Here is a 72,089-nt window from a genome sequence, read left to right as displayed (position 1 = left end):
CTTTTAGAGCCTTTAGGGGTGGTCATACCCCTGTACCTAACCCCTCTAAGCCGCCGTAAAAGGCCCTAAACCGAAGTCTATAACAGGGCCTAGGCCTATAGGATCTAGCTACTAAAATCGGCACCTTTAACCCTATTAGGGTAGTAGGGAAGCCTCGGTAGCTAGGGGCTCTAAACGCGTTTTACGGCATAGTGGTTATCTCTATACCCTCTATTAAAGAATAGAAGTACTGCCTAAAACAGGGGCTCTATATAGCCGGCCAGCGGCTAAAGGTCTATAAATATAGGTCTATAACCCCTAGAACTCAGTATTCTAACTGCTGGAAATTCGGGTATACCCGGGGGACCTATAAGAGCCTAGCTTCCTGCCCTATCTGCGCCGTTAAAGGTTATAGGGAGAAATACCATTACTATAACGAGTATAAAGAATACGGAGACTATAAGTATAAGACCTATAAGTGCTGTAACTACGAGGGAGACTACCCCCCGTTTAGCAGGGACTACGAGGTCTTTCGAGCTATAAAACCCTAAATTTCTATAAATAAAGGGCTTTATAGTTCTAAAGATATCCGGTTTATTTAATATAACGTCGATAAATAGGCCCCGGCGTCAAAGACTATCCTAGAATAGGCTTTGGAGGCTTCGGCTAATATAGTCCTTATTCAGAAACTAGCCTGCGTCCCGATACTAGAGGGGTGGTTTATCCGAAACTACCTTGCTTTTTACACGGTTACGCCTATATCCTAACAACCTAGTTTTTCCCTATTAAGCCTATACTCCTTACTTATATAAGAAAGGGCCCTAGAATAGACTTTTCACACCGCGACGACCTTCTAGACGATATAGATACGCAGATTATAGAGGTTTATTATCTATAGACCTTTTATACTCTACACGTCTATAATTAGATAGAATAGGACCCCGAAACGATAGGCCGAGGGCGGCCCCCTAGCCTTAACCTTTCTACCTCTTCCACTTCTTCTTCTTCTTTCCCGTTTTCTACTTCTTCTTCTTCCTTCCCCTCCTTTTTAGGCCCTAGAAGCCGGCCCTGGACCGAGGATCGAGTGCTATAGGGCCTATAGGTCCCTAAGCCTACACTTATTATAGGGGACTTTAACAGGAACCACTAGTAGTGGAACGGAGCTGCTATTAAGCAGGCTTCTATTAGGGCCTAGACTTTAGTAGACTGGGTAGATAGCCTCGGAGCTACCTGTTTAGTGGTTTCTGATAAAGTTAACCTAAACAGGGGGACCTTTTTTAGGTCTGATTTTCCTTAAGAGTTGGTTATAGACCTAGCCTTTTACACGCCCGGCTTTAATTATCTCCGCTTCGATAAGTAGGAATATATCGAAAACACCACCTTTTTACACCGCGCTATCCTCCTTTCGGCTACTATTTTAGGCTCTAAAGGTCCTATAAATAGGTCCCTCCCGCCGGCCTATCACTATAAGCTAGTAGACTAGGACCTGTTTTCTAGTACCCTAAAGGGCCTAGAACCTAGCCTTAACCAGGATATTTAATGGGCTATTAACGCCTCGGACGAGGATTCTTTAGGCCGCTGCTTTTCGGATACTATTACCCGAGCGCTTAAGGCTTTAGTGCCTAAGCTACGAGTAGTAGGGCGTTCGAAGCCTTAGTGGACTAAAGAGCTAAAAACCCTGCGACAATCAGCTAATAGGGCCTTTAGGGCTTGTCGAAAGGCAAAAGAGGGGGCCTGGGCCACCTAGGCGCCTTTAGAAGCCTCCTGGAAAGAAGCTCGAAACGCCTACTATCGGGCGGTTAAAATAGCGTAAAACGACTACTAGGAGGCCTTCCTAGCCAACGCCGAAGGCCCTGAAATCGTTAAGGCCTATAACTATACGAAAAGCGGCCTTAACGCGAAAATCCCGCCGATTTAAACGCCTACGAAGCAGAAGGCCTACGCCTACGAAGCAGAAGGCCTACGCCTTCGAAGATAAATGCAACGACCTACTTCACACCCTTTTTCCAGCACCGTCTTCTTCTTCTTCTTTTTCTTCTTCTTCTTCCGCCATCAACGCAACGCCCCTGACGCCCCTATATTTACAGGCCCCTCCTACCCTTCGAACGGCCCCCAGACCCTAACTATATCACGCAGTAAGGGCCTTTGAAGACCGTGGGAGTAGCCTAGCCTCCAGGCTACCAAACTATAGCGCGCTATACTCGGAGCCGCTAAGGGGAAAGCCCTAGGGTCTAATAGGATTAGTCTAAAACCGATCCATCAGGCTTATAAGGTTATCCCCGCGTCCTTTTTATAAGCCTATTTAGCCCTGCTTTTAGCAGGCCACCACTCTACCTGCTAGACGAAAGTCCTAGGTGTCGTTTTACCGAAGCCAGGGAAGAAGGACTATTCTAACCCTCAGTCTTATAGGATTATAGCCCTTCTAAACTGCTTATGTAAAGTTCTTAAGAGGGTTATAGCTGCTAGGCTTAGCTTTATAGCTAATACCCGCGATAACCTTCTACACCCTAGTTAAATAGGGGGTAGACAATAACGCTCTGCTATCGATACGGCCCTTCTCCTCCTCCACCATATTGAAAAACAGCGTAAATCACGCTAGAATCCGGTGATTTCTACGCCGTTTTTAGATATTAAGGGAGCCTTCGATCACGTCGCCCGTCCTTAGCTACTTAGAACCCTTTAAGAACTATAACTACCCCCGAATCTAGTTAAATAGGTAGCCTCTTGTACAGAAGATAGGCGTATCCAACTAGCCTTTAAGGGGCAGGTTCAGCAGCCCACCCCCCTAAATATAAGGGTTCTATAAGGCTCCCCGGTCTCCCCTATTCTTTTCCTAATTTATATTAGGAAGGTTATTGCGGGGCCGGGTTTTCAGGGCCTTTAGCGATGCTATACCGACGATTTCCAGCTATCTATAGTATCTACGTCGACTAGGAAAAACTATAAAGCCGTAGAAAAAGCCGTAACCTCCCTCTTCGATGTAATAAAAGTTAACTCAATCCTTTTTAACCCTGAAAAAAACAGAGCTAATTCACTTCTATCGAAGACGCTCTAAAGAAAACACTCTAGTTACTATAGGGGGATACCTAGTTAAACCCGCGCTAGGTCCTATTAGGTGGCTAGGTGTCTAGTTTAATCCTAAGCTATCCTTTAAACCCTACGTCGAAAAACGCCTAAATTCAACTTTAGGGGCCCTAAATAGGTTATATAGGCTAGCTAGCTTATAAAGGGGCCTTTCTTTTAAGGCTTTACGGTAGCTATATATAGCCTATATAGCTTCCCTAGCTGATTTTGGCTTGTAGCTCTAGTAGGACCCTAAATCACCAAAAAAGCACGTCGTGCACCGCCTAGAACGCCTATAATACGGCGCTCTAATTAGGGCCCTAGGCGCTTTTAAGGGGACCCCTTTACGGCCTCTTGAACTCGAAGCAGTAGTACCACTAGCGGCGGTTCGGTTAACTAGGTCTAATAGGCTTTATGCCTTTAGGACCTTATAATTCCTACCGAACCACTCTATTAAGCGCTAGCTCCTAGGAGACAGAAACCAACTAACCCTTCTTTAGAACGTATAGTCTACTATATAGTTATACAGGCTAGGCCTAGAAACAGTGGCTTTAATAGGTTAGTCTTAGGATATCGAGGGCCCCTCGGCTAGATAGGAGGCCCCTTAGGCTTTAGAACCCTTAGCGGATCTAAGGCTCTTTTTCCCTAAAGACCGGCGTATTATAGCCACTAACCCTAGCCCTGGCCCTGGCTCTAATACCCTTAATTAGAAAATAGCGCACCTCGAAGCCCTCGCTAAAATACAATAAGGCCTAGGGGAATAGGCTACTATTTTCTATACCGACGGCTCCCTAGGCCACGCTACTAAGCCCCCTAGAGGACCCTCGCAGGCTATAGCCGATATAAGATAGTGGACTAATACCGGAAGGCCCTATAAAGCTATAGGCTTTAACCTAGGGGCCGCTGCCGAAGTCGCGGACGCTGAATTATACGCTATTCTCTAGGCCCTTTACGCTGCCCTAAAGCAGACGCCGAGGCCCTTAGAGTGCTATATTTTTAGTGATTCATAGGCGGCTATTTAAAGGCTTTAGCGCACCTTATAGTGGGCTATAAAACCTAAAGACCTTATTTCCCTCCTTAAACTACTAGGCACATCGATTTCTGTGTGGTGGTACCCCTTATATATAGGGATAAAAAGGAACGAACTAGCGGATAAGATCGCTAAAGGGGCGTTAAACCCCGAAAAAGGTACTAAATCCGTTAGCTTAGTTACCCTTAGCCACCTAAAACGCCGGGTAAATAAAGCCCTTATTTAAGACTAGAAAACCCTATACAATCACGAAGAGGAGGAGGAGAAAAGAGGTAAATCGGTTCGATTAGGCCGCCTATATCGGCGACTAGTCTGCGATAACCTCTGTTTCTCCCGAAAACCACTACTAATATAAGGCCTTAGGTGGATATAATCGGCTTTCACGCAGTTAAAACCCGGCTTCGGATACCTAAAACCCCACCGAAAAAGGGCCTAAAACTACACTAATGACCGCTATTCCTGTCCCGGCTCCCCTATACAGGATACAGCACACCTTATTCTTTCCTGTCCTTTTTATAAAGTAGAACGAAGAGCCCTGCGGGAAGCCCTAGCAGGCCTACCGCTATCTCTGTCGCTAGTATTTAGTACTAAAAAAGGAATACAGGCCTTATAGGCCTACCTTTTAGCTACTAAGATAGCCTCGGCAGAGTGGTATAGGGCGTAAACCACGATTCCTGCGGTCTAGTTATTTTACTTCGGTTGTTTACCTATTAGGTTTTATTAGGCAGATTATTACGGAGGATTTCCTTTATTTAATACGCTCTATTTTACTGCACCTGGCTTCCAATAACCTCTAGCCCTTAGGGCGATACGCGCCGCGCTATAGCTTCAGGGCTACATACGCGTAATCAATAAATAAAAAAAAAACGGTCCGGGCGCTTTATATTCCCTATCCGCGCAAATAGTGCGCGCGCTATCCCTTATATAATAGGGCGGATAGTGCTGGCGCTAATCCTGCGGAGGCTGGGCAATACGGCGTATTAAAATACGTTACCTTATCTACGGGGTTTAGCCGCCGCCCTCGTTAATATCGATAAGCCCCGTTATGGTCCACTTATATCCGCCGCCTTTACACGGCGCCAAACTACCGCCCGTAAGCCCTAAATTTATATCTACTCGGACGATAAGGATAACGCTATTAAGTAATTACTATCGCCCCCCGCTAATATCCCCTCCCCTGCCTAGCATACTGCTAACGATACTAACGCTATTCACGTTGTTAATTAGTCGCCGTAAGTTGTACAAACCGAGGGGATAAGCCCTAACGCCATTAAGGGAGAGACTAAGAAGTTAGATAACTCCGATAATATTAAGGTAGTTAACTCTATGTATTTAGCGGAGGATATCGATCTCTTAGAGGAAAGTATTATTATTAGTAGCGATAATAACTCCTTTAAGGGTTTTAATAAGTAAGAGGTAGACTTTTAGACGCCGTAAGGCGCTATAGTATAGGGCTAGGATTTAGTTTACTTATAGCCGCCTTTCGGCGATTTTCCCATATATATAGCCCGTATCCCCCCTAATTTACTACTCCGTTATATAAGATAGTATTAATTCCCTAATTATAGTTTAATTTTATATACCGGCGATTCGGCGCTAATAATTATCCTACTTCTTATATATATATATTTGTTTTACTCTTAGTAACGTTTTACGATAGCCAGAGTGTTCCTTCTATAATCCTTAGGCTTCTAGGTACTATACTCTACTACCTAGCCCGCCTACTTTACGAGGTAGAACTTCTATCCTTATTCCTCTTTATAGGCTATAATATCCTTAATTTCCTACTCGTCCTGCTTTTTTATAAACGGTAGTAAGTTATTCGTCAAGCCCTCGGCTCTAGGCTTATCTCTCTACGGTTGTAATAACGATATCGAAAATACGTTATATATCCTGAAGTACTACGGTAATAGGCAAACCCTATACGCTAGCTTAACGATCCACTCTAAAATCTGTACCCGGATATACCGCCGCGTGAGTTTTAAGCCGGCCTTAAATAAGAAACCAATAGTAGCGAGCCCTACAAAGTCTCCTTTTTCGAAACTCCTAGGCTTATGCCTCTTATTATAGTACTTAGCCTCGGTCTTAACCGCTACCTCGTAATAACCGCGAATCTATTAGCGGATATCCGCTAACCGTTTAACGCGTTTCCTAACGCCTGATACTATAGTATTATCTCTAGGTTTAACGTACTCTATTATCCTTAGGTAATACCTATAAAGTGCCTAATATAAGGATACTCTAATAGAACTATATAGGCTATTATTATACACGAATTTAGCCTCTTATAACTAGATCGACTAGTAGTTAGCGGTCCCGTACTTATTACGCATAAGAACTTAATTAGCGTTTAGTGCCTCCGTTTAGTCTGTCTATCCGTCTAAGGGTAGTATATAGTAGATAGTCGGCGAGTAATCGCCCTTTTATAGTAGAACTTCTCCTAAAACCGACTTATAATAAGCGTCTCCCTACTATTTATAATTCTCTTTAGGCTTCCGAAATCATACTTATCCTTATTATAAAGGATAATAGCTAACTAGGGTAATATAAGTATTTTATAGGTCGGTATAAAAAGTATATACTTTATTAACCGGGGTTTTCTTTTGTCACGGATATACTAAGTAAGGGACGATAAGATATACTTAGCTTATCGGGTTAACCATAGCAGACATATCACGGACTAACCGGTTATTAATACGGCACTATCTTAATAGTATAGCTAAGGGATAGTATCCACGAGACTTATATCCACGACCTTAAAGGGCCTGCCTACTAGCAGCAGATATACCAGGAATTAATAGGTCGTCGCCTTAGTATCGCCATTACATAGCTAAGGGATAGTATCTACGCGACTTATATCCACGATCTAGAAGGACCTATCTAGTAGCAGGTATACCTAGAATTAATAGGTCGTCGCTATAGTCTCGCTATTATATAGTTAAGGGATAGTATCCACGAGGGATATTACCACGATCTGGAAGGGCCGAGACTATATGTAGATTCCTAGATATCAGGCCATAGGAAGTTAGAGGTAGGACTACTAGGAGTTAATAGGAGGATAAAGGTTAAGATATCAGGTATAATAGTCTTATATTAAGGGAGTTAGCCGGGGATAAATAGGAGATTTCTAGTTAGACCCCGGATAGCTATAAAAGGAGGGCCTTAGGGACCTCTTTCTTAAGGCGGGCAACGAATAATCTAAGTATTCTAAGACCTCTTACCTATAAACGAACCACTATTCACTTAGGACGTGTCGGTTAATCACTATTATACTACTCTATACGAAGACACCTTTAATATCTTTTTAATTCAATACGCGTATATAGCCCTAGAGCTATAGCACGAGTCTATTAAGGAGTCTAACGATATAACCAGCTAACTAGTCTATTTATATAAACCTGTTAACAGTAAAGTAAAATCCTTATAAATAGCTTCCTTAGGCTTTAGCGGTCCAGGTCTGTTAATATTCCGGGAAGTGTTTTGTGAGGTTGCGCGCTCTACTAAGTGCCCTAGCTTACGTGGCCCGATTATAGTAGTGTGTGTATGGGTGCGATTAATTACGCGTGGTAGGTACGTACCCTCTCCCCCTAAGGAGGGTATATACTAAGAGAGGTAGTATAGTTCTACTTATCAGCGCGTAAGCTAACAAATATCTCCCCGACGTGCGGGGACCCTTTAACGTGCAGGAGCTCCGGGTAGGTCGCGCGCGAATTAAAATTCGAGTATAATAGAGGGGAGTAGGATTTAAACCCACGGCCTTACACGGCCTCTAGGCGTGTCTACCACCTACTCTACCCCCTCTATTAAGCGGTTAACGATTACTAGTATAGTATTTTAAATTTAACCGTCCCTATGTTTTACGGGTAGGAAACGTATAATAAAATCCATAACGATCTCTTAAAACAGGTATAATAGTAGTAGTAGCAATTATAGTTATCTATGCTATTTATACCTTCATACCTAAGCGCCTTAATAAGCTAAGTATACGGCGATATATTCGCGAACGTTATACGCTAGGGTAACCTAATAAAGTGTCCTTAATACTAGCTCTAGTATCTTATTTACACTTATATTCCCTGTATAGGGGTTATTAGAGTGCTAGTATAGGATCTTTATCCGGATTATCGCTGATATGCCCTGACTAGGTATATCCCTGGCTAGCTAGTACTCTAGGACCTATAAGCCAGGCTTTTCTCGAGGGTGACTTTTACTGCAAAATATAAGGTGTAATAAAGATATCTTCTCTAAGCGAAGGGGGTACGCCCCTAGGACTCAAGTATTCCACGGGTAAACCCCGTGGAATCCTCGGCTCCTACGTATAGGAACCCGGGGGATTCCCCGGTGTTCAATAAGTATACCCCAGGGAAGCTATAGCATACCCTATAGGCGCTATGGCTTATACTATGGAACCGCTAGGGTACCCCATAGTACGCCCTGGTATTCCCGGTAGAATCTAGGCGGTATTAAATACCCCGGGCGATGAAGCCCTACGTCCTGCGGGCTTTCCCCGGTAACTATAATAGCCTTACTTAAGGCGTATCACGGTTATACTAGTAAACCGCGGTGTAGTTAGAGATAATAGAAGTGAAAAGAAAGAAAAGTTATTCCTAGGAGGCGGCGCCCTAATAGCGACCGCCGTTACTACCTTTTACCTAGCCGAGCGAAGAGAGGAGAGAGAAAAAGAAATAAAAGGGTACTACCACCGTGGCGTTCCTTCCTACCGTGTTCCTTAGTAAAGCCTAAGGCGAGTAAATACATAGATAGAAAAGAGAAAACCTTATAGCGTCCCGCTAATCTATATTCTAAAAGTAAATAGTATATACTAGGCGTAACCCGAGTAAAGCTAAAATAAAAGTAAGTAAATAACCTATCTCCTTTACCACGTGCTATAGTAAACGCTTAGTTTCTCCAATACCTATTATACCTCGCCGTGTAGTTAATATAGGATAGTTATCTTATCGTTATCGCTTCCAGTAACGGCCGGCGGTGCTTCCTTTAGGAAGCCCTATACTACGATCTTAACTTCGAGGATAATAAAGGCTTCCTCGGGTAATATCTTATTAATTATATTATCTAGATCCGCCTACTCGAAACTGCTAAACGCTAGTAACCCTGCCTAGGTATATCCCGCGTGCTATCGCTTAAGAACGGCGTAGGCTAGGATAATACGCGTGGCTAGGGTACGGTCGGAGGTAATACGCTACGCTAGCTATTTCTTATAGTCGGGGGATATCTCGCCGTTATCCGAGAATAGTACTATATATACTAGTTTACTTAGGCGGAGGAATTTAGTAAGTATCGTTAGGACTAAGGCGTTCTATATAATACTAGGGGCGATATTATCCTTAATTAGGTTATATAACTATATCCCGGCAGAATAGGGAATAACTATGTTATAGCCGTGCTATTATAGTAACGCGAGGTCCTAATTATATACGAAGAACGTCTTAAACTAGGGTTAGATAGCTCTATCCGAAAGCCTTATTCCGTAGTTCTTTACCGTCTCCGTTAGGAGGCGTTCCTTAGTACCGCTAATCGTGACGCGCTTAGCTAGTATTAAGCTACCTTTAGCCGAGGTCGGCGCGGGGCGTTTAGTTAGCGTGGTAAAGCTCGGTATTCCTCCTTAGCGAATCAACCCGAGGAACTCCTTTATAGAGGGGATAACCGTCTTATTACTATTATTCTTACCGCCGCTTCCGGCGGCTATATCCTCGAGGAACTTATAAGCTAATTCGTTACTTTTTATAGCTTCCGCGGCGTATTCCGCGAGTTTACGGGTAAAGCGTTCCTCGCTAATAGTCTTTTCCTTACGTATACTAATAAGGTCGTATATAGCCTAGGATAGGAAGGTCTACTTATACTATCTATCGGCTATATAGCGGGGAATAGTAATTAAGCTACCGGCTATGCCGGGCGCTATAAACCCGTTAGTGTTAGACTCCGCTTCGGCTTCTAGGTTAATATACGTGGCTAAGTGTAAGCCTATATAAACGATTAAGGAGTCCGCGTAGGAGGTACGGATAGTTTAAGGAGTCTTAGTAAACTTACCCGTATAGTTACGGGGTATATCTAGTTCCTATCCTATAATAAACTCCTTAAATAGCTTATCCGGGCAAATCCACAAAGTAAGTTCCTTATTAGCCTTAAGTAAAAACTCTGGCTATAGGATATATTATACTATATCTCGGGCTTCGGTTTCGCTAATAGCGAAGTTTAGCGTAGGATTATCTTAGGGAACGAAGACGGTACGGTTAAGGTCTTTTATCTTTAGGCTATCATACCCTTGGGCCTTAGCGTCTAGTCTAAATTCCCTGATCTTAGTCTAGTATAATACCTTTTAGACGGCGAACCTTATACTAAGCGTGGATAACTCGTTCTCTAACCTTTACTTACCCCCGTAAAGGGTAATAGCACGAAAGTAACCTTCTTTAGTAAGGCCTAAGCTAAGCCTTTTAGAGTTCCGGAATACTTTATCGAATATATCACGGTACACCGCGTCCTTAAAAGGCTAGTACGATATAGGAGCGAGAACTATAAAGTATATAATAGATACCGATACGCCTATAGGGCGCCTTAGTAGTATAAGGAGAAAGTTAATAGGAACTTAGGTACGCGTTATAAAACGATAAGATTATAAGGGGAGTACGCGAAAACTATAATAAATCACGATAATACTAAAGGGAAAAGGGACAGGAGAGGAAAACTCGAGGATATAGGCGATATAATTTCGCTATACTTAGCGGAGCGCCGTGGTAACCGTGGTTATTATAGCCGATAGAAGGCATGTATATACTATAGTCCTTTTATTCCTGCTAGTCCCTAGCGTTCCCTAGCATTTGAGGTTATTACCTAGGGCGGCGATAGCATTCGTTATATATCGAGTCGCTACTATAATCTTCCGGTTCCGCTATATCTCCTATAGTTCCTTAGCGTTTCCTCGCTATAACACCCTTACCGTTTTCTTTAAGGCTATCCTTAGGTTAACTAAGGTCTTTTATCTAAACCTTAAAGACGTTAAAAAGCTCCTACGCCTTTATAGTTTTATTCGGTATCTACACTTAATTAACTCCTACGCCTTTATAGCCTCTTCCGGTATCCGTTTAGTTCTATATATAGTTTATAACCTAATATACCTAAGTATCTACCCCGGGCGATATAAGCCTTATATCCCGCGGGCGTCCTTTAGCAGCGATAGTATTTATAATAGATAGGAAAGAAGGGAAAGGAAAGGAGGGAACGGGAAGAAGGGGAAGGGAATAGTAAGAAGGGAAAGGAAAGGAGTATATATTATAAAACGACGGAGATACGTTAGGGGGAGATAGTAAACCACGATATTCTATTACTTCGCCGGTTCTTCCGCTCGATAGGCCGTCTAGCTATCTAAGAATATTACGCTATAGAGAATCCGAGCGTGGTGCTATAGCCTTCCACGGTATTATCCGGAAGTCCGAGAGACGCTTAGGGTCCTAGTCGGGAATTTCGGACACGGCGGTATACATGCTATAGCCCGTAGACGGAGGGTGGCTATAGTGTCGGTTATATTTAAAGGCGAGTCTACTATAGAGAGGATAAGCCGAGGGAATATCGGATAAGTCTAATAAAGGCTAGTAGAATAAGGGGAAGCCCTCCCTCTATTAGGGAGAATTAGCTAAGGCGGCCTCGGGTAATTCGACGGTAAAATGTATAGCTCGCGATTAAGTTATTTGTTTTACGGCGGAGGCCAGGGTATACCCCTAAGCCCTAGGATATATAGCCTCTTACACGGATACTAGTTCTATGCTTTACCTTTTAGGGTTACTACGCCGCTAGCCTCGGGTATACTTAGTACGCTTAGCCGTTTTGGTTAGCGAGCCCGCGCTAAGAGGAAAACGTTCTCCGCGAAATACGGGTAAAAGGAAGAAGGTTACGGTAAGGGGAGGCTAGCTCCCCTTATACTCCGCGGAAAAAGGGGAAAAAAAGGGGGGGGCGGGGGGAGAAGGGAAAATTATCGAGTAGCTTAGTGCCACGGTAAAAAAAAGGGGGGGATTATCGAGTAGCTTAGTGCTATAGTACAATAAGGGGGGAAGGTTTATACGCCCCGTGGTTCTTTTACCGGAGCTCGGGTTCTACGGAGGACGCTACTATATAGAATAGTATAGTCGTTATCCTACGCCCTTAGCGATTATTAAGGACAGTTAGCGTCGGTGTAGGTTAGTATAGTCGCCTACGCCGATTAGCGATTATTAGGAAGATAAGTATTAAATTAGAGCTAGGGATCTATAGTTAGTGCTAGTATAGGTTAGTATAGGCGCTATTCCTACGCTTAACTAGCGACTATAGAATCCTTAGTATACTCTACGCCTAGACCTAGTAAAGGGGAGGCGATTAGGTTAATACTCCATGTTTCTATCGGAACTCTGGTTCCACGGAGGATACTAATATATAGGATAGTATAGGCGCTATCCTACGCCCTTTAGCAATTATTAAGAATAGTTAGTGTCGGTATAGGTTAGTATAGTCGCCTATGCTAATTAGTAATTATTAGGAAGGTTATCGTGGTGTCGAAGCTCGGGTTCCACGGCTAGTATAGGTTAGTATAGTCCCTATTCCTGCGCTTAACGGTGGTTCCCTTTATTACTCTACGCCTAAACCTATTAAAGGGGAGGCGTCTTTGCCTAGCGCGCCTTAGATCTATTTAGTCTTAGTATATATAGTCCGCGCCGTTAAGGGCGGCTACGCCTAGCACGCTAGCGTTCGCTAGTAAATAACGTGCCTATTTAGTCTCCGTATATATAGTCCGCGCCGGGCGGTAGTACGCGAACCTTACCTATAAGCTTAGTTACTACTATTTAATATACGCTTACTAGGTATATCCCTGGCTAGCTAGTACTCTAGGACCTAGAAGCCAGGCTTTTCTCGAGGGGTAACCTTTACTATAAAATATAAGGTGTAATAAAGATATCTTCTCTAAGCCAAGGGGGTACGCCCCTAGGACTTAAGTATTCCACGGGTAAACCCCGTAGAATCCTGGGCTCCTATATACAGGAACCCGGGGGATTCCCCGGTATTCACTAATTATACCCCAGGGAAGCCATAGTATACCCTATAGGTGCTATGGCTTATACTATAGAACCGCTAGGGTACCCCGTAGTACGCCCTGGTATTCCCGGTAGAATCTCGGGCGTATTAATCGCCTCGTCGAGGATTACTACTCTCCTCCTATAATATAGTATACTATTGTTGTTAAAAGAATACCCCGCTCTCTTTCCTATCTTTTATCAAATATTCGCCGCTAAAGATTTATAGTTAGCGGTAATAGTCTATAGCCCTCTAACTAACTACTTAAACTCTTTACTAAATATAAAATAATTTACCGTTTCGTCCTTAGTAAGCTCCTATACTATAAAGCATAGGATATACTAATCCGGAATTATAGTAACCCTAACCTCGGTTTCCTCCTTTAGCGTATAATTAGCGGAGGCCTACTAAGCCGTTATAGTATTACCGCGGGTTTCTTATACCAGTATAATCGTTATAACAATACTACGTAAGGTACCGTCTATAAGGCTTAAAGGTAGCTAATACCTTTATTACCCTGCTTTAGAACCTAGCTATATAACGTCTTCGCTTAGCGGAGCGACCCGTTATCTCTTAGGTCTAAGATCCTCCTCCTAAAATAACCTCCGGACAGCCTATATATATATATAAATAACCGTTTTTTCTAGAGTAGCGTGGACTTATACGATTTATCGGCGAATACTTACCTATATATTATTATTATTCATTACTCTGCTCTCGCTTAGCTAAGCTAGGCTAGCCACCTAGGTAATAGTCCTTCTCTAATTCTCAAGGGGAAACCGTTAATAGATAAAGACCCCTGCGCTCTTATTATATAGGTAGGTCTATCGTGCGTGGCCGCTACGGTATTACTCCGCGGCCCCGTTTTTATCGCTATTCGAAAACCGGATCTTACCTCCGGGCTAGTGGCTAACGGGGTCGGCTAGTTAGTTTAGTAGGTGCCGTGTCGGTTATACGCGCCCTCGGTGCGCTATCGCCACGGTCCTTTACCGCCGTCCTGTCCTTTATTCCGGATCCGGCGAGGTTATTCTTCCCTCGCCGCGGCACCTTTTATGCCCTCCCTCCCTTCTATAGGGGGGGGGGGTATACCTACCCCCCCCTTTACTCCTTCCTTTATTTATTACTTATTCTAAAACCTTCTTTATATACCTGCTATTTATAGTAGCCCTTATTTAGTTATATACCTCCCTTACTTACGCTCTATAGGCTCTCCGGGGTAAGCGCTATAGTATAGGCCGGGCGTAGCTACTATTCCCTAGAAGGCGTGGTGACTTATAGGGCTAATCTACCGCTCCCTTTTCTTATAACCCTCCCTCTCTTCCTCTCTTCTCCTCCTTTCCTCTTTTCCTCCTTTAAGCTATTATTCTTAAGGTAAGTTTTACGTTGTTAGTGCGATATAGGTACGGCCCTAGAATTCCCGTGCGGGATCCCCGGTGCTATTCGGCTATATAATAGGGGATCTAACGGGGTTCCGGGTCGCGCCGTCCTCGCGCCGCCCCCGCTCCGCTCCCGTAGCGCCCGCCTTAGTCTAACTCTCCTACCCCTTTAGATACCTAGTAATAAGACCTCTATTACTAAAGGGAGAGCCGGTGCCGGCGCCTATAAGCGTAAAGGGCCGGCTACCCCTTAGCCTTGTACTATAAGTTCCCCGCTCTATTATCGTCGCGCCCGCTTTACGCCCCTGCTTTATATTCTAACCCGGTATAGTCCGCCGCTACCCCTACCGTTTACTCGTCGCCCTATACCTTATACGTTATATCCCTAGTATAAGACTACTAGGCCGTACCCTACTAAAACCCTCCTAGTATATAGTCCTATTATATTCCCGCTATACCTTCGCGGCGCCCCCGCTCCGTGCTATATTTACTAACCCGATTTAGGAGCCGGCGCCCGTTACGTTAAATATATTAATAGTAATCGTAGTAATAGCTATTATGCCCCGGTTTATCCCCGCTACGCCCTCGCTACGCCCTTACTCCTTTAATCCTTTTATTAGGTCCCCCCCCCTATAACCACGCCGCTACCGCCCTTATCGCCGCCGCCGCCGCCGCCCGCGCCGCCCTAACTCCTTTTATAGGTTTTTCCCTTTCTCCGTCACACCATATACGCTACGTCCTTATTACTAATCCTATTATAGAATATCCGGAAGTATCAATAAGCGGCTACCCGCTAGACTCGCGCTTTTCGGGCGTACCGCGCCGCCCTCTACCGGGCTAGTAGTATTAGTATAATCGCCGCCCCCGCCACCGCGCCCCCGTAGAGTTATAGTAGTAGCTACGCTTATAATAGCGAGATATTAGAGCTTATCCTCGCCTACCTTATAAGTTACCCCGCGCCGACCCCGCGCTAACCCCGCGCTAACCCCGCTACTAACGCGTATTATAGGGTATCACTATCCCTTTATCGGGAGATCCCACGGCCTTAGCCACTAAGGATAAGGGTAAAGGTAAGGATAAGGTTATCCTAGTAGATAATAACGCGATTAGCTCCGACGATAATAATAATAAGTCCGATATGTATAGAGATAAGGAGTAAACGTAGCGCGCCCGTAGCGCGGTCGTATAGCGGCTATTAATAAATATCTTACTCTCCTTTTACTTATTCCCTTTATAGTCGTCTTTACCTCCCTTTATAATCGTCTTCGCCTCCCCGTATCTATATCCGAGGTTCTAGCGCTACGGGGGCTTTACTACGCCTCCGCTTTTAGTTATCGTGCTAGTCGGAAGTCTAGGAGGCGCCCGATTTATAGGAACCACTTTACGACCTTCCCCGCGGTCTCCTTATTCCGGAGCGCTAAGAGCTAGTCCTATTTTATTAGTAAGCGCGCGCCCGTATCGGCCACGAGGCGCTGTTATATCTCCCCTAATATATCTTAATACTATAACACGATATATTCCGCTATCTCCGGCCTTCTATTAGTATACCGGTAACGCGGCGTTACCGCTTCCGGCAGGCCTCTTATAAAACGGAAATAGCGAAAGCCTATTTTCTCCGTTTAAATTTAGGTAAGGATAGAACTCTATAGTTTTATAAGGCCTTTATACTTCCTAAGCACTATATAGTTGAGTTAGGGTATCCACGCTATAGCCACGCTACTATATTAGCGTAGTAAGGTATACCTTTACCGGTATACTTATTCCTCTTTAAGGCGTTAGACTAGTTCCCTCCTAAGGAGCTAAGACTCGACCTCCTACTTCTATACCCCCTAAGATCTTAGGTAAGGCCTAACCCCTCCCCCGTGTCTTTTACGCTACGTGGCCGCTTTAGCTATTTATCGTACCTAAAGTATCGCTTACTCTATCTAGGTATCCTTTACCCGTAGCACTATTTATACGGTTAGGGCGTTATAGTATAAGTTAAGGGGGAGGACCCCGGCCTTTATCTTAATTACCTTTATAATAGTAGCCTGATACGCGTTAGTAATAATATATAGGTATTACGCCTACTTACTAGCTAATCCTTTAAGAACTCTGCTTAGCTTCTCCCCTTTTCTTATTATCGTGTAGAAGGCCGGGGCCGTGTATAGTATAGCGCTCCGGACTACTATTTAGTATAGTTTACGCGTATTCCCGATATAGTAGCCCTCTACTAACGCTATAAGGCGCGTAAAAGTATATTCCTAGGTAAGGAGTTTAGCTTTAAGTTTCCTAATATAGGGACGGAATATAAGCTTCTAGTTAAGGATAACCCCTAAGACCTCTATCTCTCTAACTTACGGCGCCGGTACGCCCTTAAGGCGTAGTAGGAGCGGTAGCGGTTTTTATTTTCTCGTAAAGCAAAGGAGCTCGTACTTCCGTGGCTTAAATTATAGTCCGCTCCTCCGTGACTAGCTTTAGCAGACTTACTATACCCGTTTAAGGTACGCCCGTAGTACGGCCTTATTATATCTAAAGACCACTACATTTATATTATCGGTAAAGCCGACTACTATAACCCGCGGTATCTGGATTAATTCCTAGTAAAGCGTCTTAATAAATAGTATAAAAAGTATTAGGGAGAGGGGGGATCTTTAGGGGACTCCCGCCTAGACTTTTACCTAATACGCTATATCGCCGTTAAAGCGTAGGCGCGCCGTGCGCGCTACGAGGTATAACTAAGTCTATTTCGTGACCTAGTCCGGGAAGCTATACTAAGCGAGGACTTTAAGGAGTTTTTAGTATAGTACTATATCGGAGGCGCCCTAGATATTAAGCTTTAATTACATTATAGCCCCGCCTCGCTCCTACGCGGTATATACTCCCTTTATAATAGCCCTAACCGTTACCGTTATATCGCAGTATCTACGATTACCTATCTATCTGGCGGGGAGGAGTTAGTACTCCTCCGCTATAATCACGATTCTCCTTACTATTATCTTCTTAAGGACCTTCCCCGTTACGCTAAAGAGTAATATCGGTTTTTACCCCGAGGCTATCGTATAAGCTTCCTTCGGTTTACCTAGCACTTTAAGCACTACTACTTCTACGGTATAGTATTATTACGGGAAATATACGGCCTTAAGGCTCGCGGAGAAGAGTTATACTAGTCGCTTATAGAGTAGTTAGCTATAGGCGAGTAGGAATCCGTTTAGTAAGCCGTCCTCCCCGGGTACTTTCTATTTTATTATTGATTATATAGCCTACTAAACATCCTCTTCTATAACCTCTTACGTAAGTAGTATTACCGCCGTCCTCGGCGCGCCGCTAATACGCCCGCTTTCTATAGGGTATAATAGGGGGAAAAACTTCTCTATAAGGATTATCGCTTTCCCGTTATATATTATCGTGACCGGTCCGCCCGCGCTACGCTATAGGGGCGGGATAGATAGGAGGTCTAGGGGTAGGTGGCTTATTATCCGGGCTTAGCGTTATAGTGCCTAAAGGCTTTTCTAGTCTACTACTAGTATATTAACGGCGCCGCGCTAGCTCTTCCGCTTCTCTATTCTAATTAGAATATCGCGATATTTTTCTGCCTCCTTAAGTTTATTCTACCTACCGCGCGACCTCCGCCTATAGTAGCGCCGCGTTAGCCTTATTACCTCCTTATTCGCCTCTACTATCTCCTATATCTACTATAACGGCCTATCGCGGAAGGCGGCTAACTCGCGGCGCGGCGTTATAGCGTCCGCGATACTAATAAGGTCCTATAGTACCTAGTTTACTACCTAGTCGATTACTTACGAGGTAAGGGGTATTTCTCTATAGTCTAGCCTCTAGGCCTCTTTTTAGGCCGCTTCCTAGTCTAACTTCCTCTACCTCTATCCTTTACTAATAATACGCTAACGCGGTTACGCCGTATTAATATTAATTACCTAGGCTATATAGTCTAAGCCTAGTAGGTCTAGATTATCCCCTTAATATACGTATATAAGCTCCGCTAAAACCCAGGTAAGGTTTAGTATACTATACTATCGATTAGTGTTAGCTAAGGTCCTAATAATATATCCTTTTAGGGTTACGAGGTTAAGTTACTATCGGTGCGCGAGCGTAATAAGGTCTTCCGACTATCTTTTATATCTATTATACCCGTCCTAAAGGGGGTTTTTTAGGTTAAAGTCTCCTACTAGGACGGTACGCTACCACTCCGGTTCCGCCGCGAGATTATATATCGGGGTCTCCTACTCTCCTCCTTTATAGTATAGTAAGTATACTACCTATATATTCGTCTCTTACTATTATATCCCGATTCTAATTATAGCCTAGGCCTAATCCTTACCCGCATGCCACGTAAATATAGCGGCCTTATACCGCTTATATATATAAAGTAAGGCGCGCCTACTCCCCTATACTATCCTATAATTATATCCCCTTAGGTAAATCGGGTTCTTCCTCTTATTTAACCCGGGCTCCGTTACCGCTATCACGTTATACCCGCTACAGTTATAAAGCGCCTACTAGACTCTATCCCGCTATCCCCCTATATTCTACTAAGCGATTCTAATTATTTATCTCGGGCGACTATGTCGCGCTCGCTTCGCTTTATAGTTACGCCTTAGGTATAGCCCGGGGGTAAGAGGTAAGGCTTTATAGGGGCTAGAAGGTAGTATTAAAGGCGAGGAACCTCGTGATATTATTATCCTATGTAGGCGTAAAGAGGGCGGTGCGCGATCTAAGGAGGATATTCCGTGACCCTAGGGGGCGTCCTTTCTATTTTCTCTTTTTCTCGGGCGGTTTAGGGACTATTATTATATCTAGCGACGCCGTGAAGACACTACGCTCCCTCTTCGCCCTATATTTCTCGAGTTAGCTAAGGTCGAATCCCCTTACCCTATTAGTGTATACCTCCCTAGTCCGCGCCCTTTCCTTTACTTTACTTAGGTATTTATCGTCGAATACCGCGTATAGCCCCTTATAGGCGGCGTAGCGCCTTCTCTTCGGGTCTATCTTAGCTTCGCACGCCGCGAAGCCCCCTCGGTACGCCGACTCTACGCCGCCGTAGTGCCCGTATAGCGCTTCTATCGTCTGGCACTAACTACCTATATATTCTTGATTAGACTTAGCTTATTAGAAAGGGTAAGGAGGATATCGTTATAGAATATTTTCCCCCGTATATAGTCTAGCCTCGTAGATAGACTATCCGCGAGGTTTACCTTCCCCGGGTAATACTATACTTTAAAATCAAACGATATAAGCCAATATACCTATCTAGAAAGCCTTTTACGAAGCTCTTACGCTAACGTCTATAGCATATCTTTTAGGTCTTTATAGTCTATTAAAACCGTAAACGCCTACCCTATACCTTAGATATAGTATTTTTAATGCCCTAGGCTTTTTATGATAGCTAATGACTCCTATTAGCCTATAGCTTACCGTTATTCTATATCGGTAAGTTTTCACGAGTAGTAGGCGATTAGTTATTACTACGAGGTATACTTCTAACTTAAAATCCGGATACTACTTTATCCGATATATCTATCTTAACTCTAGAATCTAGTATAGGGTTCTAATAGCGTAGGATAAGCGCTAAGCTAAAGGCGACCTTTAGTCTTTTAAAGGCTTATTAAGCCTCCACCGGAAAATAAAACGGTCCTTTCTTTACGCTGACCTTATTACCCTTTAGTAGCGTGGATAGGAGTATTATAACCTTCGAGTACTCTTTAATAAATCTCTTATAGAAATTCGTGAAACCTAGCAAGACTTCTATATCCCTAAAAGATTCTAGTACCGGCTAATCGGCTACCGCCTATACCCTTTATAGGTATATCGTAATACCCTTATAGCTAACCATAAACCCTAGGAAGTTTATCCGGTCCTTATAAAATTCGGACTTTAATAGTTTAGCATATAGTTATTAGCGCTATAACCTTTTAAGGACCTATTATAGGTGCTTTCTATATTCCTCCTTAATACGGGAGTAGATTAGAATATTATTAAGGTATACGATACAGTAGATATTAAGTAGACTAGCGAGTACCCGATAAATATACGCCTAAAACGTTATAGGCGTATTTATAAACCCAAACGGTATAACCGTATACTTAAAATACTTATACCGCGTTCTAAATACGGGTTTCTAGTAGTCTTCTTCATTAATCTAGATCCTATAATAGGTATCTCGGATATCAACTTTCGAAAAGTACTAGGCGCCCGAAAGACGATTTAGTAATTCCCTAATTAGTAGGAGTAGGTACCGGTTCTTAATCGTGATAGTATTTAGCTTATAATAGTTAATATATAGGCGAAGGCTATTATCCTTTTTCGGTATAAATAGGACTAGCGACCCTGCTAGGCTAGTCGATTTCTGAATATAACCGCTCGCTATACCTTTAGCGCTATACTTTTTTAGCTCCTTAAGCTATAAAAGTAATAGCGGATATAAGGGCTCGAATAAGGGCTCCTTGCCCTTTTATAGGTTAATAGAATATTCTACGTCCTTTAATAAAGGTAGCTACTTCGCTACTTCTTTCGAAAATATATCTTCGAACTATTATAGACTAGAAGGCAAATATGCGCCTCTAGGCCGTAGTTTAGTATCATCTACTAATAGAATCGTTATATCTAGGGCGCTATCCGCGATAGCGGTGGTTACGGTACCGTATATAATATATACCTTCGCCCTTTACTTAACTACCTCCCGGGCGTAGGCCTTAGGTTCCGCGATAAAGAGTAGTCTAAAGCCGAATATTCGGCTAGTCGTATTAATTAGGATACTCTCCTAACCTATATTATTATTCGATAATAATAAATAACCTAACCCCTTTAATTAGTCTATATAAGTAACTACTCTCTTTAAGAGTTAGGGCCTCCCCTTAGAGTCTATTAAGTAAAAAGCTAAGCTATATACTCCGCGATTTCTCGCCGCTTAGCTATTAAAGCCTTCTATAGCCGTGGCCTAGGTTCCGCTTAATAGCTATAACTTTAACCGTTTTACTAGTACCGGGCTAATAATATTAAATTATATACCCGTATCGAGGTTAACGCTTAGCTTAACCTTATACCTATCTCTGATATAGTACGCTATGCCTTACACGACTTTACCGATTAAAATATATTTCGGGGCTTTTATAGATATAATACTTATCCCTTATAATACGCCGATCCGTTTCCCGGGCTACTAAGAATCTCGGTAATCCGTATATTATCGTTAAGGGCTAAATCCCCCTAAACCTACATATTACTTACGTTAGCGCTTTCCTTCGCTAAGCCCTTACCGCTATCCTTATAGTCTTTACTGTAATAATCCCTTAACCGATATCCCTTTTTACTATAGTTATCGTACTTCTTATTAAAAGGTTTATCTAGCCTAAAGGTCTTCTAGGCGCTAGGCATAGTCGTCGACGATAAAGATTTCGTCGCTTATTACTACCCCTTTAAAGTGCTTTCTAATTATTTAGCAGATATATACTATCCTTTTTACGACGGATTATCTTGCTAATAAGAGGAGTAAGACTTCTTCCTGCTATCGGACTTAGTAGTCGGGGAGTATATCTCCTAAAATAATTACGCCTCTTACACTACTATATAAGCCTCTTTAAGCTTAACCCGCCGCTCGCGAAGCTTATCGCGGAACTATACGGGTAGTTATCAAAAATAATCGTACGTACGCTCTTCGCTACTATACGTCTTTTACCTTAGTAGGCGGTAGTAATTATCCTATTATTCGAATAAGTTTATCGGCGTTACCTTACCGATAATACGTAATTTATATAGCTCCTCCTAGTAGTAGGAGTGGTATAAGTCGTAGGATAAGTATTCTCGTTAAATAAACGCCTTAAAATTATTGTATATAGGCGAGGAGAGTTTTCTTTTATAGCTCCGCTATAATATCTAGTATGAGCGTTTTAGCTTAGTTAAAGCCTATTTAATTAGCTAAAGCACGGGGGCCTTTACCTAAAAAGGGTTCCTAGCCTTAATAGCGGATATTTAATTATTAATCTTAGTAATAGTCGTATTCTCTCCTAAAGTCTTATAGTTATAAACTAGTAGCTTTTCGTATTTATGTTTTATCGCGAAGTATTCAATAAGCCTTTATAGAATAGCCTTATTCTATCTCTGGATCTACTAGTTAAATGATTATTACCATTATACCTAACACGCTAATAGGGCGAATAGATTCTTAGTGGTTATTGGGAACGGCTCTTCTACACGGTTAAAAGACGCGTAGCTCGCTAACTATTCAGCGCTCCTCGCCTACTCGATATTAAGCCTCTATAAACGATTATCGATAGATAATTTCCGCGTTAGCACCGAACTAAGGGACGATAATAAGGCTATATCGTTATTATCCTCCTACTAGTCCTAATATTCTTCTTCGGTGCCTCGAATAGGCTCTTCTTATTACACGCCTGTATCCGCCCGCTCGGCGTCGGTAATACTTTGTAAAGCTCGTTGTAGTAGTATCTTCGGCCCGGTAACCTTATAGATATAGAAGTTAAAGAATTTATTAAGGAATAGACTATAATACTAAGGGAGAGATATACCGTAACGGATAATACTATTATAACTTAATAATTGTATATTATAAAGACTTTAACTTAAGGAGGAAAAGGACGACTTTTCGTACACTCTACTAATATAGTGATTTAGTCTCGCCAAGTGCTCGGCGATCTAAGAGTATCTCCGATCCTGTATAGTGCTAATCCATAGTGCTACTTAGTTCCTTATAGGTAAAGGATATCCCCCGAAAGGGACTAAGGGCTAGGAGGGCTCCCTGATACTAGGGCTACTAAGCGTATATATAGTCCCCCGCGGGGGCTAGTAAAGTACCGTAGTAAGTGTCTTAGAGCTAGACTCTGGTTTTACTGGGTATATTATCTTAACCCTCCCCTCCTCGAAATAATAAGTATCTATATCCTTTTATAGAATATAGGGAGGAGTTAGGCATAGAGGGACCTCCCGCTCTGGTACCGGGCCGAGTACGATATCATAGCGATCCAGGGACCTAGTCTTAACCCTTATATAAAAAGCCTAGTCTACCCCTATTAAAGAGTATACCGGCTAGTCTAGTAAGGAGGCCGCACCCTCCTTTATAGTTATAAAAGATACCTGCTATATATATAGATGTAGCGGGCCTACTGTAATATATAAACGGCTATATTGGGGACTAGAGACGATACCCTTATAATCTAGTTAATTTACTTAGAGAACTACTAGTTAGCTAGGATACCCTAGATTATACTCTTCTAGGATATATTAGATATAGTACCGTTATACAGGCGGTACGTCCTTATAGGGGACTTTCACCTATACTACCCTTTATAGTACTAGCTACTACGATATTACCCTCGGGCTAATACCCTTTTTACCCTTACGACCCGTTAGAACCTAGACCTAGTAACCTCCCCCCGGAACTACTATATAGCACTGCCCGGACCGGCGCGCTAGCACTATTAACGTTATATAGATAATATAAGGGCTTCGCTACGACTTTAGCAGCCCCGATAAGACTATTATAGAGTCGGACCAGTACTTATAGATAGCCAGAATCTATATAGCGATAGATACCACGGTAAATACCGCGATAATACCACTACGGGACACAAATAGGTCCTTATAGGTCCTTTAGCTCGCTACTATATAACTATACTAAACCGGCCCCTTTATAATATTAGGAGATATCGACTTAGTATTAAATACCCTAATTAAAGACCTTATAACCCTGGCCGATAAAACCGCGCCGTGTTACTATATTAGCACCCCCGGACTCCTACCTACTTCCTAGTAGAACACCGAGCTAACCGCTTTTCTTTTTTTCTTTTAATTCATTACGCGCATACAGCCCTAAAGCTATAGCGCGGCGCCTGTCGCCCTAAGGGCGAAAGGCTATTAGAAGCTAGGTATAGTAAAATAAAGCGTAGTAGTAATACACAAAGGAAATCCTCCGTAATAAACTACCTAATAGACCTACTAGGTAAACAAACCAAAGCAAAATAAGTAGACCGCAGGAATCGAGGTTTACGCCCGGTACCACTCAGCCGAAGCTATTTTAGTAGGTCAAGGATAGGCCTATAAGGCCTGTATTCCTCTTTTAGTACCGAATAATAGCGGCAGAGCTAGCGGTAGGCCTACTAGGGCTTCTCGCAGGGCTCTTCGTTCTTTTTTATAAAAATAGCAGGAAAGAATAAGATGTACTGTATCCTGTATAGGGGAGCCGGGACAGGAATAGCGGTCGTTAGCGTAGTTTTAGGCCCTTTTTTAGAGGGTTTTAAGGTATCCGAAGCCGGGTTTTAACTACGTAAAAGCCGACTTTACCCACTTAGGGCCCTAAGTTAGTAGTTGTTTTCGGGAGAAATAGAGGTTATCGCGGACTAGGCGCCTATATAAGCGGCCTAAACGCACCGATTAACCTCTTTTCTCCGCCTCTTCTTCGTCGTTCTAAAGAGCATTCTAGTCTTTAATTAAGGCTTTATTAACCCGGCGTTTTAGGTGGCTAAGGGTAACTAAACTAACGGGTTTAGTAGCTTTTTCGGGGTTTAACACCCCTTTAGCCACTGTATCCGCTAGTTTGTTCCCTTTTATCCCCACATACGAGGGGTACTACTATATAGAAACCGAAATGCCTAGTTAATTAAGGCGTGAGATAAGGGTTTTTGCTTCTATAGCCTACTATAAAGTGCGCTAAAGCTTCTAAATAGCCGCCTAGGAATCGCTAAAAATATAGCACTCTAGGGAGCTAGGCCTCTGCTATAAGGCAGTGTATGGGGCCTAAAGAATAGCGTATAGTTCGGCGTCCGCGACTTTAGTAGCGGCGCCTAGGTTAACGCCTATCGCTTTACAGGGCCTTCCAGTATTAGTCCACTATATTATAGTAGCTGCAGCCTGCGAGGGTTCTATAGGGGGCCTAATAGGATAGCCTAAGGAGCTGTCGGTATAGAAAATAGCGGCCTATTCGCCTAGGTTATATTATATTTTAGCGAGGGCTTCGAGGTAGGCTATTTTCTAATCGAGGTTTTCGGGGCCAGGGCCAGGGCCAGGGCTAGTATCTGCTTTAGGTCGGTCTTCAAGGGGGAAAAAGGGTCTTAGGTCCGCTATAGGTTCCGAAGCCTAGGGGACCTCCTACCTAGCCGAAGGATCCTCGATATCCTAAGACTAACCTACTAAAGCCACTGTTTTTAGGCCTAGCCTATATAGCTGTGTGATAGGCTATAGGTTTTGAAGAAGGGCGAGGTCTAAGCGCTTTTATTTAAAAGGTAAAGCGTCTTTACTATAGATATATAGTAAGTAAGTCACGACACTAATAGGATAAGTTCTAGGAGGCGGAAAGATACCGAGATAAGGTCGTGGCGGTAGTAAAGCGCCTATACCATCAGCAACTACTATACTTAACCGGCAAGAATAATAACCTCTTTTAGAGATTTTAGAAATACATAACTAAGGGTAAAGTATTACCGGACCCCCTATTAGTACTACTACTATACTAAGATAATAATAATAGCCTAGCCACTCTATACGCTAAGACAGCCGGAATTCTGAGTTAGAAGTTTCCCCCCTCTCCACCCCCCACCCTATCCTACTATCTATAGACCTTTAGTCGTAAAGCTCCCCCCTGGTTAGGATATCCGCCGCGATATTACCGTAGCAGACGTATAAGGGCGCCTTAAGAAGACGAAGCCCTAAGTAGTACTTAGGCTAGATAGACTCTTAGCAGGGCTCTTAAAGGCCTACGGAACCCCTTATACTAAAGGCTAAGTATAATCTTTATATTATACCTCGAAGTAAGCTATTACCCGAAGACGTGCCGCTACGCTACCGTGGTAATCTTTAGGAACGAAGGCCGGCCGCCGGCCGATTATAGAATAGCGAAAGAGTAACGACCGATATTACTCCTTAATATAATAGGCAAAGTCCTTAATGAAATACTAGCCAACTGTATCGCCGCTATAATAGAGGAGTATCGGCTACTCCTAGAAAGGGAAATAGGTAACCGAATAGCGCGAAGCACTAAGATAGTAGTATAAAGAGTCACGGAAGCCGTAAAGGCGAGCTAGACTTATAGTAGCACCGTTTCGATACTCTAACTAAATATTAAGGGCCTCTTTAATACTATCCCCTATACTTATCTCCTTAAGGTACTCGAGAGAAGAAGGCTTCCCCCTTAGCTTATTACGCTAATTAGTAGTTTTCTCTAAGACCGCACGGCCTAACTACCACTTCACGGCGAGACGGCCCCTCCGCGGTACCTTTAAGGGGGCGTCCTATAAGGATTACTAATATCCTGTATTCTTTATAGCTTTACCCTTTATAAAAAGCTAGAGATAACCCTAAAAATAATAGTAACGGGTTTTATAGATAACACGAATATTATTGTTTTTAGGATACTTAAGGTATAGATACGGTACCGCCTAGCCGCCGTGTAGCGAACCTACCTAAACTAGGAACTAGCGAGCAGATTATAGTTTAAACTAGGTAAGTATACCTATATCCCTTTTACGAAGTCGCGCTAAGCCTTATACACGCTACTCCCCCTTAGCGCTATATCGGTACTAGCGGTAAAGACGATATAGCTCCCAGGCGTTAAGCTAGATAGGAAACTCGACTTCCTATAATACGCTAAGAAGGTAAAGAGTCGCCTCGCTACCTAAGTATATACACTTTTAAGGCTTAGTATAGTAGCGTAGGAGTATAGCTTTATAAATATATAGAGGCTATAGCTTATAATAATTAGACTAGGAATAGCCGACTACACTTTAGCCGTTTATAGGATTAAAGCAGGCCCCCGATATAGCCCCGTAGCGGCACTTATAGCGGTATATAAGCGGTATCTTAGACGTATAGTAGGAGCCTATAAGACTGTACCTATTAGGTTCCTTAAAAAGAAGACCTTTATCTCCCCCCTTAATCTATATCTTTCAAGTCTTAGTGCTCGGAAAGTCATCCGGATCTAGGAAAAGGGTACCGAATATAAGATAGTAGCTAGGGTATTTACCGTGGCGAGAGCCCTCGCGGCACCGAATTAATACTATAAGATATAGCCGGCCCTTATATAGACTACCTAACTAACCGTCTTAATAACCTAGGCCAGGGCAGTACCCTTAAGGAAAGCTCTTATAAAGGTATAATAATAAGCTCTAACCAGGTAAATCCCTGGCTAGCCAGCACCATCGGACCTAAGGAACCCAGGATTTGGGGGGCAACCTTTACTATAGTAAAAGAGGTGTAATAAAGATATCTTGATCTAACTAAGGGGGCGCGCCCCCGGGGCTTAAGTATTCCACGGGTAAATCCCGTGGAATCCTCGGTTTCTATATATAGGAACCCGGGGGATTCCTCGGTATTTACTAATTACACCCTAGGGAAGCTATAATATACCCCAAAGGTACCTATAGCGTACCCCGTGGGTACTATACCTTATGCTATAGTACCGCTAGGGTACCCTGTAGTATACCGTAGTATACGCGGTAGATTCTAGGGCGTATTATATAAGGCAGAACTTAAACGGAGGCGAGACGTTCCTAGTTAAGGCGAGGATATTAGGATTCCTATTAATACCGTACCTCTACGGCGACAAAGGTGTAGAGATAGCGGAGTATATAATATTTTAGTATTAGGATATAATAAAGGAGGAGCCTAAAGACCTTTTCGTCGTTATAGGGAGACCGCTTATAACTAAAGAAGACTTATATAACGTACTAGAATACGATACCGAAGCTGGAATAATAGCTAAGTAGTGCTTATAACCGAGGAGGCCCAACGATTTCCGGCTTACCCCTATGATTACGAACGCCTACGAAAACTCGGTAGCACTATAATAAGGCAGGAGGGATATAACCATCATTATCTAATTAAATAAGGGCTCGATAAACCAGGGCCCTAGCGGTACTAAAATAACTACTCCTTATTATCTTCTTTCTCCTTACCCCCCTTAAAGGTACTAACTCCGTTATTAATATACTTAAGACCCTAGAACGGTTAGCCGACTCTGTACTACGCGGAGGCTATAAAGAGACCGTATCGAGGCAACTTATATAATAATCTTATAGGAGACCCACTATACTCTTGACGCGCCGAATTCGGCGTATATCATGGATATACTAAGAAAGGGACAATAAGATATACTTAGCTTATCGGGTTAATAATACTAGATATATCACGGACTAACCGGTTATTAGTACAGCACTATATTCATAGTATAGCTAAGGATAGTATCTATAAGAGTTATATCCATAACCTAAAATGGCTTATTTAGTAGGAGCAGATATACTAGGAATTAATAAGTTATCGTCGCAGTATCGCTATTTTATAGCTAAAAGATAGGATTTATAAGACTTATATCTATAACCTAAAAAGGCTTATCTAGTAGTAGCAGACACACCTAGAATTAACAGGTTATTGCTATAGTATTGCTATTATATAGCTAAGGGATTGTAGCTATAAAAGATATCGCCACGACCTAAAAGAGCCAAGGCTATATATAGATTCCTAGATATCAGGCTCTTGAAGGTTAGATATAGGGCCACTAGGAGTTAATAGGAGGTTAAGAATTAAGATATTAGGTATAATAGTCTTATATTAAGGGAGTCAGGCGGGGATAGATAGGAGGATTCTAGTTAGACTCCGGATAGCTATAAAAGGAACGCCCTAGGGACCTCTTTCTAGAAGCGGGTTACGAATAATCTAAGGCCTTAAGACCTATCACCTATAGACTAACCAGTGTTCACTTAGGGCGTTTCGGTTACTAACTCTCATTCCACTCTATACAAGAATACCTTTAATAGCGTAATACCCCCTATAACTCCTCTAATAAGGTACCGCCACGGCCGAGACCGGAAGGTAACGCCCAAGAGATAGCCTATCTAAAGGATAAAGCCGCCGTCTTTAGGCGCTCCACAGCTTATAGAATACTAGACTATTAGTATAGCACTACTAGAATACCGAAGGGGGATTACTTAGTACAGCGATACCTACGCTACCGGCGGCCTTAGCCGTTATATATACTAGATAGACTTCTATAAAATGCTGCTATTACTTTTTAGTAGTCGGGGGATCCAAAGACCTATTAGACCTATCCACCCCGGCACCCTAATAGCACTCCTACGGTAAACTAATAACTTATATCCTTATAAAGACGCCGGCTATTCGTATACTAAAAGTAGGCGACACCTATACTCGTAGTATTGGAATAGGCTTCGATGTTATTAGGGTATAACCCTAGGCGCTTACTATAATACAGGCACCTACTATAAATTAACCGACACGATACTATATTAACACCGTAAGGGCATATATACAGTATTATATAGGTTACACCGCGCGTATAGCGGCGGTTACTATTATTACTAGGAGGTATCTACGGTAAAAAGCATAGTACTACTAAGGCACTACCACGCTACTAAACCACTTATAACTTAAGATTATTAAATTTATCGTTATTATTATTATTGTATCTATTATTATAGTATTACCTAGTTAACCCTATATTACCGTAGCGCCACCTATAAGCCACGAACTACGTACGACATAGGGAAAAAAGAGGAGAACTAGGCATAAACAAATAAACAAATAGAAGACGTTACTAGTTAGTATAACGCCGTGACGGCAGGCCAATAAGGCTATAAACAGGAACGTAGCGCGAGGAAAAGCCTATAATAAGCTCTAAGGCGTTATAGGAAGAAAAAAAGAAAAGTAAGAGGTCCTTATTATTGATTAACTATGTATACGGATACGGGCGGAGCCCTGCCCTTTCTGCCTACCGCCGGATAAAGAAGGCACCTACCACTAAGGGAGGCAGAAACACCTATCTTATCTTTTCTCTTCCTTAATTAAATAGAAGGAATAATAGGAACGGTCCCCGGGGATATATAGAGGCCGGATATAGTATACTACGGCTACTATATAGCGGAGGCGCCGCGGTACCCCTATAGTCCCCCCGCCCCCTCGCTAAGGACCGGTCTAGGCTAACCCGAACTATAGTCTACTACCCTTCCTATTAGCTATTAGCCTAAAGGTATAACAGATACGCAGAAAAGACGAACCAGGGCTATATCGGCCCCGTAGTAGAACTACTCAAACTAAGGACGAGTATAAAGGTTTTCCTCTTTATAGCCACCCTAGAAGGACTATAGAGTCCAAATTAGACTCCTATAGACTAGATAGGATAGCGGAGTAATAATAATAATCATAATAACGTACCTATCTACCTACCGAATAAATAATTAACCGATAAGTAAGCAAAGATATCTTTTAACGTATCCAACGCCGAATAGAAGGCCACTACCCTTATTAACTAGAGGGATTACATAGTGTGGAAGCGCGCTATACGCGGTAAATCTGCCTCCTACCAGAATAACTATCTTAATTTAAAGCTATGTAATAAGAAGGCCGATACGTACCTGCTCCTTAAGCCTACACTACCTACAAAGCCCTTATCGTTAATCCTAACGCGACTAAGGAGGCTACGGCTACTCCGTCTTCTATTATTACTCCGTTTTCGACTATCATGCTAAAAGGCGATAACTAGTATAAGAGTATACCTTCGTAGATATAAAAAGATTATACCTCTTAGTAGTTAGGCTGGTTATAGCCTACTACTCCGTAGTCGTTTATAAGATAAGGGCCGGCTCTTAGCACGGCCCCTTAGCGGCACTTATAGCAGTATAGAACCGGTGCCTCCGACTAGTACTAGGAGTCTATAAGGCTATACCGGTTATAACTAAAACCGAGTAAGGACGTTCTAGCTAAGGATTATAAACAGGATATTAAATAGATAAGGAGGTTAATCTAGATATATCACGTAGCTAACCAAAACAGAACCCATAACACTACAATCTTCGAAGAAGATATAGAATCAAAGAGCTTAGGCTAACTAAGCCAACGTAACTTAATCTAGACTAGTACCTTAATCGTAGCAGAAGATATAATAAGAAAGGATAATAATAGATAACATAGTCCGGAACAGTCTAGCTACTATCCTATTATATAGGTAGGTGGCCGCGCTATCCCAGTCTTCGGCTATATAACTAGCTACTAGAACTATACTAAACCGTATATACGCGGTTATACTACGGCCCTAGTTATCTCGACTACGCCCTTATAGTATAGATAACTCCTAAAATAAGGAGATATAAGTAAATAAACTAACTAAAGAGCTATTATATACTCTTATTCCTCTAATCACCCCGTCTTCTATATATACTAAGTTAGGGGTCCTCTAAGTTCTAGTTCCTCCGTATATACTCTTCCCTGGCTATCCTTACTAGTTAAATCCTTAAGACGCCCTTTATTAAGTCCTCTATATATACCCTACTTACGCTTCCTTAAAATCCTCCCTCCGACTATATTTCCCCTAGTTTTTCCCTATAGTTAGACATTCCCGTGGGGTACTGCGGACTTCACTTATATAAATACACATATATAATTCCGTACCTTTATTTGTGTTCTGATATTCCTTGTTAGAAGGAGTAGGCGGCTACCGGGGCAGTACTTTTGGTTCCCCGAGTCGGTTCTATAGGGTATATATCATGTATGTCACATAGTCCTTTTTATAGTACTATTTAAGGTAGATAGACATTCCCTTAGAGTACCTTTAAAATATCCAAAGAATAAGAATCATGAGTTCGCGTAACGATATTCTTGTTCTGACATTCCTAATGTTAGACATCCCCGTGAAGTACTACGAACTTCACTTCGATGAATAGGTACACATACATAATTCCGTACCTTATTTGTGTTCTGACAAATCACAATAGGCACCATGGTTTATCTCCAACCAGCCACTCGACCCTCGTCCCACCGATTCTTACGTTCCTGGCGAAGATAATACAGAGTCTTTGCATCTTTATATCCGCGAATCCAGTCCACGACTTCTCTCTCCAAAGCAGTCGATCCGACCACGCTGTTCTCTATGAAACTTTCCTGCATGGCAGAACATACAGCTGCCTGCTCATGGACCCCTTGTGCCAGACGTTGGTAGAGAGAGGCAGGAGAGAAGGGGCCTAAGACGACATCCATATTAGACTGCTTTTGACGCCACTGCCTCTCAATTGCATGTGTCGAAAGGAGCTGGGTTTGCGTCGAAGACCGTTGATGGTTGATCTTCGATTCTAGTTCGATCAATTGAGCAGCGAGCTCGATATTCTTAGTCAATGCAGCGTCCAGGGTAAGATGAGAGTCAAAACGGGATTCGTGAATGGTGCCTGGTGATTCGGTGAGAGCGTTTAGAAGCGCAGGTTGTGCCAGGACATTGGCTAGGTCTTGCGTCCTGCACCCATACGGCCGTCAACATTGGATCCCGACTTCCGCAACTGAAAGCATGAAGACGCAAGAGCACATACGATTTATCTCGAACGACATTGGGAAGCCATCCATCACCTCGGCTCGGAATTTGCGACACATAATCACCTTTCTGGCCAGCTTCCGGAGGACATGCCGACACCTCGAGGGTTGATTCGATACTGGCACTGACGGCTGTCGCTGTCTTCTTGGTAGACGTTCCTATGACACTGGAATCGTGCCGTCGAGCTTTGGGTGGGATGACGGGTGGACCCAGTCCATTCATGGCCAACCGAAATAGGGAGTCAACCAAGATAAATGGTGTTTTTCTAGGACAGCCACAAAAGATACCAGGTATTTTGCAGGAAGAGGACCTAACGGCTCAAGATTACCATGACCGGATGAGAGTGAAGTAACGAATACGAGGGAGATTGTTACGGGTTGTACCCGGTTAGTAAACCCCGGCACGAGGCACCGGGTGTCATATAAAGATACAGCGTAACTGGAACCGTCAAAAATTGGGGTCAAAATTGAAGGGTAAAATGTCGAATACTGCGTAACCGTAAAGGGTAAATACGATAAAACCGGTCAGATCGAGAGGTTCCAAATTGATTATATTAAAGCCGTTAACTGTCGCATTAGCACGAGCCTCGGGGGTGGGCATAGGCCTCGGGGATCAGGAAATAATAAGGGTGGACCCACGGTAAAACACCGGATAGTATCCAAATAGAGCAGTACTTCCGGAGGAGTAGTGCGCTTATAAAAATAGGGTAAACGGTCTCCCACACATTATAACTTAATATAATATGCACACGCGAAGATTTCCCCTAAGTTAAAAGAGTGTATTTATCGTACGATAGTTATAAGCCCGGAATATAACGCTTAAAGGTATTTAATATCTTCCCCACCTTTAAGCTATTCTTTTTACCCTTCCACTATAAAAGTAACCACGTTATAAGCACTTAATCGACTATGGTTAATCTAATTAGGGTAACCTCTTCGCTTAAGTAATAGAAAATATCCTCTAATATTCACCGCGATTACTAGATTCTAACTACCTAGAAGGACTGGATTATATAGGAACGTAGTATCCGCGGGAAGTTCTTCTCTTTTTAGAACGATTACCTTAATCCTTAACTAGATAACGACGAAGTAGAAGCCTCCCTGCTACTTAAGCCTACGCTACCTAATATTCGAAAATACTAAGCTAAGACTATAAAGGTTCCTAAGTTAATAGAAGACCTCTCCGCCTAAAGAAGAACGCGATACCTTTAAGACCGCCCCGTATATCGCGAAGAAAAGGCCGACTATAATAGTTGGTAATAAGAACTTAATAACCTACGCTCCTATATCCTGGCTGTAATCTACGCCCCTCTTAGCGACCTCCTTAGGGCGTTATAAGAAGATTAAGTAAATAATATAAGGGCATAGACTATTACCCTTTACGAGTACGTAGTTCCCACACCTATAGATTAACGCCGTTAGACTTTATAATACTACTAATACCTGGTTACACTGTTAAAGACTATACTAAAGGATATAGATAGGTAGATCTCGACTTAGAAGGCTATCTTAATAGAATACTAATAGACTAGGGTTATTAAGATAGGTTTTATAGAGTATTAGGTAAAAGATACCCTCGCGGCGATATATACTGTTACTTAGGAGTAGTATTATATCTACTTAGTAACGAATAGGCAGAGGATTAATAATAACGGGCTATTAATTAGGGACCTCGTGTAGGACTTTAAGGTCCTGTTTAAGTCTATATGAAATATCTAGTCTCCCTTGTAGATACTATATATCTGTAAGGGAACTAGAACCGAACTATTCGTACTGCTATTATCATAGAGATACTATCGCTATTACTACAAAACACCGCTATCGCTACAGAACTATCGGCACTGCTATTACTATACAAATACTATCGCTATTACTACGAGCCTTCGGTATTACTATAAGCCTCGGCACCGCTATTACTCCGGAGATACCACTAAAGCCCTGTCGTCTTTTTAACGATAGGCATATAAAAGATACCTATTAACGGCTACGCCCGCTGGAGATATAACTAACGGCTACGCTTATAGAGGGTAGATTAAACGGGCGGCGATTAACCTAATTGGAGTAATTAGAAGCCGGGGATTAAGGTTAAATTAAATGATTAAAAGTATTGGTTTAAGAGCGTTTTTAAGATCCTTTTCGAGGATTAGTTTTAAGATAGACTATTTTTAAAATAGAAAGAATTAAGAGCTGTTCGGTTTAAACCAAGGCCTCTGATTGACTAGTCGGCCCGGATTAATCCGCACTAACTAGAGGGGTGTATCGTATTAGTATAAGCCTCGGGGGTGGGCATAGGCCTCGGGGATGAGGAAATAATAATGGTAGACTGATAATACGCCCTAGATTCTACTAGGAACGCCAGGGCGTACTACGGGAGTACCACGGGCGTACTATAGTATAAGCCATAGCACGGACAGGGTATACTATAAGTACCTTTAGTGTATACTATAGCTTCCCTAGGTTATACCCGGGTTTCTATATATAGGAGCCAAGGATTCTACGGGGTTTACCCGTGGAATACTTAAGGCTTAGGGGCGCGTCCCCCTTAGCTTAGAGAAGATATCTTATTTTATTACCCTTTACGGCACCCTAAGGTTACCCTTTTAGAAAAACCTGGCTCCTAGGTCTAAGAGTACTAGCTGGCTAGATATATACTAGATTAGGGTATATTAAATAGTAGTAACTAAGTTTCACGCGAGGTTTATATACCGCCGTCTTATAAAAGCTACACGACGCCGCCGCGTCCGCTATAAGTACTATATAAAATAGCTTAACCGCTTATCGCTAAATAAAAACTTTTGATATTACTAATAATATCCTTCGAGTATATCCTTCGAGTACCTTCGTACTCGAACAAAGGATAGCTTCCCTGTAAGCCTAGACAAGGCATTACGTCTTAGACAAAGGATTACGTCTTAGACAAAGGATTACGTCTTAGACAAAGGATTACGTTATTATTACGATCTCGATCCCTTTACAAAGAAGGAAAGAACAAAGGATATTAACCCGTCTCCTCAGTTCGGTTCTTCCTTCCTTTATTCTACTTCTTAATCGTTTTTTAACACAATCCAAACGCGCGCAGAAACCCTATATTATAATCCCATTGTTACTATCTATTTTTCCACTGCTTTTCGTGACTTTCGTCCCTTCCACTTGTCCGTAATCTTCAAAAAAACGCCTCCCCTTTAATAGGTCTAGGCGTGGAGTATATAAGCGAATTATTATCCTTAGGTCGTATACTCTTAAACGGTATCTATACCGCCTTTCTAATAACTACTAGTCGTAAAAACCCTAAAGCTCTAAATTATAATTAACGCTAACCCCGCTAATAATATTCCCGGCCCCCGGGACCTTAAGGGAATAGAGAATATCGTTAAGATAGGTAACGATTATCCTAATCTTACTAAGGAAGCCCTTTCGCCCGAGGTTTATACCCTAATTCGCGTTACTAAGTAAGCCTATAATCTCCCTAGCTTACCTAACGCTACTAGCGCCTTAACTTCAGGAGGAAGAACCACGGCCGCGATATTTACCGAGGAACCTATATACCGACTAATATAGATCTTAACGCTAGCAAAATTTATTAGCGCCGTGGCTAAGTAGCTAAGTAAGGAGCCTTATTACCGGGAACTCCTTATAAGGCCCGGCTAAGCTTAGGATCTTAAGGGAAAATAGCCTATCCGTCCCTTTACTATTAGTCCTAAACTTTTCACTATTAAACCTAAGCCTAATTATAATAATAAAGGGGCGGGGCTAAGCTTACTTCCCTTACGCCTTATTATAAGTATAATAATCGGCGGATTCCTAGAAGATAAAAGGGATATACTACGCTCTTTTATCGAATAGCGTATTAATTAATAGTCTAACTTATTTTTCTTATTAATACTAACTACTAATATTATTTCCGATATTACTAACCGCTAATCTTTTATTATAGACCGCTATACTACTAAGTCTACCTATTATTCGCTAATTATAAATAATGAGGATAAATACTATAACTTAACCTTATCGGATATTATCTATATTTCTATAACCGCGAATACCGGAGGAAACTCCCGAAGTCACGGAGACTATACTAGTCTTAGCGGTATATAAGGCTACGCCGCTAATAGTAGAGTAAGAGTAGGAATAGTAGTTATATTATATTCTATACCTCGCTCGGGACAATATAGTCCTTAATAAAGGTTTCGGCCTATAATCCTACTAAGGCGGGGAGTACTATAGTATATCCGCGCTCTAAGAGTATCAAAAGTTTTTATTTATCGTGTAAGAAGTTGTTATATATACATGCCATGTTAGGAGTAAATAGGCGCTTCGCGAGATATTTATAACCCTACATCTAGACTATTTCCTATCGAATGAACTATAGTCTTTTTCAGTTATATAACGGGCCGGATTACTAAGATTATAATCCGAGTAGACGCTTTCAGAATCTGCACTATATAAAATACGGTGGTAGCGGTTCCCTAACGGTCCGAGACAGTTATAATTGTATATAAATGCCTTTATTAGTTTTGACTCATTTTATGACGATTTTGAATATGCGTTATCTAATAATTAAGAGTCTTACTTGATAAATAAAAGCCCTACCCTTTACCTTTTACTATCAATGATTAAGAAACTATTTAGCTGCGCCGATATAGCGTGTTAATCTATAAATAACTATTAAGATACCGGAATATAAGCCTATTACCTATAAATCCTATCGCAATTAGGAGCTCTAGAGTAAACACTACGAAGCTACGGCCGTTAATAATAAAGTCTAGGAATATCTACGCCCTAACGATCTAATTTCCCCTCCTTAAAGGCCTGTTTTGCCTTCATACGCTAACTTCTAGCCTTCGCACGTAACCCTATAAGCAGAAGCTACGCCCTCGTAGTGGTTAGATCTAATACCTACTAGCTAGTGCGCCTACGACTCGGCGATATAATACTCGAAAATATAGAGAGATAAATATGCTAGGTATATTACCAGTATTAAAGCCGTTTTAAACTAATAGACTAATACTATCGATAAAAGCCGTAAGCTGCTACTACGTAATCCTACGCCTAAAGAGGTATTTAAAGCTATCCGCCGAGATACCGCTTCCTATATAGCGACCCGCCGCGTTATTACCTACGAAGAGTATAACGAATACGTCCGTAGCACGCTAACAACTTTAAAGAAGCTATAGGAGTGGCTATCTAGATAGTAGAAGCTGCTACTACGCCTTAAAGAGGTCTAATCGAAGCCAGTAACGTATATATAGATAGTAAGCTTCTTTAGAGGGATACGTGTAATAACTAGGCGCGACTAGACCGAAGCCGAGGGACGCCTTTTAGATAAGAAAGTAATCCTCCCCGAGGACCTTTATACCCTTGGTTAATAATATATTAAGACTAGACTTAAAGATTAAGGAAAACGTGGTAACCATCGCGCTATTATATTCCCGGCACTATATACTAGAAGCAATAAGGGCGAAGTTACCTTAGGTGCCACGGCTAAGCCTAAGAAGGGTAGCTGTGGGAAGAATAGAGCTAAGAATCCCTTTATGGCTAGATCTATAGCTATACCTTCTACTGCTTTAGCTAACCGTTTCTCTTCTTAACGCTGCTAATGCACTCTATAAATAGGGTAGATATACTACGTATACACTATGCCTAGTTATAATATTAACGCCTGCTTCTATCTATTTCCGGAAACGGTATATAACGACTAGTCTCCTTTCGAGAGCACTAAAATAACTATCTAACGGATCCTTAAATATAGCCTACGATATGCGCGGAAGTAGAAGAACTAAGTACCGTAAAGAAGGTGAAGAAGGATATAAGCCGGGACTCTATATAGCTTAAAGAGGCGTGACTCGACTATAGTAGCGTCCGTAGCGGTTTCTCCTACGCCGCTAGCTTTATAGCAGAAACCGCTATTACTAGGTATTCTTTTCGAGTCTCTACTATCCTTAGTTCCGGCGCTATAATCTATATCTTTAACGATTTTTCTCGTTTTTCTGATTTTACCCTAGCCACGAAGGAAGACTATGTAGTCGTAGGTAGCTTATCGCTGCCTATTAAAAGTTACGGTAATATGACCGTAAATTTAAATAAACTAATAGGAGGCCTCGATTTTAGACTACTAAACGTCGTATACTATGAAGACTTTACCTATAATTTAATCTTAAACTAACGGTTACAACTACGAGGATACTAGTAGGATTAGAAGCTATTAGCCAACTATCTTCGACGTGCTAACAGATTAATACTATACTAGCTAAGTCATTACTTCGATTAAACCGTTATTAAATTCATGCCCTCTAACTAATCTACGGCTGCTTTTCTAGGCTTTTCTTCTACCCGAAAATCGACGGTATTATATTTAAGCACTACGGAGGGTATCCTATAGTCTCTACGGCTAGGGCGCGCTGGCCCTAAGCCTCTTAGGCACGTAGAAGAGTAGACATAGGGGGTTAAGATTAAGGGACTAATAACTATTAAATACGTGGCCTACGAGCTTATAAAAATAAAACGGTATATTAGTAAGTACCCTCGCACCGTACCTACTTATATAGGGGAATAGTAGGTAATCGATTTCATGGATTTTAACAAAACGTCCGACGGCGATTCAAGGTTTATATTTTTCACCGACTGTTATAGTGGCCTTATAGCTACCTACGTTATAAAGAGTAAACTAGTAGCGGATATCCTCGTAATAATTAAGGAATTTCTTGCCTAGGTAGACCGTTAATTAGGATATAAGGTACGCGTTTTCGAATCTAATAATTAGCTAACTTGATCCTATGATATAACCTAATTCCTACGTGAAGAAGGTATCCTTTTATAGGTATCCGCCCCCGATACTTAAGCGTAGAACGGGGGTGCCGAACACGCTACTGCCGTGGTGACCTGAAAGAGTCGTGTGATAAATATCCACGTAAAGCTCCCGCCGTTTATATAGCCTAAGGCTATTCCCACGGCTACGTATATCTATAACCGCACGCTACGAAGATAGTGTAATAAAAAGGATTAGAAAACGCTATACAAGGTCCTCTTTAAAAGAAAGCCGATTTTATTATTTCTTCGAGCCTACGGCTATAAGGCGTACGTAATAACTAAGGACGCCTAAAAGAGCACTAATAGGCTATTAAATCGCATCGCTCCTCTTACCTATATCGGCTACGATTCCACTAATATCTTCCGTATCTAGGTACTAGGCCGCAGCCATAACCGTGTTATACGCACTGGCGATGTGGACTTTAAAGAATATACCTTCTTCGATATTAATATTAACGCCTTTAAGGATAACCTTCATTAATTAACCGAGGAATGACTAGTGGACCTGATTAGTTAGATTAAATAAAAGTGGACTAGAGATTCACGGCCGTTTATAGACGTATAAGATAAGGACCCCCCCCCCCCTTGTTTATATACCCGCTTATTTTGAGTTTAATATGCCCCTGCCCCTGCCCTCGCCGGGGCTAATTCCCCCCGATATATCCTCGGCGCGGTTCCTCTTTATTTAGATAGATTACCTTTATTCTACTCTATTTACTATAGTAAAGGTCGCCCTTTTAAAGCCTAGAAGCGCTAGGTCTAATAGTACTGGCTGGCTACGGATTTGCCTGGATAGGGCTTATCAGGAAGGCCCTTTAGAATAACTAAGAGAAGGCGGAAAAAAGAGATATATTGGTATAGCTAGGCCGCCTTTATAGGCGCTTAGCTTATAATAACCTCCGTTTCCCCGAAAAGCCACTACTAATACAGTGCTCTAGATAGGTAAAGTCGGCTTTTACTTAGTTAAAACCCGGCTGCGGATACCTAAAAACCCACTAAAACAGGGCCTTAAACTACGCTAACGACCGCTATTCCTATCCCGGCTCCCCTATACAGGATATAACCTGCCTTATACTTTCCTGCCCTTTTTATAAAAACGAACGAAAAGTCCTATAGGAAACCCTAGCAGGCCTACTCCTATATCTGCCGGTATTGTTTAGTACTAAAGGAGGAATATAGGCCTTATTAGCCTATCTTTTAGGTACTAAAATAGCCTCGATGGAGTGGTGCAGGGCGTAAACCTCGGATTCTGCGGCCTAGTTCATCTGTTTTGAGTTTTACCGATTTTGTACGTCAATAAGGCAAATTGTTACGGAGGATTTCCTTTATTTAGCACCGTTATCTACTGTATCTAGCTTCTACTAGCCTAATCGCCTTTAGGGCGATAGGTGCCGCGCGATAGCTCTAGGGCTACACGCCCGTAATGAAAAAAAGAAAACAAAAAGAACCTCGGAACCTGGATTAACGCCTTTAAAGGGAAGAATATAGATTACGTTTTATATATAGCCCCTTATTTCAGCAAGCGAACGACCTTTATTACAGACTCTTCGTATACTAGTATTAAACCGTATATTTGCTCCTTCATAGATAACCTAGTATCTATTTTCTGTAGCCTACGGTTATATTAAAAGAACCAAGAGGCGGGCTTATCTTTAAAAAAGTAACCCTGAATTAATAAAGTGGACTTTTCTATAGCTAGAGCTCTTTTTAGTCTTATTAATTTATTAAGTATCCTATAATCCCTTGAAATCATTAAAACTAAGCTTCCTACTATAGAAAAGATACGTAGAAAACCAGGTAATACAACTACCGCTAAGACTCTATAGCACTTATACTATCACGATCTCTCTAGGCCTGTCCTACTAGCACGTGCTATACACATATAGCTATAATTTCGAGCCGATTAGTACTACGTTAATCGATTACTACTAGCGATAGAGTCATTGTAATATAATAGCTAGTAATACACTTCTATCTCCTACTCTTACTTAAGGCTATAATAGTATAAGGAGAAGACCGGATAAAAGGCGCCGTCCAGATCTCTAGTACGGGGAAGAAGAAGGGCGAAGAAAGAATAGTATTTAATGGTTGCCTTTAGGCTTTAAAATCACGGCTATAAAGAAGCTGTGGAATACTCTCCTAATATTAATAGGCCCCCCTCCCCTAACCGCCTTGGCCCTATACAAGCCGGGTATCTTGGCTCCTTAGTAATTGACCCGGATCTTCGATAGTCTAGAAGCGATTAATGATATTAACCTAGAGAGATATAATTTCCAGCTTATGTCTGCTAAGATTAAAGCTAAAATGCATATATTAGTATAGAACGCTAAAGAACAAAGTCTTATATAGTAGAGAAAAGAAAAAGAGATAGGGGAAATGGATATAGTGCTGGCCGTTTCTAAGAAGTAGAGTTATGATAGTGTAGATAGTAATTTAGTTTATATATATTTCAATTCACTCTTAACTCCTACTATAGTATATATAGTAAATTATATTATATATATAAAATGAATATATACTTAGATCCCTTACTATACTTAGCGGCTCCTACTACTTTACTCGCAAAGTAGTTATTTTTACGGGGGCCTAAGCAAGGCCGTTATTATATAATAATAATTTACTAAAGATAATAAATCAACTGTATAGCTTATAAAATATACAATCTGAAATATATATAGGGAACTCACTAAGTATTATCTCTGAAATATGACTATAACCTGGTCAGTTTTAAGTTAATTACTCTAAAGGACTACTATTATGGAACTATTCCGACAGACACATAGTTATAAAAGACGGCCCGTGCGAGGTACACAAGACCTACAATGGGGACTCGACTCGGCCCTTGACAGGGCCTTTGTGGAAGCAGTACCCGACAGTTGACAGGTACGAGAACACACAAGTTTGTTCCCATGTCCAGCAAGGAGGCCACGATGCCGACAATATAGGCAGAGAATACACCGAATCATGAGTGCGAATACTGAGACAAGTTCTGAGGGTAAGCCTTTCGAGGACGGACCTTACATATTACGAACACTCCTGAAGGACGTGCCGTTGTCTGCGGATGGTGCCGACAATGGGACGAAGATCAATTGCGTTGAGTACTTTGGTGCGTGGCCGAGGACTACAGCACAAGCGAGTCGACAGCTGACAATCGCTATACAGACCACAATCTCTACATTGGAACGAACGCAGCCGAACTCCTTCACTACGTCCATATTCCCCCAGATGCAAACCATATGACTGCAAAGCAGACCTTCATCCTCGCGTCTAGGCTCCAACCGCCGTTCTCTGAATCGAGCACCACGCGGCCCGGAGTCCAACAGATCTTACTCCTGCCCAAGGTGTCGAAGGCATGCGTACTATGCAACTGGACCGTCACCTTCTACTCTCTGCCAGAGCTCAGTCCTGTCTTCGGCACTAAACAAGTAAAGAACTGTAACTGGGTTGGGGGAGTGGACTTGAATGAGTCACGTGAAGGCTCTGATGCTTCTTCCGCTGTTACGATCTTGCTGTCTCTGAATCGAAGAATACAAGTCGTAAGAGTGGGAGATGATGCGACGGCCGTCAAGGTTTGGCACCCTGTCGCCAGCCCAGAACTCATAACCGATTCTAATTTCTATCATAGAAAATCGACATTGGGGAGAGCATTGTTTCCGTACGACGAGACTCAATCGCGTGCGTGGCTGATTCCAGGAGCTATGCTTTGTTGGACATTGACAGGCAGTTGAAAATCCCGCTGATGAGCATTTCGTCCGTGGACGACTTTCAACAATCCAGTTCAATCGGCCGAGCCCTAGACGTTACCGGGAGTCATGACGCAGCTATTTCAAGAAGCGCTTCGGCTGCCCAGAACCGTCGTTTCTTGAGTCCGAGTGACTCCCATGGTCATACTAGAAGTACAAGCTTGGGGGGCGCCGTATCCAGTGGTATACAGGACAACAATCTCAAGCCATCTGATATTCACCGGCTGTCACAGGATTCAACTGCAGACAAGCCACTACCAGGTCTCCCAGACAGCACCACCACCGATCTCCCGCACTGCGATGTCCCAGCGAGGCCACGGCCACGGCCCGTCTTCCTGAAGCCGCACATTGTCTCGCCGACCCCGGAGGAGTTTCTTGTTGTCACAGGCACAGGACCATCAGAGCCAGGCATTGGACTTTTTGTAAATCTCGACGGTGATCCTACCCGACCAACCATCCAGTTCGACCGATACCCACGGGATGTTGTTGTTGACGAGGGCCTATCCGATTCACGCACGCAATATCCAGCTCCCACTGACGGAGACGACGGATACATCATTGCGTCTATGACGAAGAGCTCTGGCGGTGCACTTCACCATGGTCTCGAGATCCAGCGATGGACTAGCGAGGTCGCGGGGACAGAACCGTCGAAATTTTGGCTTGAGGCCGATGATACGTCGACAGCCCTGGGCATAGGGTCAGTTTCTGAATGGGGCGAGACTTTTTTTCGTGAAGTAGTGGACGGGCTACGACAAACAAGATTCTCACTGTTCGCCCTAGACAATTCAACGTTGTTGCGGAAGACGGGCGACTCCGACATTAACACATCTCTGGACCAAGTCATTGGAGAGCGGAAGTTGTTTGATCGGGACACCGATACGCAGAGCGACGACGGCTCCCTATCTGAGGGTTGGGAATTCAGGCGGAATGCCGAAGAAGAAGGGTATGCTTCTAGGTTCGCGAGGGCATATTCGCGGTTAGCCGTCTGGTCTGGGAACCGCATCTGGTGGGCAACTCGTAAGCCCTTGCTTCTCCGGCTAGATGCCCAGCTTGACGCTGCATATGCACACGGGCACGATTCCAGTCCCTTGAGCATTGACCGCCGTGCAGTCTTACGTGTTTTGAAATTGATCCGGGGGAGAGATGCGAGGTCAGAAGTTGAATTTGTATCGCTCAGCTACATCCGCCAGAAAGCGGGCATCATGCTCCTTGATGATTTCCTAAACCCAAGTGGCACCCCTTTTTCGGACACGGAGGTCAAGGCATTGGAGGAGGTTTTGGCTGAAAGCTCACTCGATGCTCGCGTCGTCATCTCGCTGATTCCCGGTCTTCGCAATGAAGTCGTGGAAAGTCGCAAGGGAATTTGGGTATTCGACGGTGTCAAAAAGACCGCGGAACAGCACTTACGGCGGAACACCTTCGAACAAGGAAAGATGCCATTTTCGACACTTGATACTAGCATTTTCCAGTTCTTGCGACGATTCCTATCGTCGTGGAGGAAAAAGAAGGGTTTCGGGAGTGTGCCGGATGATAGGGAGGTCTTCCGGACGGTGGATGCGGCACTCTTAACGGTTCTTCTGGAGCTGGATCGGCGCTCCCCAGTCTCCCACGTGAGGGCTGAGCTGTACGAGATGGTCGATAAGGGGGTTGATTGTTTCGACCGAGCCATCTCCCTACTGGAATCCTATCACCGATTGTTTGTCCTCAGTCGACTCTACCAAAGCCGAAAGATGGCCGGTGATGTGCTTGGGACATGGCGCCGTATTATTGAGGGCGAACGGGATGACGGGGGCGAATTTCGCGATGGCGAGGCTCGCGTTCGAGACTATCTCACCAAAGTCAGCAGCCAACCTCTCGTGCGCGAATACGGCATCTGGCTCGCAAATCGCAACCCGAAGCTGGGTGTCCAGGCTTTCGCAGAGGACGAGGGCCGGGCACCGAAATACGCACCAGCCGAAGCCATAACTATACTTCGTGATGAAGCACCCAGCGCGGTCAAGTACTACTTGGAACATCTCGTCTTTGGGAAAGGCCAAACAGCCTTTGTTCAGGACTTGATAACCTATTATCTTGATATCATTATTGGCGAATTAAGATCGTCCGAGACTAGCCGGGAGACTTTCGCGGCCACGTATGTGGCATATCGCGCCCTCCAGACACCTAAACCAACATACCAACAGTTTTTGACAGACAACGCGCCAGCATACAACGAAGTGTGGCAAGGTCGCCTGCGGTTATTGCAGCTCTTAAGCGGAACATGCGAGTATGATACATCCGCCATAAGGGAACGCATTAGTTCCCTTCCAGACGAACTTCTCGTCCCAGAAACAATCATCCTGGATGGGCGTGAGCAGCACCATGAAAATGCCATTCGTCTTCTCGTCCACAAACTGGGCGATTACGATACCGCTATTTCGTACTGCATCCGGGGTGGCTCTAGTATCTACGCCCGATCCAGCCAGAAACGAGACAGCATGCCAACACATCAAATGCAGGCACGGCTGTTCCGTGCTGTTCTGGGAGAGTTCCTCTCCATCGAAGACGTCAGCGACCGTGTCGAACAGACGAAGTCGCTCCTGGAAAGGTTCGGAGGCTGGTTCGAGCTTGATGACGTACTAGCCTTGATTCCAGATAATTGGTCTGCCAGTGTCGTCTCGGGTTTCCTCGTCCGGTGTGTACGCCGCCTTGTCCAAGAACGGCATGTAAGTTCGGTAAAGAAGGGCCTGAGTTCAGCTGAGAACTTGCGTGTGGGTTTCGACTTGATTTGCAGAGTCGAAGAACGAGGCCCGTCAATTCAAACATCGCAGTGCGACCTGTAAAAACCGAGCCCATTTCTGCTCGCGCCTAAATGCTAACTGGGTTAAGCTTCTATGTAAGCGGGATGAAGATAAAGCTTGCGCAACACTTCCCAGCCCCTTTATTCTCGAAACTGGACAGTGACTGGCCTGTCTGACCTTCTCACATACTAGTTCCCTGTGTCTCCTATCCATGGACATCTATTGTCTGTGGGTGGATAATTTACCGTCCGCAACGGTAGCCGGTTCGAAAGTGCCCACCCGCATAACGGGCAAGTCCTTGCCGTTGTCCGTCCCTCCCCCTACAGAAAAGGCACTGCGAATACAGAGACGAGAAGAAGCACGCCTATGATTGAGCATATCTAGTGCGGCGTGGAGCGTGGCACTTTTGCTTCATTGAGAGGCTTGATACATTTTCTGAACCTACTTCGAGGTCCGCCCAGGTCGTGACTATCACGGCCCTTCTTGACCGTCTTCGGCCTTGCGCTTCAGCACAGCGACCACAAGCCACCGCCTCTCGCCGCTAAAGTTATCAACTCGTCTATCAGGATTCCACTCCCTTTCGGCACCGAGAACATCTCGCTCCCATATTCTTTCCACTTCCAGACCCACAGGGCCCAACTGGGCTGTGTAAAAAAAACCGCGCACCTTACCTCGCCCCGTGTGGAAGCCGGCCACAACCCAGACCCTGGCATTGGACGATGGCGCCAGAAACCAGCAAATAGATGCGAGGAGGTTAGCTTGTTGCCATGGCATCCACAGACAATCGGCAACAAAAATGCTGTCGAAGGCGTGGCGGTTGGTACCGGCAAAGTCACTGTTGTCCAAGTCGCCCCAGGCATGGCCCTCGATGATAATTTGGTCAGTTACCTTACCAAGCAGCGAGCTGGTGGCGGTAACATTCCGAGCCACGTTTCCGTTTAGCGTGGTTAGAACAGTCAGGGCGGGGTAGTCGGTGATGACAACCCTGCTGGCACCTAGCAGGCCGGCCATGATGCTCGGTAGCGCGGTTCCGGCGCCGAGCTCTATGGTGTGTTGGGCGCGAACATTGAAATGGTATGGCTCCGGTGACAGGACACCCTTGCCACTGGCGGGCGCGTCGAGGCCCAGGCTCCCCGCTTCGATGAGCTCGGCCAGCAGGAGAGATGGATTCCAGAGATAATGGCTGAACAGCTTCCGGTCCGCTTCTCCAGCAGGATCGGCAAGTTCGAAATGCAAGGGCTTGGGAAGCTAAGTCGAGGTATAAAGGAGGCCATGATCGGCGTCACCGTGGACATTAAGCTGGTCGTTGGGGTCGAGAGTAGATAGGGCGGTAGATAAGATATCCTCGGGGGAGGACACAGGAGGACCGGTTAAGGAGATTCTGTCGACGAGGTTCATCATAGAGCACCATCAAGAACAGCGGGAAGACGGTAGCATATTTCAAGCGGAGTTCGAAACTTGTAGAGAATGTGCCATGTAGATTACAGCCTTAGACCGCGCGTTCACTCCAAATTGATTGTATTGAAGCCGTTAAACGTTGTAAAAACGTGAGGTTGTAGGAGGCAAAATTAATGCCCGACGATCCTACGAATATCCACCTTCCGTGCCTAAACGTCTTATCGGCCGTTAGCTTATCCGCCTCCGCACCTATTTAGAGATATCTATACGATACACCCCCTTAACTGCCTAAATATACTAAAAGTATAGGTAGTTAAAGCTATTTATAGCTAACCGATACTACCGGTACTATATAGCCTTTCTTAAATTTATTCTCTAAGCGTTCTAAATAATCTGTTAAGACTTCCTCTAGCTTCCTTTACTAGAGGCGTTCCCCTATATCTACCACGCCTACCTAGGCTCGAAATACGATAAATTTATCGCCCGCTAACACCTGTATTAATCCTTCTACTATTATTTCGGCGCCCATAATATAACTAAAGTTAATCCTCCCTTACTTCCGGGCTTCTCGTAGCTAGTAGTTATAGAAATTTATATACCGTAAACTCGTACTTAATATAGCGATCTTAATATTTACTAGCGGGAGTATCTAATTATTATTATATAAGATTTATAGTTACCGTTCGTTAAATTCTACCCTTATCTATAATAGTACTTACTATATAAAGATACCCTCCTCCTGCACGTTATAGAGGTCCCCGCATATTCGGGGGGATATTTATTAGCTTACGTGCTAATAAGTGGAACCACACTGCCTCTAGCACGTACCCTCTTTAGGGGGGAGGGTATATACCCTACTATGCGTAATTAATTGCACCCACACACACACACTACACCTACGATCGAGCCCTAGAGCCTACGGAACTCTAGGGAGCGCGCACCACCACTTAAGGACAAGTCCTAGACTAATGATTCCGGATCGCCTATTCTTTACTTTTATATACAGGTTATGTAAATAACTAGATACTCGTTATAGGCTTGGTCTCTTTAATAGAGTCGTGCCATAGGTTTAGGGCTGCATGCATGTATTAAACAGAAAAGAAAAAAGATACCCTCCTAAGCTTCTTAGGCTAGGGATAATAGCTCTGCCTCCATTATTAATATTATTACCATTACGTACTTATTAGCGCGCTACACGATTATACATCCGAAAAAACATATCATAAAGCCTTGACTACTCTTCCGATCTACTGTATTATCAGTAAATAAGGCGCCGGTATATACCTTAATTATACCCCTACCCCGTATCTTCAGGGTATCCATTTAAGTGGCCAGTAGATATCGGATTAAATAGTTAGGGGTAGCGTAATAGGATTCCCGGGGTTAGTATTAAATTAGTTTAGCCGCTAGCTATAATCGTCGTTATAATAGTTTTATCGACTTTACTCGAATTACACGGCCGTGGTCGATAGACGTGGCGTTTTAGAGGGTGGGTTATAGAAGTCGTGGCCTCTTATCGGGGGGTGCTATTAAGCTATAACTATAGCTAGGTCGAAGCTAGTTCTTTTAGTCGATGCCGGACGTAGAGTATCGCGTTATATAAGGATAATACCATTATTATATAGAATAGCGGTGTTTAGCCCCGCGAGATCGTGACGAAGATCCGGATCCCGGAATCCTTTTTAGGGTTTTCTTCGAGTAGGTAAGTTCCGTAGATCGCGAGGTCTAATATTATAAACCTACTAGCCTATTACCGCCGTGAAAAATATACTAGGAGGACTCTAATTTAATAGCTTTACGAAGTAAGCTATCTTTACCTATTACGTTAACGTATAATAACTTATTAGTAAATTAATAATCAGGACCTCTTTTATTACCGTGATCGCCGCGATTAACTTAACCGAATTTAATACCTTTTTATCGCGCCGAAATTAATAATTAACCTTATATAATAAGCCCCTGACATCCTGGTTATCGATATAACCTATAAAACTAATATATTCTATATACTATTACTTAACTTTTATAGAATATCGCCGCTCTAGAAGTCCTTCTAGATCGCGATCGTCTTTATAGATAGAGAGAAGGAGTATTAATATACCTAGGCGCTTAAGGCTTTAACCGATTTTATTTTAGCCGAGGGTTTACCGCTACTATAATATATTATTACAGACTAAGAGCTCGCCTTAATAAACCCTGAATCGCGATATAAGCTTAAGACAAGTTTCTAATATTCTATACCGTTAGTATATTAATATAAATATACTGGTAAAGACTAAGGGCTCCTTTCCTAAGCCTATAAGGCTGCCTAGCGGCAGGGTAGAACGGTATACTACGTTCTATGCCTTTTTAAAGGATTAGAATTCGTTAATTTTGAGCCTAATAGTTAAGGTCTTCTCGGAGCGACTCTAAGTATTTAAGTAACGGGGTAAGTACCTAGAAAAGGCAGTTAACTACGCCTTAGGCACCTAGATTAATGCCTTTAAAGAGACGATTATAGATTACTATCTAAATCGTGTGCCCTATTTAATAACCGAACTACCTCTATCCCTGTCAGAACACAAATAAGGTACGCGGAATTATATGCGTATTCATCTAAGTGAAGTTTATAATACTTCACGGGAATATCTAACTATACGGAAAAAGCAGGGGAAATAAGGGTGGATACATAGGACCGAGGTACTCCACACGTCTAACACTATATAGTTTATCACACGCCGATAAGGTGGCTATAGCATCTGACAATCCCAGAGTCTTCGCATACTAGCCTTAAACGGTATATCTACTCTTTTACCGGCGACCTAGTAACTATTTTCGTAGCCTATAGTTATATTAAAGTAACTAAAAGGCGGACCTAGCTTTAGAGAGGTAGCGTTAAATTAATAGAATAGAGTTTTCTAGAGCTAGAGTTCTTTTTAGCCTTATTAGTTAATAGATTATTATATACGCTTTTAAGTAGCTTAAAATTAAGCTCGCCGCCTTAAAAAAGGTCTATAAACAGAACCTATTATATCAACCACTACCGCCGCCCGGGCTCTATAATCCTTATACTATTACGATTAGCCTAGGCTTACCCTATTAGCACGTACTATATAACTATTATTATAGTTCTGAGCCGCTTAGTATTACGTTAATTAATTAATACTAGCGATAGATTCGCCACGAAGTAGTTATAGCGAATACGGGTACTACGTTTCTGCCTCCTAGCCTTAGGCCCCTAGAGCCTATACCGGTACGTGGAAAAGGCCGGCTAAAAGGAGCTCTTATAATATTCAGCACGGGAAAGCAGAAGGGCCATGAGAATAATAGTACTAAACGGCTCCCTTTAAGCTTTAAAATCGCGGCTATAGAAGAGTAATGCGATACCTTACCACCCCCTGCCCTCCTATTACTAACGGCCCTGCCTGCCCTAGCTATATACGAGGTGGGTATATAGGCTCCTTAGAAGTATGCCCGGATTTTCGATACCCTAGAGTTAGTTAATAAAGGCGACTTAGATACGTATAATTTGGAGCTTACTTCTGCTAAGTTTAAGGGTAAAATAGATACGTTATTAAGGAGCGCTAAAGAAGAGACCTTTAGTTGGCAGGAAGATACTAAAGAGATAGAGGAAATAGAGACGGTGCTAACTATTCTTAAAGAATAGGTTATCTTAGTAGTTCGTGATACTTAGTATAGTGGTTTAGTGCTTTAGTTTATATTTGCCGATTAATTACAAAGAGACTATAACTGTGTGTTTTGGTACTCGAAGTGTATATATAAAATAGGTTAGTACTTAGGTAGCTTATTATGCTTGGCGAGCCCCACCGGTTTACTGGCAAAATAGTTATCTGTACTGGCTCCCTGTTAGAGCCCATAATTTATAGGTCTATATCAGAACTATAGTCGAAATATCCTAATAGTATAGTCGGAATATCCAGCCTCTATAACTACCCCGCTATAGTACTAATAGGGTTATATTATATTATTCTTATAACTTACTTAGGGAGGCCCACGTTCTATATGCAAACGCTCTAAACTACTCGAAATCTATATTAATCTATAACTCTTTTTAAGTTCTATAGGCCTATATATAGCCCTGTATCGCGTAGATATTAGTTATAGCGTATTATAAGTTCGAAAACGCCTGAAACTAGGCTTCCGGCTACCCTGCGTACGGGGGAAAAGTCCGACATGGCTCGTGCGCCTACGCTAAGAAAGCAGCAAGCCTTGCAGAGTAGAGCCGTAACCACTAATATCATATAACCCCAACGCTATAAACAGGACCGTATAAGCCATAACACTAGTCGTAATAACGCCTTAAACTATAATAACGCCGACCGTAAGGCCCCTAGAACCGCCTCCTAGGCCCGTATAGTTAGAGAGGGCTTAGATAATGTGGAAATAGGTAAGGCCTCTAAATAAGCTTCTAAAAGCCCTGTAAATATAGTGAACTTAACCTTCGTTACGCCTCTTAATTCTAAAAGACAGCTTAGCCCCTTTACCCCGACCCCTAGACGATTGTCTAGGACCCGAACTAAGCTCGCCTCTGATTATAAGGCCGACAGCCTCTTCTAGACTTGCTCTAGGCCCCCTCTTATTAAAAAGCAGGGCCTTATAGGCTTTAAATAGACTAAAAAGACACCTAGAATACCTAGAAGCTCTGGAGACTCTTTTACTATATCCTAGAAGTCGATTATTTCGGGTAGTAAGGCCTAGGCTACAGAACTACTCTAGCAGGCTCTTTAGCTAAGCTAGTAGGCCTACGACCTCGATCCTGCCCCCTAGATTAAGGCCCTTACTATAAGGCTTAGATCTGCTATCGACGGAGCCCTAGAATCCTAATAGCTACCCACGCTTAAACAGAAGGTCGACGAACTAGCTTAGGCAGTTTATAAGCTTATAGATTAGCCCTAACTCCTTTATAGCGCGGCTTTAAAGAGGAGAAAAGGCCCCATAGCACCCCGGGCCCCTATAGTTCCATAGGGTCCGGCTTTAGCACCTTTACTACCTACCTATTCCGCACTCCTCCTAATAGACCCTGAAGCCATCCCTAGGGTAGTTCTTTAACCCACGGAAGGGTCCGAGATTCCCCGGGAAGACTTTGACGCCCTCGAGCTCCGAAATAGATTTAACAGGGCCTTAAAGATCCTTATAGTTACGGCTATTAGCCTATCGACTAATAGGCACCTTATTTTAACCCCGGGCCGGAAATAAAGCGTTTAATAGCTCCTAGATTCATAGAATCAGTGGTTTAAAGAGCTAAACCTATCTCTTTAGCCCCCCTAGCCTATAGATAACTAGTTTAAACTTATTATTAAGGGTACAGTTAGTCCGACTAGGGCACTACTAATAGCACCTGATGCCAGCCGCTGCCACTTCTGATTGTACCTAGATACTTCTATATAATCTATATGCCTACCTCATATACATTTAATTACGGGATATTATAGGTTCGTTTAATTAAGATATCGTAGGCTCGTTTAATCAACGATATCGTAGGCACGTAGATTGTGTGGAAGTATCTAGGTACAATCAGAAGTGGCAGCGGCTGGCACTAGGTGCTCTTAGTAGTGCCCTAGTCGGACTAACCCTACCTATTATTAAATATGTTCCTACTAAAGCCTTTGGGGGTGGCGAGACCGCCCCCCCTATTCTCCCGGCACCCACCTACCTCCCCGAGCCAAAATTAAAGGCCCTGGACCGAAGCCTGCGATAGGGCCTAGGCTTAAAGGACCTAACTACTAAAATTAGCATCTTTAACCCCGTTCGGGTAGTAGGAAAACCTTAGTAGCTAGGAGCCCCGAATATAATCTACGGTACTATTATTACATTAGTGCCTACTACTAAGAAATAGAAGTACTGCCTGAAATAGGGGCTCTATATATAGCCAACCTTTAGCTAAGGGCCTATAAATATAGACCTATGACCCCTAAACCCTAATACTCTAAGTGCTGGAAATTCGGGTATACCCGAGGGTTCTATAACGGCCTTAATACCTGCCCTATCTATGCTACCAAAGGCCACGTAGCCAAATACTACTACTATAGCAGGTATAACGAACACGGAATATACGAATATAAGACTTATAAATACTAGAACTACGAGGGAGCTTGCCACCTCTCTACTAAAGTCTACGAGGTTTTTCGAGCTATTAAGCCCTAAATTGTATAAATAAGTGGCATTTTAGTTTAAAAGATCTCCGGTTTATTTGATATATTATCGATAAACAGCCCCCGGCGTAAAAGGCTATTCTAGAGCAGGCTTTAGAAGCTTCGGTTAATAAAGTCCTTATTCAGGAACCTGCCTATGTCTCGAAACCAGAAGAGTGGATTATTTGGAACCACCCTACCTTTTATATCGTTACACCTACCTCTTAAAAAACCCAGTTCTTCTCTATTAAGCCTAGGGTGCTAACTTATATAAGAAAGGGCTCTGGTATTGATTTTGCATACCGTGACGACCTTCTAGACGATATAGGTACTCATATTATAGAGGTTTATTATCTATAGACCTTTTATATTCTATACGTGTATAATTAGATAGAATAGGGCCCCGAAAGAACGGGCCGGGCACTTAGGCCCCCTAGCCCTACTACTTCTACCTCTTCCACTCCGTCTTCTTCTCCTTCTTTTCCTTTCTTTTCTGTCTCTAGAAGCCGGCCCTTGACCGAGGATCGCGTGCTACGGGGCCTATAGGTCTCTACGCCTACCCTTATTATAGGGGTGTTTAATAAAAACCACTAGTAGTAGAACGGGGCTAATACTAACCAGGCTTTTATTAAGGCCTAGGCCTTAGTAGACTAGTTAGATAGCCTTAGGGCTATATGCTTAGTAGATCCTGAAGAAGTTAACCTAAACGGGGGGACCTTTTATAGGTCGAATCTTCGTTAGAAGCCAGTTATAGACCTTGCTTTTTAAAAACCCGGCTTTAATTATCTCCACTTTTATAAGTGGAAATATATTAACAGCACTACCTCTCCTTACAGTGCTATCCTCCTATCTATTACTATTATTCTTAGCTCTAAAGCTGCTATAAATAGGTCTCTTCCGCTAGCTTAAAACTATAAGCTAGCGAATTAGGAGTTGTTTTGTAGAACCTTAAAGAGCCTAGAATCTAGCCTCGATTAATAGCTTTAATAGGCTCTCGACATCGTAGACTGGGACTCTATAGGTCGCTGCCTTTTGGATACTATTACCCTAGCTCTGAAGGCTTTAGTGCCGGAGTTAATGGTAGTAGAGTCTTCGAAAATATAGTGGACTAAAGAGCTAAAGGCCCTACAAAACGTAGCTAGTAGAGCCTTTAGGGCTTTTAGAAAGACGGCTAAAAAGAGGGCCCCGGCTACCCGGCTAGCTTCTTTAGAAGCCTCCTAGAAAGAAGCTCGACACGCCCACTACCGGGCGGTACAAATAGCGAAAAACGACTACTAGGAAGCCTTCCTACCCCACGCTCAAGGTCCTGAGATTTTTCAGGCCTATAACTACACGAAGAGCGGTATTAACGTAAAACTGCCACCGTTCTAGATACATACTAATCAGAAGGCCTAAGCCTTCGAAGATAAGTATAACGTCCTACTTTAGACTCTTTTTCTAGCTCCCTCTTCCGCCACCGACGCCCCCGAAGCCCCTGTATCTACAGGCCCTTCGGGAGACCTCGGCCCCTCTAACCATTCTAATAGCCCCTAGAGCCTGACTAGATCACGTAGTAGGTGCTATATATATATATATATAGCTACTAGTATTATAGGAGGCTAGATATTCCGACTATACTATTTGGATATTCAGACTGTAGTTCCCCTCTGAACCACATTTCCAACCAATCAAAATATAGTATCCAGTCACGCTCTTTACTAAAATAACCACGCAAAGGAATACGGATACGCTATTATAATCCGGCGATCCTCTCACAAGAATAACAACAATAACAACAATAATAAGTCGGCGACGATAACCGTCGGCATAGACAAGGGAGAGGGAGAGGGCGTGCAGCTATTATAATAGCGATCGGCTTTAATTAAACAGACAAGGTTATACGTTAATTACAATAACGAGCTTAGCGGCTTGCCCTACGGGCAAGGCCGCTGCGCTCGCCCCTATAGGGGGCTCTATATATAATCCGATTACCTAACTATATTATATATATATATATATATATACTTCCTTAAGTATACTAAGAAACTATACCTTAAGTATACTATAAAAAAGCGTTGTATAATAGAATTAGTATCATATAATATTATATTTCTATACTTTTTATACCTTTTATACTTATACTAATATATTAATAATTATTAGTATTATTATTATTACTCCGCTACCCTATCAAATCTATAGGAGTCTAATTTAGACTATATAGTCCTTCTTAGGTAACTATAAAGGAGAAAACCAGGGATTCCGGGGAAAACCTTTATACTTATACTTAGTTAGAGTAATGCCGCTATTGGGTCGATATAGCCTAGGTTTATGCCCTCCGTATATCTGGATTATACCTTTAGGCCTTTTGTCTCTTTTTCTTTTTTTAATTTATCACGCGCGTATAGCTCTAAAGCTATAGCGCGGCGCCTAACGCCCTAAGGGCAAAAGGCTATAAGAAGCTAGATATAGTAAAGTAGAGTAATAAATAAAGGAAATCCTCCGTAATAATCTGCTTAATAGACCTAGTAGGTACAAAGTCAAGGCAAAATAACTAGACTATAGGAATTATAGTTTACGCCCTATACTACTCCGCCGAAGCTATTCTAGTAGCTAAAAGATAGGCTTATAAGGCCTGTACTCCTCTTTTGATACTAAGTAATAACGGCAGAGAGAGTGGTAGGCCTACTAGGGTTTTCCGCAGGGCTTTTCGTTCTTCTTTATAAAAGGGACAGGGAAGAATAAGGTATACTATATTCTGTATAGGGGAGCCGGGACAGGAATAGCGGTCGTTAGCGTAGTTTTAGGTCCCTTTTTAGTTGGCTTTTAGGTATTCGAAGCCGGTTTTTAGCTACGTAAAAGCCGACTTTACCCACCTAGGGCCCTAGGTTAGTAATAGTTTTCGAGAGACACGGAGGTTATCGCCGACTAGACGCCTATATATGCGGCCTAATCGTACTAATTTACCTCTCTTTTCCGCCTCCTGTTCGTTATATCAAAGGGTCTTCTGGACTTAAATCAGGGCTTTATTTACCCGGCGTTTTATATATCTAAGGGTAACTAAGCTAACGGATTTAGTAGTTGTTTTCGGGGTTCGACGCCCCTTTAGCCACTTTATTCGCTAGTTCATTACCCTCTATCCCTATATAGGAGGGGCACTACTACCTAGAAACCGAAGTGCTTAGTTATTTAAGGCGTAAGATAAGGGCCTTAGCTTTTATTGCCCACGATAAGGTATACTAAAGCTTCTAAATAGCCGCCTATAAATTGCTAAAAGTATAGCACTCTAAAGGCCTAGGCGTCTACTCTAGGGCAGCGTGCAGGGATTAAAGACTCGCGTATAATTTAGCGTCCACGACTTTGGCAGCGGCTCCTAGGTCAAGGCCTATAGCTTTATAGGGCCTTCCGGTATTAGTCCACTATATTCTAGCGGCTATAGCCTGCGAGGGCCCTATAGAGGGCCTAGTAGGGTAGCCTAGGGAGGCGTTAGTATAGAAAACAGCGGTCTATTCGCCTAGGCTATATTATATTTCAGCGAGGGCTTCGAGGTAGGCTATCTTCTAATATAGGATTTCGGAGCCAGCGCCAGGGTCGGTAGCTATTTTAGGCCCGTCATTGAGAGGGAAAAGGGGTCTTAGGTCGGCTATAGGTTCCGAATCCTAGGGGGCCTCCCACCTAGCCAAAGGATCCTCGATATTCTAAGACTAACCTACTAAAGCCACTATTTCTAGGCCTAGCCTGTATAGTTATATAGTAGGCAGAACATTCTGTAGCCGGTCGAGGTATTCGTGGTTCTCGCTTACTAGGAGCTCGCGTCTAATATAGTAATTTAGTAGGAACTTTAAGGTCCTAAAGGCATAAAGCCTATTAGACCTAGTTAACCGAACCGCCGCTAAGGGGACTACTGCTTCGAGTTCTGGAGGCAGTAAAGGGCCCCCCCTAAACGTACCTAGGACCCTAAGTAAAGCGCCGTACTATAGGGGTTTTAGGCGGTCCACTATATGTTCTTTCGGTGATTTAGCGTTCTACCAGAACTACGAGCCAAAATCAGCTAATCAGCTATCAAGGTAATATAGGCTATATATAGCTATCTTAGGGCCTTAAACAAAAGGCCCCTCTACAGGCTAGCTAGTCGGCATAGTCTATTTAGTGTTCCTAAAGCTAAGGTTAGGCGTTTTTTAACATAGGGTTTAAAGGATAGCTTAGAATTAAACCAGACCCCTAGGCACCTAATAGCACCTACTGTAAGTTTAACTAGGTACCCCCCTATAATAGCAGGGGCGTCTTCTATAAAGGGCCTTAGATAAAAGTGAATAAGCTCCGTTTTTCGGTCCTCGAAAAGGAATTAGTTAACTTTTACTGCGTCGAAAAGGGTAGCTACGGCTTTTTCTAGGGTTTTACAGTTTTTCTTAGTTAACGTAAACGCTATAGATAGCTAGAAATCATCGATATAGGAGAGCTAAAGCCCCCGAAAATCCGGTGCCGCTATAACCTTCCTAATATAAATCAGGAATATGATAGGAGAAACCAGAAAGCCTTATAGAATCCCTATGTTTAGGGGGGTCGGCTATTAAACCTGCCCCTCAAACGCTAGTTAGATACGCCTATGTTCTGTAAAAGGGGCTACCTATTTTACTAGATTCGGGGGTAATTAGAGCTGTTAGAGTGTCCTAAGTAGCTATAGACGGGCCACGTGATCGAAGGCTCCTTTAATATCTAAAATTAGCGTAGGAATAATAGGGTTTTAGCGTGATATACGCTATTCTTCGATATAGTAAGGAGGAGGAGGGCCCTATCGATAGCAGAGCGTTATTTTCTATCTCCTATTTAACTAGGGTGTAGAAGAGCGTCGCGGATATTAGCTAAAATGCTAAGCCTAGCAGCTATATCCCGTTCGAGTACTTTACCTAGGTAGTTTAGAAGGGCTATAATCCTATAAGACTCAAAATCGAAATAGTCCTTCTTTCCTGGTTTCGATAGAGTAAGCCCGAGTGCTTCTTTCTAGTAGATAGGGTGGTGTCCTACGGAAAAGAGCGCTGAGTAGGCCTATAAAAAGGACCCGGGAATAACCTTATAGCCTATTAGATCGGTTTCAAGCCTATCCTATCAGGTCCAGGGCCTTCGTTCTAGCGGCTATAAAAGTCGCGCGGTATAGGTCTATAGCCTAAACGCTAGGCCACTCCCACGGTCTTCGAAGGCCCTTGCTACGTTATCTAATTAGGCTTTAGGAGCCGTTAAAAGAATAGGAGGGACCTGGCCCCCCCGAAGGGCATATAAAAACAGGGGCCTCGGGGGTATCGGTAGCGTTGGTGGAGGGTCCTAGAAAAAGAGTCTAAAGTAGGGCGTTATATTTATCCTCGAAAGCGTAGGTGCTATGCTTCGTAGGCGTTTAAATCGGTGGGGCTTTCGCGTTAAGGTCGCTTTTCGTATAGTTATAGGCCTTAAAAGTCTCAGGGCCTTCGGCGTAGCCTAGGAAGGCCTCCTAGTAGTCGTTTTTTATTATTTTAACTGCCCGATAGTAGACGTTTCGAACTTCTTTCTAGGAGGCTTCTAAGGATGCCTAGGCAGCTAAGGCCCCCTTTTGTACCTTTCGAAAAGCCCTAAAGGCCCTGCTAGCTAATCTTCGCAGGGTTTTTAGCTCTTTATTCCACCACGGCTCCGACCGCTCTACTACCCATAACTCAGGCACTAAAGCCTTAAGCGCTAGGGTAATAGTATCCGAAAGGCAGCGGCCTTAAAAGTCCTGGTCCGAGGCGTTAATAGCCTATTAAGGGTGCTAGTTCAGGCTAGGTTCTAGGCCTTTTAGAGTCCGAGCAAAAAGGTCCGAATCTACTAGCTTATAGTTATACGTCGGCGGGAAGGACCTATTTATACGACCTTTAAAGCCTAAAATAGTAGCCAAAAGGAGAATAGCGTGGTGTAAAGCGGTAGTGTTTTCGATATATTCCCACGTATTAAAGCTAAGACGATCAAAGCCGTGCGTGTAAAAGGCTAGATCTATAACCCACTCTTAACGAAGATTAGACCGAAAAAAAGTCCCCTTGTTCAGATTAACTTCTTTAGAGTCCACTAAATAGATAGCTCCGAGGCTATCTAACCAGTCTACTAGGGCCTGGGCCCTACTGGAAGCCTACTTAGTAGCAGCCCTGTTCTATTACTAGTAATTTCTGTTAAAGTCCCCTATAATAAGGGTAGGCTTAGGGACCTATAGGTCCTATAGTACTGGATCCTCGGTCCAGGGCCGGCTTCTGAAGTCTAAAAAGGAGGAAAAAGAAGAAAACGAAGTAGAAGTGGAAGTGGAAGAGGTAGGAGAGATAGGGCTAGGTGGTCGCCCTCGGCCTATTATTTCGGGTTCCTGTTTTATCTAATTATAAACATGTAGAATATAAAAGATCTATAGATAATAAGCCTCTATAATCTACGCGTCTATATCGTCTAGAAGGTTATCGCGGTATAAAATATCGATACCAGAGCCCTTTCTTATATACGTAAGGACCCTAGGCTTAATAGGGAACACCTGGGTTTTTTAAGAAAGAGGTATAATTATATAACTCGTTTACTTATATAATAGTAGAAATACTACAGAGTATTTAATTCACTGGAATATATAGGGTATATATTAAAGCTCTTCTAATACTATAGTCGCGGTTTTACATAACTAAGCTAGAAATGTTTTTAGATTCAATAGAGTCTCTACGTATAATATATATACTTACATAGTTATCATAACCGTTTGTATAAAGTTTATATTCCGCGAATATAATAATATGTCTAAAAGTACGACTCTATTATCTCGTAGAGAATACTAAGAAGAAATGCTTTAATTCTATAAGATCTACAAGTAGACTATATATATTATATACATTATTTTAATCTTTATTCTTTTATAAGACTAATAAGACTATATAGAAGCCTATAGCTATTAGTCCCCTCTAGGTATAGCTATTTAAAGATAGAGGGTTAGTATAGTGAAGTAAGTCTGTTATAGGGTTTATACCGAAGGTTTTGCCGACCCACGATACGGTAGCGGGGCAGGAGAGACACCCATACGGGCGGAGCCCTGCCCTTCCTGCCTGCCGCCGGATATAAAAGGCATCTACCTCTAATAGAGGCTTAAACGCCTGCCTTCCCTTTTCTCTTTATTAATTAAATAGAAGGAATACTAGGAACGGCCCCCGGGGATATAGGGATGCCGGATATAGCGTCCTACGGCTATTACACGGCGGAGGCGCCGCGGCACCCCTATAGCCCCCGCGCCCCCTCTCTAAGGACCGGCTTAGGCTAACCAGAACCATAACCTACTACTCTTTCTATTGGCCACTAGCCTAAAAGTATAATCTAGATATACAGAAAAGACGAACCGGGGCTATATCGCCCCGTAGTAGTACCACTCTAACTAAGGACGAGTATAAAGGTTTTCCCCGGAACCCCCGGGTTTTCCCCTCTATAGCCACTCGAAAAGGACCGTATAGTTATAATACCCCTATCCGCGCTACTAAAGGGTAATAATACCGGCGTAAAGAAAGGATTATTCTATTGTCCGCCGGAGGCTTAAGAAGCTTTTAAAAGACTAAAGGTCGCTTTTAGCTTAGCGCTTATTCTACGCTATTAGAACCCTATACTAGATTCTAGAGTCAAGACGGACGTATCGGATAAAGTAGTATCCGGAATTTTAAATTAGAAGCATAACTCGTAGTAGCGACTAATCGCCTACTATTCGCGAAACCTCACCGATACGGAATAACGGTAGGCTATAGGATAATAGGAGTTATTAGCTATCGTGGAAAGTTTGAAGTATTAGAGATACTACCTTAAAGGTATAGGGTAAGCGTTTACGGTCCTAATAGACTATAAAGCCCTAAAAGGCGTAATACAGGCGTTAGCGCGAGACCTTTGTAGAAGGCTTATTAGATAGGTATATCGGCTTATATCTTTCGACTTCGAAGTATAGTATAGCCCGGGAAAGATAAACCTAACGGATAGTCCATCTAGTAGGCTAGACTATATAGGGGGGGAAATATCCTATAACGATATCCTCCCTAACCTTTTTAATAAGCTAAGTCTAATTAATAATATATAGGCGAGTATTCGCTCATAGATCGTATCAATCCACGCTACCCTATAGAAAGCGGTTCTTTTCGTATATATATAGGCTACTAGGAGGTTATTTTAGGAGAAGGACCTTAGACCTAAGAGATAACGGGTCGCTCCGCTAAGCGAAGATATCGCGTAGCTAAGCTTTAGAGTAAGGCGATAAGGGTAATAGCTACCTTTAAGCCTAGAGGACGGTACTTTATATATTATTATCATAGCAATTACACGGGCTAAAAAGACCCGCGCGGTAATAATACGATAGCCTAGCAGGCCTCCGCTAACTATACGCCGGAGGAGGAGACTAAGGCTAGGGTTATTATAATCCCGGATTAGTATATCCTACGCTTTATAGTATAGGAGCTTACTAGGAGTAAAACGGTAAATTATCTTACATTTAGCGAAGAGTTTAAGTAGTTAGTTAAAGGGCTATAGACTACTAACGCTAACTATATATCTTTAGCGGCGAATATTAAATAAAAGACCGGAAAAAGAGCGGGGTACTCTCTTAACGAAAATAGTATATTACGTTATAGGGAAAGACTAGTAATCCCCGAGGAGGCGATAATTCGGACGGAGATTCTACGCTAATACTATAATAACCCCCGTATAGAGTATATAGGTGTGAATAAGACACTAAAGCTAGTATTAAGGAAATTTTATTAGGTTAACCTAGTATATAATATTCGCGAATATATCGCCGTATACTTAGCTTATTAAGGCGCTTAGGTATTAAGGTATAAACGGCACGGATAACTATAATCGCTACTATTACTATTATAGCCGTTTTAAGAGATCGCTATAGATTTTATCACGGGTTTCCTACCCGTGAAGGGCAGGGACGGTTAAACCTATAACGCCGTGCTAGTAATTATCGACCGCTTAATAAAGTATATACTTTTTATACTAACCTATTAGATACATATAGTACCCTAGTTAGCTATTATCTTCTATAATAACGTTAAGTATTATTTCGGAAGCCTAAAGGGAATTATAAGTAATAGGGATAAGCTTATTATAAGTTGGTTTTAGGAGGAGTTTTACCGCGAAAGGGCGATTACTCGCTAACTATTTATTATATTCTACCCTTAAACGGATAAATAGACTAAACGGACGCACTAAACGCTATTTAAGTTCCTACGGATAATAGGTATAGACACCGCCGATTACTAGCTAATCTAGTTGTAAGAGCCTAAGTTCGCGTAAAATAATAGCCTATATAATTTTATTAGGCTATCCTTATATAAGGTACTTTACGGATATTCCCCGAGGATAATAGAGTACGTTAAACCTAGACACGATACTATAGTATAAGGCGTTAGGGGATATATTAAACGGTTAGCGGATATCCGCTAACGGATCCGCGCCTATTAGGACGCGGCGGTTAAGACTTAGGCTAAGCACTATAATAAGAGGTATAAGCCTAGGAGTTTTAAAATGGGAGAATTTATAGGGCTCGCTACTATTAATTTCCTATTTAAGGCCGGCTTAAAACTCACGCCGCGGTATATTCGGGTAAAGATTTTAAAGTAGATTAACGAGCTAGTATATAAGGTTCGCGTACTACTATAGTACTTAAGGATATATAATGTGTTTTCGGTATCGCTATTAGAACCGTGGAGAGACGGGCTTATAGCCGAGAGCTTAGCGAATAACCTACTACCGCTTATAGAAGAGTAGGACGAGTAGGAAGTCGAGGATATTATAGCCTATAAGGAGGAATAGGGATAGAAGTTCTACCTTATAAAGTGGGCGGGCTAGCTAGTAGAATATAATACCTAGGAACCCGAGGACTATCTAAGGAACGCTCTAACTATCGTAAAACATTACTAGAAATACAAGAAATATATATATAAGAAGTAGGATAACTATTAGTACTAAATAGCCGGCACGAAAATTAAACTATAACTAGGAAAGTTAATGCTATCTTATATAGCGGAATAATATATATAGTAAAAATATAGGCTATATATATAGGAAAAGACGCTAAAAGGCGACTATAAAATACACTAAATCCTAGCCCTATAAGTATAGCGCCTTATAGCCGCCGATTCTCTACCTTTTAATTATTAAAGCCCTTAAAGGAGTCGTTATCGCTACTAATAATAATAACCTCCTCTAAGAGATTAATACTCTTAGCCGAGTAAACGGTATTAGTTATCTTAATATTATCTTTAGACTTATTAGCCTACGCAATTTACGGTGACTACTTAGCTGCACTGATATTATTAGAGCTATTAGCGTTACTAGCGCTACTAGTAGTGCTAGCGGTGAGCGAGGCGATAGGGGAGGCGATAAGGGAGGCGGCGCTAACGGTAAGGGAGGCGGTATTAGCGGTAGGGGAGGCGGCGTTAGCGGCGGAAGACGGCGACTACTTAATAGGACCGTCCTCGTTATCCGATTAGATATAAACTTAGGGCCTACGGGCGGCGGTGCGGCGGCCGGTAAAGGCGGCGAATATAAGGGGGCGGCGGGACTTATTAATACTAGTAAGGGTATCGGCTAGACCCTATAAATAAGGGAATCAAGTTATGCCGCGCTAGTTATAACCGGCGGCTCGAGCTAAACGCTTATCGGGATACTCCTTAACGTCCACGCCCCGGAGCTCGTGGACGGTATACCGTAGCATAATAAAAGTAATAAGGCTACGGTTCCTAAGGGGTATAACTATTCCTATAAGGGAATAGGCCTTATTAGCCTAGAGGTTATCGACCTGGAAGAGGTTAGCGTAAGCCGAGCGGATAGTAAATAATAGGCATAAACCCGTATTTTTAGGTTAATAGTTAAAAGAGACCGAATCGATAATAGCTTACCGAGTATAAGGCGGTTAGTATTAGCGGCGGCGGGGGGATAAGCGGCTTTATTTAAAGCTTTACGGAACTATTTATATACGGCCTAAAGCCGTAGATAAAAGCGGCGCCGACTAATCGGCGTTAGCTTTTCGTCGGCCTCCTTCTAGAGGATACTAGTGGTCATATTCTAAATAGTCTAGGTAGCTCCTAAAAGACTATCCGGAATCTGAATACTTTAGAAGCCGAACGCTTAGTAAAGGTATAGATAAACTTATAGATGTGCACGCCTAGTATAAGCGAAGATAAACGATATACTTATATACGTTAGAGTTAGATTAGTTAATATAATGCATATAAATATTGGTGGCCTGGGAAGCTATATAATAACTATAAGGCGGATTATTAGAGAAGCTCCTTAGCTACCTATTATTAGTATTATATGGTATATAATAAAATTCTCGGGTAACGCCGAGTAAAAAGATATATTAGCGATTATTTAACGGTAGGAACTAAGATAGAAATAATAACGACTATTCGGCTATAAGGTGGATATAAATATAAATATATAGTGAACTAAAACGTAATATAAAGAATGAAAATTATATAAGGAAAAGAAAGAAGAGAAGGATAACTACGGGGGAACCACGAGAACTTTTATCTATAAGGCGAACGGTCGCCTTAGTTATAAGTCCGGCCGGAGAGGGAGTAAGTATAAAGAATTGTAAGAATAAATTTAGTAATACTATAGACCACGATAATAAAGGAAGGTATAGCGATAACCGCGATATTATAAAACGCGGTTAGTAATCGCCGGCTATTACGCAGGATACTAGAAAGGGAATAGGAATTAGTAAGCAAGTCGGCTACGTAATTACCGCTAACGGTTTACCGATTACCTAATAATATATAGAAAGAAGTCGTGATATTTAGAAGGAGGTATATAGCCTTACCGGCGCCGACTAATTATAATCGCCGACCGGATAGCGGAGTTCGTATAAGGCTAGAGTTATATATATATTCTGCCGGGTAGGGGGCGATAGAACGGGCCTAAGGGACTAGCCCTGTTAGAGAGGGGGTAGTATAAGAAACCAAGTAGTATTATAGATTAGTATTATATAGGATCGGAGATACGCTCGGATCGCCGAGTACTCGGCGAGACTGAATTACCATATTAGCGCGGAGCGGGAAAAGTCTCCTTTTCCTCCTTAAGTTAAAGTTTTTATAATATACGACTATTAAGTCCGAATAGTATATCCGTTACGGTGTATCTTTTCCCTGGTATTATAGCCTATTCCTTGATATAGTCTTATATTAAGGGAGTTAGGAGGGGATAGATAGGAGGATTCTAGTTAGACCCCGGATAGCTATAAAAGGAGCGCCCTAGGGACTTCTTTCTAGAGGCGCGTAACGAATAATTTAAGCATTTTAAGACCTATTACCTATAGACGAACCACTATTTACTTAGGACGTTTCGGTTACTTACTATTATGCTACTCTATATAAGGATACCTTTAACACCTTTGCCCTTTACTCTATTACCTCCTTAGCCTAGGCCTCGGGTTCCGCGATAAAGAGCGGCCAAAAGCCTAATATTCGGCTAGCTATATCGATTAGTATAATCTCCTAACCTATACTATTATTTAAAAGTAGTAAGTAACCCGACCCCTTTAAGCGGTTCGTGTAAATAAATGCTCTTTTTAAGCGTCTAGGCCTCCCCTTAAAGTCTACTAAGTAAAACGCTAAGCCGTATATTCCGTGACTACTCGCCGCTTAGTTATTAAAACCTTATGGAGCCGGGGCATAGATTCCGCTTAGTAGCTATAGCTTTAACCGTTGTACTAGCGCTGAGTTAATAATATTAACTTATATACCCGTGTTAAGGTTAACGCTTAGCTTAACATCGTACTCTCTAGGGTAATATGTACCACGTCTTACACGACTTTACTAATTAGGATATATTTCCGGGCTTTTACAGATATAGTGCTTACCCTCTATACTATACTAACCCGTTTCCCGGACTCCTAGGAATTTCTGTAACCTATATATTATCATTAAGGGTTAAATGCCCCTAAGCCTAGATATTACTTATATTAGCGCGATTCTTCGCCGAGACCTTACCGCTATCCTTAGACCGGTATCTCTATTTACTATAGTTATAGTACCATTTATAAAGGGTTTGTCTAATATGAAGGTTTTCTAGGCGCTAGGCATAGTTATTAACGATAAAGCCCTTATTACTTATTATTACCCTTTTTAAGGTGCTTTCCGGTTATTTAGCGGATATATACCGTCCTCTGTACGATAAACTATAATCCTTCTAATAGTAGGAGTAGGACCTTTTCCGGATATCGGACCTCTTATTTGGGGAGTATATCTCCTAAAATAACTACGTCTTCTACGCTACTATATAAGCTTTCTTAAGCTTAACCCGATACTTATAAAGCTTATCGCGGAACGGTATAGGTAGTCGTCTAAAATAGTCGTATGCACGCTTTTTACTACGATATATCTCCTATTGTATAGGTATACGGACTACGACTTGGTCCCTAGGGGATCTATGCCTGACTAAGGCTTCGGATCTCGGGGACCTCGGGTGTTAGGATATAATAAGGGCGGATACCGGAAAAGACGAGATAGGATCTAAATAATATAATACCTATAATAGAGTCTTTAGCACCTAAATTGAGGGCACGAGAGACTTATATAGATATAACTTTATATTATATATATATATATAAGATTTCTGCTCTATTAAGTTACTTATATAAGTGGTATTTTAACGTGCGATAGTTATAAGCCCGGTTTATAACGCCTAAATAATAGATATTAATAAGGCTACCCCTATTCCACTATAAAAGTAATCACGTTTTCTAAGCACTCTTAAAAAAACTACTATCGACCTAATTCGAGAATTAAGCGATTAATTAACCTACCGACCTAGCTATTAATTAATTAATTAACCTATAAGTAAGCAAAGATATCGTTTAACGTATCTAACGCCGAATAGAAGGTAGCCGCTACTACCTTCGTTAACTAAAGAGATTAGGCGATATAGGAGCACGCTGTATATAGTAAATCTACTTCCTACTAGGATATCTATCTTAATCTAAACCTAGACAATAAGGAGGCTAACGCCTATCTGCTTCTTAAGCCTATACTACCCAACGTTTGTAAATACAAAGCCCTTATCGTGGACCTAGACGCGGCGGAGGAGACCACGGTTACTATATATTTTACTATTATACTAGAGGCCAATAAGGCCACCGATACCACGGACGCCGCCGTTTCGCCGCTTCTACGGCCGCTACTATAGCGGCTATAGCTACTATAGCCGCCGGTAAGAAGAAGATAGCCCCTCGCCGGAAGGCTATAGCCGCAACGAAAGAACTACCGATAAGGACGCCTATATTTATCGACGACCTCTCTAAAAAGGGGCGTATAAGCTATCTATAAGATTAACGCGTATACCCCGAAGAAAAAGCCGACTATAAAGCGTAGTAGAAGGAGTTTAATAAGGTATACTCGTATATCAGAAGGATCGTCTATATTATATTATATAACCTCCTCGCCTAGCTATAGAATAATACCGTAAATAACCTATAAGTCTAGATTAATCTCCTTTATACGTATAGAGGACTAATCCCTCTAAACCTCTATAAAGAAGCCCTAGTCCTATATCGACGATATACTAGGCCTATAAAGGCTATATCTAAGGATATAAACGGGTGGGTTATAAGCTAGAAAATAGCGATAATATACTATAAATATATAGGCGTTTTAAGACTATTAAGCGCGGACTATTAGGCGGAAGACGCGTTAAAAGCTATTAAACCTATCGTCTAGAAATAAAGTAATAATTACTTAGTAAATAACTATAATAAGATTACAGAAAACGAGCTAACGATTAATAAGTTCGTAAAGGCTCCAAGGGCGGTTCTTAGTAATATAAATAGCCTATAATCCGCCGCTATAAAGCCTAGAGTCGGGAGAGACACCTTTAATATCCTTAGAAACCTCCCCGACACTAAGGATACTACTACTACTAATAATAAAGACGATAAGAAGCGTCCTTATAGTGATATATCCGTAAAGGCTATCTCTCCCGCGATAAGGAGACATTATAAGATATATAAGAACCCTTATTCTACCGCCGCCTATTAGTATATAAGGCCGGATATACGCTCTTATACCTAGCGTGGCCGTGAAGATATTATAAAGGGTATAGAAAAGAAGATACGTAACTATAGTTTTACAAGCCGCGTGGATACCGTAATATAGCAGAGGCGGGAAGCTATAGGGGGTACCGCTAGTAAGATAAATGGAGTCTAGGAAGATTAATTCTATAATACTACGCCTGTTATAACTACTATACTATAAAATCGGTAGGTTACTAAGCCGGTCGTAACTATAGTTTTAAAAGACCTCTCCGTTACCGTGACGGGGTAACTGGGCGTCCACCCCTCCTAAGAAGGGGCGGTAGCGCGCCCTTATACGATAACACGATAAAGATTATAATAGAGAGTATCCCTTTATATTAACTAAGCTAAAGCACTATTATACTACGCGGTCCTTTGCTTAGGATCGTTAATCCACGTTTGTAATAATTAAGGCCGCTTTATAGCTATTAGACCGCTTACTAGTAACCTATTATTACTCTAGGTAGGTATTTATAAGGCTTTTATCCGCGGATACGGAGATGTTAAGCTATGTACATAATCTCTATTAGGCATAAAGACGCTATTACGCCTCTGTAACGTCCTTTACTATAAGGAGTTCGTTATTAATATCGTCTCGGCACGCTAGCTACGCCTATAAGGCTACCGCTAGGATACTATAAACGATACTATTATTGGCTTAGCCGATAACCGGCCTATCCATAAGCTACTAGATATCCACGGCTAGTATATGATCGAGTATATAGAAGATACGGCTACCGCTACTACGTTTACAGTTTCGGCTTAGTACCCCGGGGATAACCTATATAGAAGAACACGATCACCGCGATAACCATAGAAGACTACCGCGTAAAGGTGGCACGAACGCCTCGGCTACTACGGTACCGATACCCTTAGAAGAATCGTCGACGCTACTTAGAGGGTAAGGATTAAGGGGCCGTGAACCGTAGAGTATAACGCGTATAGATAATCGTAAGTGCCTGCGTAGATTAGACGTATACTATCCTTTTACCCGTTAAAGCCCGGAGAGGCCCTAGCTATTAAACTTTACAATCTAAAAGAGTCGAAATCGCTAGGCGGCCTATATAAGTCTATTATATTCGTTACAGACGTGTATATAGATTATACATAGGATTACTACTAATAGAAAAGAGACTAGGGCTTTATTCTTTATATATTAAAAGAAGTTTTTGCCCTACTTAAGACCTAATTCGATATTTGGTTATATATCCTGCGGGCCGATTCCGAGATATTTTAGTACCTAGAAGTCGTTACTTTCGTCGCTACTAAGGGGGTAGAAGGCTAGCCGTCGGTACTATATTTATAAGATTAAAAGGGCGTTATAGAACGGATTGGAGGTATTATTAAGAGGAGGGCGAGGGCTATAAGGATTAGAGCTAATCTGCCTATATTTATCTAGCCGAAGATCTTTAAGATTACCGTGTAATTATATAATAGAACCCCACGATATATTAATAATTAGAAGACGCTATACAAAGGCCTACGCGGCCGTTAACCTAATAATATATACCTACGAGTATACGGCTATAAAGTCTTTATAAAAACGCCTGATATCTAAGCTAGAGGGAACCGCCTATAAAGGCTAGAACCGAAAGTATAGATCGGTTATTATATCGGATACTATTTCTCTAATAGCTTCCGCGTATAGTTACTATACCTAACGGATATTATTACTATAAGAGACGTGATCTTTAACGAAGATAAGGCCCTTAACGGTAGGATTAAAACGCTATAAGCTATAGCTTCCGCTAAGGAAATTAGGGAACGTCTATAATCCATCCATATTATATAATCTAATAATATAGCAAATAGGCTGCTATTAAGGGGTATAGCCGTAGACGTATTAGATCTTAAGTCGGAAGTTTTTAATGCTACCGCTATTACTACGGATACCGCTATTACTACGGATACCGTTATTACTACGGATACCGTTATTACTACGGATACTCCACGGTTTACTACTACGAGGTTTAAACCGTTTCCTACGTCTCTAATATCCCCGGAAGATCCTGCGCGCGCGTTCCTTATAGCGTTAGCGGTGTTCCGGGGCGTAAAGGTAAAAGAAGACGATAACTACGAACGGGCACTGCCCGTGGATACCCCTAGGGGTTGCCCGACGGCCGTACGCCTATTAGCCGCGCGCTTATTACCCGAGCGCCTATTTATCACGAGAATTATTATACGTCTTTATATAACCGAGAAGGTATACAACGATAATACCTAGAAGGCGTTCTTTAACGCTAGAAGGACTTATAACCCTATACGTATAAGGAAGTAAGCTATTAATAACGGCGATATCGGTGCTATAGATCCCTCTCCCTTTAACGCCTCTTAGCCGCTATCGCGCCTAACCCGCGAGGATCTCCCGCTTTTACTAAGCCACTACCACGATATATGCTTGTACCTGTTACAGGAGCGGTGATTATAGGCCGAGGGGGAATACCCTAAAGGCCACCGATAAATAGGCTATTAGTAGAAGGTAGGTAGTGATTAGGCTAAGTAATAAGTCCTTATCTATAGATAGGTATATACCTATAAGTTTAATCAGGAGGGCACCCTCCTTAAGTATAATGGACGCCTTATAGTATAAGGGGATTAATAAAAACGGTTAGAAACTAATGATAAGTACGCCGCTATAATAGCCTCACGGTCCTTCCGTATACTAATAGTGATCGCCACCAGATTTAACCTAGAGATATGACATTTTTAACACTATTAACGCGTTCGTTAATGGTAGCTGTAAAGGGGAAGTATTTATAAAGATACTATAAGGCTATAAAGTACTATATAAGGTGCTGGTACTACGGAAGGACGTCTTCAGATTAAGGGTGTTATTACTGCTATAGTAAGAGGAATGTAGTGGCACGCTATTAAGGATAGGATTCACGGCCGTCCCTAATAACCCCTTTATTATAATCCGTGATGGTTTAATCCTATTCTTCTACGTTAACGATATCGCACTTACCTACTCTAAAGATCGTAAAACTGATGCTGATAACCTATAGCTTATCGGGAGGCGACGAAACTAATTAGTTCCTAGGAATTAAGGTTCTAAGAGATAAAGCTATATATATAAATCGAGGATATATCTAAGTATAAGATAAGCATAGCTATATTATAGTAGAGCTCTGGTATTAAGCTATAGGCTTATATATAATTTTAAAATATACTTAGATATTATTTGATAATAATATCAACATCCCCCCGTAAGCTGTTTCTCGTTATACGAGGATTAGCTTAGCAGAGTATATTATTCTGGTTATAGATATATCGCAACAATCCTAGTAACTAGCTACGACTAAATACAAGAGGAAAAGTAATAAAAGACCTCTTATTAGGGGAAAATATTTAAAACACT

The 72,089-nt window shown here is 42.3% G+C and overlaps 3 protein-coding genes across 3 annotated transcripts; 1 reads left to right on the top strand and 2 right to left on the bottom strand.

Annotated features, from left to right (window-relative positions):
* Window positions 1-32,241: 32,241 nt before the first annotated feature.
* SODALDRAFT_343992 (hypothetical protein) lies at window positions 32,242-33,379 on the bottom strand (the record flags this gene model as incomplete). Its single annotated transcript, XM_028613144.1, has 2 exons — window positions 32,817-33,379; window positions 32,242-32,743 (listed from the first exon to the last, which is right to left on the bottom strand). The coding sequence occupies exons 1-2, from the start codon at window positions 33,038-33,040 to the stop codon at window positions 32,242-32,244; spliced, it is 726 nt and encodes a 241-aa protein (XP_028467949.1). The 5' UTR covers window positions 33,041-33,379.
* A 9,127-nt stretch (window positions 33,380-42,506) lies between these two features.
* SODALDRAFT_332305 (hypothetical protein) lies at window positions 42,507-46,456 on the top strand. The gene is made up of 4 exons (XM_028611673.1): window positions 42,507-42,730; window positions 42,787-43,193; window positions 43,250-46,239; window positions 46,337-46,456. Exons 1-3 carry the CDS (start codon window positions 42,589-42,591, stop codon window positions 46,184-46,186), a joined length of 3,486 nt encoding a protein of 1,161 aa, XP_028467948.1. The 5' UTR covers window positions 42,507-42,588; the 3' UTR covers window positions 46,187-46,239; window positions 46,337-46,456.
* A 159-nt stretch (window positions 46,457-46,615) lies between these two features.
* On the bottom strand, window positions 46,616-47,542 carry SODALDRAFT_339425 (hypothetical protein; the record flags this gene model as incomplete). The annotated part of the gene is made up of 2 exons (XM_028612857.1): window positions 46,616-47,392; window positions 47,438-47,542. The coding sequence occupies 2 exons, from the start codon at window positions 47,540-47,542 to the stop codon at window positions 46,616-46,618; spliced, it is 882 nt and encodes a 293-aa protein (XP_028467947.1).
* Window positions 47,543-72,089: the final 24,547 nt, after the last annotated feature.

The sequence above is a fragment of the Sodiomyces alkalinus genome (assembly GCF_003711515.1).
Source record: "Sodiomyces alkalinus F11 unplaced genomic scaffold SODALscaffold_3, whole genome shotgun sequence".
Classification (NCBI taxonomy): domain Eukaryota; kingdom Fungi; phylum Ascomycota; class Sordariomycetes; order Glomerellales; family Plectosphaerellaceae; genus Sodiomyces; species Sodiomyces alkalinus.
The sequence above is the reverse complement of the archived record's forward strand: the minus strand, read 5'-3'. Positions and strand labels throughout refer to the sequence as shown.

Coding starts and splice junctions, on each gene's coding strand:
- SODALDRAFT_332305 (XM_028611673.1), top strand. CDS start 42,589: ATGAGTGCGAATACTGAGACAAGTTCTGAGGGTAAGCCTTTCGAGGAC. Junction 42,731..42,786: donor CAATTGCGTTGAGTACTTTG/GTGCGTGGCCGA, acceptor ATCGCTATACAG/ACCACAATCTCTACATTGGA. Junction 43,194..43,249: donor ATGATGCGACGGCCGTCAAG/GTTTGGCACCCT, acceptor TTTCTATCATAG/AAAATCGACATTGGGGAGAG.